Below are 70,643 nucleotides of genomic sequence, written 5' to 3'. Positions count from 1 at the left end.
TCCTCAACCCACAAGAGAAAACCTTCAATGCAATCACTTCCGAAGAAAATAGGAATATCTTCAACATCAACTATATGAGATTGGCTCAAGGCAATTCCCTTTGTGCACACCACATCTATTGTAACAACCTCGCGATCGACGTCGCTTAAGGTATATCTTTCCCCACGATCGATTGCCATTAGGACAGAGCAAATAGGATAATCAACGATGCCAAGACGGGAGAAACCCGCTCTGGTACCAATTGACGCAGCACGAAGCAATGAAAGGGTTACCAACGTAATCCCTTGTAGAACAAAGTTACTGGAGTCCACCAGTTGATAGAAATCCCAAAGGATAATTTGATTAATTGATTGAAAGATGTCTAAATGATTACAAAGCCATGGCTTAAATAAGCCTTTTACAACCTTTTGGGAAACTCAAAAGACTTAGGGAATTAAAATGAAAATAACTGACATATAATAAAAACCCTTGAAACCCCAAAAGACTCAATTTATTAGTAGGCTGCTGTTTTGATGACTTTATGCAAAAGATGGCTCGAGCCACTTTTGTGGGAGAATTGAACACCTCTTCTACGACCGCACCAGAAATGAAAGTAGCGTTCATTCAACAAGAAAAGTTCAAAACATCAACTTTCGAGATATGACCGTAGCAAATAATCTATTAACACGTGAATTACCAATTCTCCAATCACTTTTCTTTATTACTCGCCGCTTCCTTCTTTTAGTTTTATTGCACGTGAAATAATCGGATTTCTGTCCTACATCATTACTTCGATCAAATATATTGTATTCGGCTTTAAGTATGTATATTTCTTTGAGTTGGATGTTTTAATTATAAAATATGAAAGGGCTATGGATAATACCCTAGTTTAACAATCCAATTCCATTTCCTTTTCCAAACTACTTATTACTTATGTATTATGCTAATTTAATTGAGAATAGATAAAGTTTATATCACACTAATTCAGTAAACTTGCTACATTTATGTCTGTATTATTTACGCATTTGTTTCTTTCAAATAAGTTAGATGTATTTGGAATAAATTTCTTATATAGAAAGTTAACTTTGGGTTCGTTCAATTTTTTGAGTTTCTATCCTTATCTTTGCAACTGACCCGGTTTCCTTTTTCAACAGGGATGTATAGGCCGCGCACCTACAGTAAGTGCTCCTTTGTAATTTCATTTCAAAGTTTGTAATTATATACGTATCATTGAAGAAAAATTAGAAACGTATACATGCGTGTTATGCTTATGAAGTTCCATTCCATATATGCGCTGCATTGCAGGCACTTATGTTTCAAGGCTGTAAAGAAGTTTATATGGGCCACATCAACGTTGTACAGTGGCGGAGCCAGGATTTCGGATTAGGAGGGGCCTCTCACAAATATTAAAAAAAATTAAATCGATAGTAGTTACAAAACTGTTAACCAAAACATCATAGTATGTATATGAAAAGTAACCAAAATTCAAAATAACATAGCATTGATAATATTACATATTCCCAATAATTAAAATAATTGTCCTCGACGAGTTTTCATATTTTGAAACCGTTGCATGATAGCCTCGTCCTCTATACTATTAAAAATATCCTTTTCAATATAAGCAACCAAACAATCGTTCATCCACAAATCACCCATTCGATTGCGTAGGGTGTTCTTAACAATATTCATAGCAGAAAAGACTCGCTCTACACTTGCTGTTGCAACCGGTAAGATGAGTGCCAGTGTCAAAAGCAAGTACACTAACGGATAAGTATGATCTTTCTTGGTTCCAACCATCTTTTGTGCAAGATCACTAATTCCTTTCAAATCTGCAAACTCACTATTAGAGGTCATGTCCCAAATATAATTCTCAAGCTGTTCTTTGAGTAACTCAAGATCGTGCTCTGAAAAATCACTTGGATAAAATTGGGCAAGACGCATCAATTTTTCTTTGTCAAAGGCAGAGAAAGAATTACTTGGACTTAAACATGCCACACAAAGAAGTAGTTCAGTATTCTTCTCAGTAAATCGATCATTTAACTCAGTGAGTTGTTTATCTATGACATCGGTGAATAAATCAACCCGATAATGGTGCACGTTTGTGATGGGATGAGCTTTTCGGTTTGGTCGCTCTCCACTCGTAAAAATATCATCCATGCTAGGAATTTTAATACAATTCTTGTCACAAAAGGATGAAACTTCATCAAATAAGGATTCCCAACCACTTTCTCGCATCCTTTGCAATCTTCCTTTGCATATATTGACCAAGTTCATTGCATTCACAATATCTTGATCCTTCTTTTGCAATGCCTGCGATAAATCGTTTGTGATCCCCAAAACCTTTTTCATCAAGTGTAGACCAAAAATAAAGTTGAAAGATTGAATAAAAGTCAATAGAACCTTTGCTTCAAATTTTTGTTCAGAACTTGTTCCATCTTTTCTTACAATCTCAAGCACTTCTATCGTTGATGAGAACATGTGAGCCAAGCTGATTAAACAATTATAGTGAGAGCTCCATCGCGTGTCACTAGCCCGCTTAAGAGTAGTTTCTTGATTCAAACCTTGTCCACTTGAAAGCTCGTTATTTTCTAGTGCTTCCAAAACTACATGAGCATGTTTCTCTCTAAGAATATCACGACGCTTAGAAGATGCCACCACAATATTCACCACAGAAGAAACCATAGTAAAGAGATCTCCAATTTCAGAATTTTTTTTTGCCACTGCTACTAGAGCTAATTGAAGTTGATGAGCAAAACAATGAACATAAAAGGCAGACTCATTCTCATTTAAAATTAGTGCTTTAAGGCCATTGAACTCACCTTGCATATTACTTGCCCCATCATAGCCTTGCCCACGCAATTTTGATATGCTCAATCCATGTCTAGAAAAGAAATCATCAATGGCTAACTTGAGTGAGGAAGCTTTAGTATCTGCAACATGCTCAATACCTACAAAGCGCTCTATCACATGACCTTTATCCACAAAGCGCAATACAATGGCCATTTGCTCCTTTGAAGACTTGTCTCGTGATTCATCAACAAGAATGGAAAATAAAGAATCATTAATATCACTAGTGATTGCACTGATGATTTCATATGAAATAGCACTTGAGATGTCCTTCTGAATATCAGGTGATGTCAATTTCAAATTTTCAGGAGCATTTTCTAGCGTGACAGCCTTTATACCCTCATTATAATGACGTAGCCACCGTAGAATTTCAAGAAAGTTTCCTTGGTTGAGTGAATTTTCAGATTCATCATGCCCACGAAATGGAAGACCTTGTTGTAAGAGAATTCTACTAACACCAACTGATGCACCTAATCGAGTTCGATAATCAATTCGATCTTGGTCAGTTTGTTTTGAGATAACTGTTTCAATATGTTGTTTTTGGTTTAATAAGGCTTCACAGTTTCTCCAAGCATTATTATGAGAACTATTAGGTCCTCCAACATGAATTTCTAGTTTCTTCTTGCACTTCCAATTCTTGAATCCGACTCCAACAAAAGTATCCCCACCAGATTGATCTCCAATATCAGGTTTGAAGAGATAACAACATAAACAATAGGCAGCATCCTGTGATGTGCTATACTCCAACCAATTAGGAAATTGAGTAAACCAAGCAGGATTGAACCTTCTAGGCTTTGTCCCAAAATTTGTGTAGGGAAATGCATGGGTTTTTGGTTGACAAGGTTTATTTTGGAGATAGGCTCTTCGAACTTGGTCTCGAACATTAGGATGATAACTCAAAATCGGTCTACGCAATCCAGGATCATACTGGAGAGTTTCCGAGTTAATTTCCATAGAATCCACACAAGTTTGTTTTGAACTACTTTCATTGTTCTTTGGACTCTTTGGAGACGGTTCTAATATCTCAGGTTGTGTTTTTCTTTTGAAATATCTTTCCATAACTGAAAAGTAAAAAAACATAGATTGACTAACTTTAAATTAAAAGAAATATGAACATATATGCTAATTTTACAAACTAAAACAAATTAGGCAATAGTTAAGAGAAATTGCAAGACATCAATTTAATCATAATTTATAAACAAAAAATTGTAACAGGAATTGAGAGTAAAATACATACTTTGGGTTGTTGACCAATTAACTAAACTTCAATGTCTTTTTTATGGAATGATGGAATAATTGAATTCTTTAATCTGCAAAAAAAATATTATTTGTTAAATTAATTTACAATTGTAGATGACAACATATATGAATTAGCAAATTATAAAAAAAAAATTGAAAATGACAACTATGAAGATTCGAAGTTCATACTCTTGATAGATTGATACACTGTACGGCTTGTGTACCACGGGAGGGATCAGACTGAGAGAAGCAGTGTTGAGAAGGAGAGAGCTACGGGAGGGAGAAACGAAGAAGAAGAAGAGAGAGATCAGAAAACATAAAAAAAATAAACAAGGTGGGCCCCACGGGCTCACCAATTAAGGCTTTAAAACAATTTTAAAATATAAAAGAGGGTAGGGGTGTTTCAAGTGTTCTGACTATTTTTTCAAACTAGCAGCAGAGCAACAGTAGGCTAGAATTAGAGAATAATAAAATACTAATTTTTAGTATTGGGAAAATGAATGGAAGATGAAGTGTTGGAAGTTGGAATAGGTTATAGGTAGGCTTTAGGGTTATTTAAAGAGGGCCGGATATTCTTAAAATATTTAAAGAGGGCCGGATAGTTTGTCTAGGAAATATGAATGATTTAACTGAAAATAATAAAATAATAAGTAGTACTAATTTTTAGTTATAAACAAAAGCAGGATGGGCCTAGGACTACTGTGGTCCTATGGTCCCTCCGCCCCTGACGTTGTAAATACTCCACAAACTCATATACTTGTATGGGGATCTGAGGGAGTTTATTTCTCATTCATCAAAACAGATTCACCTGGAACCAGCCCCAACACTGATGGCATTCACATTCAAGACTCCCAACATGTGGAAATCCATGGTGCAGAACTAAAATCCGGTACACTTTTCATATCTAGAATTTTCGAGTATTTTGGCACTGTTGTTTATTTCGGACTGATCTAAATCAAAAGAGAATTAAGAGGTAAAACATAAATAAGGCTGTGTAGAAATAAAAAAAGAACGTGGGGAAATAATATACCTTTTCTATGTTAACGAAACTCAATTAATTTACCTATGCTATGTTAATGTTGATCAATAGGCGACGATTGTGTATCCATTGGAGACTACTGTTCACACATTTATATAACTGACGAATCATGCGGACCTGGCCATGGCATAAGGTTGGTCATTTATTTCCTTAACTTATTTTTTTTCATATCCGTGGAGCCAAAAATAATCACAAGGCGACACGTGGATTTTTAGATAAAAAATGACAAAAATATCCTTGAGGTACAACGGGATTCCTACGCGCGAGTAGCGGGCAATCATCCTTCAACTAAATAAAAAGTGCCCAAAATAGGTAACAATTCAAAACCCATCTCATCAAATCCCTTCTACAAGGTAACTCCCAAAACCAATTTCATTCCATACATCTTTTACCTCATTTTCCCTTTTTTAGCTAATCAATTAGCTATTTATTTTATTCATTCCATAACCTCCCAAAAACATTCATTTTATTATGTTAATTAGCCAATTAATATATTTATTCCTAATTAATATATTAATTGTTAATTAAATCACCAAATAACACCCAAAAAACATCCCAAAGGCCGGCCACCTTTTCTCCGACTCTATATAAGCTACCCCATTTTCTCCAAAAAGGGACGTCCACACTCTTGCAAAACTCCAAAAACTCTCTAAACACTTTTTCTCTCTAAATTCTAACTTTGGTATCGGAGGTTCTTCGGCCAATGTCCCCCATTCATCGTGGGCACGTGAGGCTCTTGGCCTTGACCCTAAGGTCTTAATTGTTTTGTAGGTGCAATTTTGTCCAAGAAGAAGAAGGCGGAAATTTGCATCTATAATATCATTACGATACTTTTCTAAATCCAAATGTAGAAAGAAAAATTATGTTTGAAACAAACTAGTAAGGTAGAATAGTATTAAACAGAACTTAGTAAACTAATGTGTTGAAGCCGAAAATGTTAATGTGTTATCTCGGTGGTGTTTCATTGGCAATATATAGCATTGGGAGCTTAGGCCATCTCCAACCGAAGGCTAGCCAGATGGCTCGTTTTAGCCCTCTGGCATTCCAAGATATTAATATTTTAATGAACAGTACATGATCATATTTCTTACCATCTCAAACTGAGGGCCAAAGGGTCATAGGCTCGTTTTAGCCCTGTCACAAAAAACCATCTCCAACCGAGGTTCAAAGGGCCAAACATAATTTATTATTTAAATTTAAAAACTACAACAACTTATATTTAAAAACTACAACTTAAATTTAAAAACTACAAATTAAATTTAATATCCATAATCAACATCATATTCATCATCCGCCATTGTAGGAGTATAGTTAGAGGTAAACAACTGCCGCCGGGTCATAATATCTTTTTTTTCCTATCAAAATAGGCCTTACTCATTGGAGTGTAATTCGAAGTGCTCCTTTTCATACTCTTATCATCCATCTCTTCTTGTATTTGTTTGGCCCGTTCTTCATGCCTACGGTTACTTTCTTCCACGACAATGGCATTTTGCTCCGCTTGCAATGAGGCCGCCACTTCCTGTTGAGCGGCGTAATCATCATTTGCCTTGCCCTTTTCCTTCAACCTTCGGGCCTTATTTCATCCCATAGCCCTAGGTACGGAACCTTCACCCGAAGACAAATTTTCTACCCTTCTTTGTTGAATGGTAGGAGATCCATCTTCATCCATATTTACAGCTGAGGATGCAGTTCCGAACACCGGCGTAGGAGCTCTATGTTGAGGTGGATCTTCAAATAACACCCACCCTTTACAAATTTCCCAACAACCATGAAACTAAAAGAGTTTCAAGCTGCCCTCCATATACAATTCCTCCACTTGGCGTACCTAGAAAATATAATTACAAAAATTAAAGGAAATTAATTTATGTAATTAAATGTAATATAATTAAATATATTTACAAAAATTAAAGGAAAGTAATTCATGAAATTAAATGTAATATAATTAAATATTTAAAATAAATTGTGAAAACACTTACTTCGTCGTAGTAACTAGCTCCGCTTTCATGTCTACTTGCGGCTGCTAAAAGTGCTTGATGCCATTTGTTCAAACTTGGCTGAAGATGTTTCTTCCATCTTGAAGAACAACTCTCGTGGTTTCGGGTATTCGGTGGAATGGTGCTTTCGTAGAACTCTAAGTATTTTTTGGACACACGAGTCCAAACACCATCACTTGTTTAAGAACTCCCCCTCACACTATCTTTCAACACCCATCTATAAGCCCTGCAAAGAGCTTCATCTTCTTTTCGGGTCCAAGCCCTACCTTTCATTGCAGACGAGGCCATTTGAAAGTTATTTAAAAAATTGAAGGAAATATTTTTGGAAGAGTTAAGAAAATATGAGAATTGAAATGGTGTAGGAATGGTGAAAATTTTGTGAGGAGTGGTGAATGAATGGTTTAGGTATTTATAGGAAAAAATGAGAATTTTTTAAAAAAATTTGGCCCAAAAAACAAAAAACAAAATAAAAAATAAAAAACCAACGATAATTGACGTTAGCTAGCCGTTGGGGATTCAAAATTCCAGCCCACCCCGGGGCTGGCTGGCTGGCTCGTTTGGGCCGGCTAGTTGGCCCTTGGCCATCTCCAACCGAAGGTTGGTTAGAGGACTCGTTTTAGCCTTGTCACAAAAAACCGTCTCCAACCGAATGCCAAATGGCTATAATATGGAATGTGAATAATTGAAATAAAATGAGGTAAGATAATATGGAAGGATAAAAAAATATGTGAGAAATGATGTAGGAAAAAATTAGAAATTAAAAAAAAAAAAGTAAAAAAAAAGGCTGCTGGGCATAAAAACAAAAAGTGGGTTGGTACAAAAAAAACCAAAACCTAAGCCATAAACCCTAAAGTGGGCTGGGCATATGGAAAGGAACAGAAAAAAAAAAAGGAAAAAAAAAAGAAATTGGGCTAGCCAGCGGGCTGGCTGAAAATGGCCAACCGGTTGGCCCTTTGGTCATTTTTTGTCCAATGAGGCCCACAAGTCCTTTGGCCTGGCCCTCGGTTGGAGACGGTTTTCGAACTATTTTCGGCCCTCTGGACCCTTCGGTTGAAGATGACCTTAGAAAACAACGGAAATGAGGCACGGGTTGAGAACATCTCTGTGCACAGGGCTCGGTTCTATGGGACACAGAATGGGGCGCGCATCAAGACTTGGGAGGTAATTTCGTCCGCAATACAAAAACACTTTGACTTTTTACTTCAGAAATAATACATTCGGGGACAAATTTTGTTATTATATTACTTTTTGCTATTCATATATATAACAGACTGCCAAAGGATTGGTCCGCGGAGTTTCATTCGTCAATTTAACTTTCAAGGAAGTCGGGAATCCAATTACCATCGACCAACATTATTTCTGTCACAAGCGAGAGGGTTGCCATGAACTGGTAAGAATAAAATTTTGACAAATTTAGAGTCGTTTGATTATCATTTCATTTTTAGTTTTCAATTTTAGTGTTAGAGATGAGAAGACAGTATAGGATACAAGAAAAATGAAGGCTGTTAAAGGGTGGTGGGAGGGAGGGGAAGAATAAAAAAGATTGAATGAAAACAAAATCTTTATATACCACTGATTTCTACGATGTCAATCTTCTCTGTCCTTAATACAAAAACGACTATAAACTATAAATGAAATGGCAATCAAACGGAACTTTAATCTAACATAGTAATTGTTGTGTAATTAATACTGTATATTGTCTGGTTGCAGAGCACTGCGGTTCAAATAAGCGACGTGAGCTACAGTGGGGCAGTTGCGACATCCATTTCGGAAGTAGCTATCAATTTGAATTGTAGCACACCAGTCCCACGTACTGGAATCACCTTAGAAAACATTCAGTTGGCCTCGGCAGATCCAGACATGAAAATAACATCAAGCTGCCACAGTGTGCATGGAGTAATTAAGGGAATTGTAGAACCACCAGTTTCATGTCTCTAGCTAGCTTGGGGTTAACTTCTACAAATTAAACCATGCTTAAGTAATCATTTTGTAATCTCTCTTCTTTTTCTATGGATAAGTTCTGTTTCAAGCTTTTGCATCAAGTGTCGAAATCTATATCACTTCCATTTTGCATCTCTGTGTGTTAATTTTAGACTCTGGTTTAATTGGAACATACATGGTCTATGAAATTGACAACCCTCCTTAAATTACGATGTTTTTCACTAAGCATTTAACCAAAAAATAGTTTACAGTTTGACCAAAAAAAAAAAAAAAATCTGACCAGATGAGCGTAGTTTAACAACGTTGTTATTGTCTATTTTTAAAACATCGCGCGGAACCAAATTGTTATATCACCTAAACATTAGGGCTCAAGTGTAATTGACTTATGAAGAAGAAATATGAGAAAAAAGAGAGAGGTTTTCTGTAGTTCAACTATGTAATTCACTATTACAAATGATACCTCAATAGGAAAGTGATTTTTATGTCTTTTTTTTAGTCTCTTACACACCCCTATTTGTTTTTAGCTATCAAATTGGATAAATCAAACAGAATTAAAGGATATGATTAAACAAGAGTGTGAGAGAAGTAAAAAACAGAGCGATGACTTAGAGACTAAGGGTTGGTTTGATATTGTTATGCTTTGAAAAAAAACTGCTTCTGCTGTGCTATGAGAATAAGCAGTTGTGAAATAAAGCAGCAGAATGTTTGGTAAACATTTATGTCAAAGTGCTTTTGATAGTATTATAGTGTTTAGTAAACTTTTATGTAAAACAGATGTGAAAAAAAACCGGTTTTTCAAAGTTGGGTTTTGCAATTTTATGTTTTTGGCTTTTTTTCTCTCAAAACTGTGAAAAAAAACTGAAGTTGAATGTTTACCAAACACAAAAAAAACTCCCAACCCACTTTTTTTCAGAATCACATAGTATCAAACCAGGTCTAAGTCATGCACTTAACTACCAACAGACTATTACGTCAGATTGTGATACGTATCACTTGGTAATATATTCTAAACTATTTTATTTGTTACATGTAATTATCTTTATGCTAACACTTGAAGTTAAACTACTCACTTCCCAACAAATAGTTCTGACAAATATACGATGAGCTCACACCCGTTTTCCACCCCTTATGGTGTTAAAAATATACACACCACACAATCTAATTAATTTTACTAAAATTTTGACTTTAGTCCCTAAACTTAATTTTCTCCACATAAAATCTGACAAAAGATTTTTATTCGAATAATGACACATAAGACCCTGATGTTCAGTTCACACAAAAATCTAGACGTTTTAACCATTACCCGAATGGGTGATGAAGTTATGATATGCATGAAATCATAACTAAAATTATCGGCTACTAAAATCTATAAAAAAAAAATTGACAAAACTTTCCCTAAAATAGGGATAAGCTCGAATCAAAACACTTGCAGGTAATCACATTTATTTCAACACATCCCTGAATGACCACACTTAATGGGTCTCTGACCCTTTATTACATGCATGAGAATGGGTTCAAAGCATAATTACCCAAATGCAAGTTCCATGAATATGTTAAGTAAATACCATACTCAGTGGAACATGTCAGAGTTGCTCAGAGTATCTCAACGTCCGATGTTATCATTGCTATGGCTATTAAATCCTGGGAGGGAGTTTTTTTGGGGGGTGGGGAGGATGGGGGAACATAAACATATGAGTGGATGAAAAATAAAGTTTTCTAAAATAATTTTATTTTATGAATATATTACTGACTCTCTATTTTGAAATCACATATAATACTACATATGATATTTGAAAAAACTAAGCATGCCATCAAGAATAATCCAATCATCAATAATCACATCATTTTGTTTGTAAAATTTAGTTAAAAAATTTGGTCTCCCCAGCAATAACCTTTACATATAAATATAATTATAGGGTAGGGTTAAAACCAATGCTACTTCTGCAATTTGCATTTTTTAATTGGTGCATTCTTGAATAATTTCGGATTTTCTAAGTAAGTGAATTGTCAACAATATGAACTTCATACTACTATATGTTGCAGTCGACATCGGCAGTTAAAGTAATTAAGTGACGTTTACTTCAGTTCAGTTCATGGCACAACAAGCACATATGAGGCAATCCAATTAAAAAGCAGCCAAATCTTTGCTTGCATCAACATTGTGCTTACTGATATAAATATAGTTTCAGCATCTCCTAATAACTCTCATCCTGGCGCTAACTGTTTCAATGCACATGGAAGCTCTGGTCCAACAGTTCCCCTTATCAATTATTTTTTACCGAACTGATCTGATAATGGCGGTTTTTAATAGAACCAATCGGATCTATAGACGCGGGTTAACGGATACCGGCTTCTTGTTGGTTCTTCTTTAATCTTACTGTGATCCATCTTACTTGCAGATATCCGATATTTCTTTAATTATTGTATATCTAGTTTTTTATCAGTCTTTACTTTCAATTTTTGTTTGTAGTTTTCTTAGTTTCATGTCATGTTACAAGTATCACATTCACATTTATTAGAGCGAAGTTCATGGCGCAACAATATGACAATTAAATTTTTTGGGCTAAAAATTCTAAGTTTTAACCCAGAAACAGTTTTTCGGCTCCAACCATTTTGAGCTAAATTTTTACCCCCCATATTATTAAAGAATGAATTTAGGAAATTTTTTTTAAATAACATTTAAAAAAAATTAAGTGGACTATCATAAATTAATTTTATGAACATTTTAACCTAAAAATATTTAAATTCCGATAAAAATTGAAAAATCACTAAACCAACACATGAAACTTATGAAACACTATGGAAAAATATGAAATACATGATAGAGATGTATAAACACAAGACACATGAGCAAACACATGGTTTAGAAAGAAAAATTGGAAGAAATGTAGGAGAAAGGTGAGTTTTGTGTGGATGTATATATATAGGTATTTATAGAGTTTTTGCGTGAATTTTGAGTTAAATAATTTTTTTATAATTATTTTAATTGTTGAATTTAAATTTGGGCTATTAGATCTTTTTTTTATCGTTAGATTTGATCATATTGGATCTCAGTCGTTGGATCCAATAAATTTATAAATATAAAACAAAAATATTAAGTAGATTAAATGTGGACCATTGGATAACCAACAACCCGTTTGAATGTGAGCCGTTGATCAACCAAAAGAGCCAATGGACTCAATTTTATTGGCAAACAAGTGGGAGACACACCCATGTGGATGGGGCTGCAAAGGGCTGCACTTAGCAACTTTGAAGTTGGCTAAAGAGCGTGTCTCAAGTGGTGTGGTTGAATTTGGGCGCTTGTTGTCCAATTTCATCTATTCTACTCTCACATGTGGGCTCCACCACTAATCTTGCCTAAATCTTGGCTGGAATTTGGCTTTTTTTTTTTTTTAGTTTTAAGACTTAATCTCGTTTTCGAACAAGTGTTGGAATGAAATTGGGGAGAGGGGGGAATAGAAGGGAAAATTTAGAACTTACTCCAATGGTTGAAGTTGGTCTTATGAAGCTCACTCTATATTTCTTTTTATTTTAATGAATTTCATTTTATCTTATATAATACTACACAATTACTTATTTCAACGATCCAAAGAGTCTATATTTTAATTCATTATGTATAAATCATCTTAGCAAATAATCAGGCAAATCCAAAATCATTAAGATGTCCAATTTAAGTGAAGAAAATAAAAGAATACAATGTTTTAAAAAAACACTTAAATGACCAACATTTAATCCAATGGTCATGTAGCTTCTTATTCGGGTATTTTTCTGTAGTTATAATCATTGAGAGAAGACTTAAAAGATAATTGATTAGATCGCTAAATTATCTAATGTGGAATGATCATATACGGTGTCCCTCAAATAAGGGGATATGATCCTTCAAGTAAAGCTCACTCACTATATGTAGTCTCCGTATCTCCAGGAAACACCATAAACTCTTAACTGTTTCAATGCCTACGGAAACGCGTGCAGGGTTCAGCAGTTCCCCTGTGGATTGTATGTTGCCAAAATTGGCTAGAATTTTCAACACAGTTGATTTCTATAATTAACAGTACTGCATTGACTCTTATCCTTTTCTTTATAGCTTGAAATCCAATTACAACAAATTATCGGTGTCAATTGCTACCTTTAGATTCGCAGCTAATACCTAATTAAGGCACTGACTGCCCTTCAAAGGATTATTTGTCATTGAACAAAATATTTGAAACTTTTATTGGGGATAAAAAATACGGGACTGACTACAATATTTATATATATTTAACACAATCATTATTTGACGGTTTTATATAATTTATGTGTATAATACCGTCATTATTTCACCTTCGAGATGGTAATTGTATCAAAATACATGTAAGTATATTGTAGCCAAATCCCATAAGTATTCATGGGATTTCACCTTTTCTTTTCAACAATTTTGAGACTTAAAAGTCAAACTTTGTTCAAATAAGTAGAGAGTAAGTATCATTAAACATAAATTTGATAAACGTATGTTTTTTTCATAAGAATATAGAGCTTGTTTGGATGTGCTTTTAAAATGACTGAAAGCGCTTTTAGTGAAAATGTTTTTGGAACCAATCCTTATCCTGGAAAAGCACTTAATGTTCTTCCTAGAAAAAGCACATAACTGGTGCTTCTTGCAGAAAGCACTTTAAGTGCTTTTGGAATACATTTTTATTTCTCTAAAAATGTTTTCAGTCATTTTAAAAGCATATTCAAATGAACCCATAATTATTTGAACAATTCATTGTCGTAATCATTATATTTTTGCAAACACTCAGTCAAATTGGAGATTTTTGTTAGTGATTAATATGTGTTAAGTGGACAATTTATGATGAAGATGTTAATTATTGTTATCAAAACCAATAATTTATAATTGAAAATACGGTAATCAAACCCAAATGGACAAGGATGTGCACTCATACGGTGGATGAAAGTATTGTCCTGACATAATCCCTTCACCCTATGAAAGTATTATCCTGACATATATCCCTTAACCCTAGAAAAGTTTATTTATTTAATTTTAATTTTTTTTCTACTTGTGTTCTCATGAATGAAAAAAGGACCATTAAGTATTATCCACACATCTATTAGCGGGAAAGCACACCTAATTTAACTACCAACACGCCTAATAACTACCAACACGCCTAAGACTCGTTCCTTACCACCCAAAAACCTAGCTATATCTCTCTCTTCTCCCTCAACCCCCACAACCGTGGTGCACATTTGCATCTGCCACCCAAGCCAACACTGCCGGTGCAGTGTGTACCTTTTCCGCCCCGGCACGGTAGCACACATATACAGAATTTCATAGCACATCTTTGAAAACAAAAAAAGAAACAAAAATGTATCCACCTCCGCCGCCATACTATGGCGCTCCACCTCCAGCAGCCTTCTACGCGCCACCACCAATGATGGCACCACCAAGGCGGTACTCTCCATGGCTGGTGCCGCTTATATTCTTGGTGAATCTCGGGATTTTCATATGGATAATGTATGAGAACAACTGCCCCTCTAGAATGTCAAAAGATCAGTGTATGGGAGGGCATTTTTTGGATAGATTCTCATTCCAACCTTGGCGCGATAACCGCATGATTGGTCCTACCCCTGAAACGTAAGCTCTCTCGATCATATATATTTGTCTTTTATTTTTTTTATTTATCTGTCTCTAATTACGGGATTACAAAAATTGTTTGATCAATGCTTTTCTCAATTGAGATTTCTGAGGCTTGTCAATCCAATTTATTTAAGTTTAATGATCCAGGAATTGAAGTTTTTATAGCTAAAAGTGACATGGAAGGAAAAGTACAGCATAATGTAGGGTTAATTTTACCTTGTATTATCGTAAATAAAGATTTGGTGGTAGTGAGAGGTTTAATTTTGATCAATCTCTGCTTAGGTCAGATTAATCTGTTGTATTCTGTATTTTTAGAATTCGAAACAAAAGAAAAATTTCGACATTGTAGATTGAACTTTTGGCATTCTGTTTAGCAGTTGCTCCTTGGAACCAACTTCAGCATAACTTTCTGGGGTAACAAAGAATGGAAAAGTAATACCGGCTAATAAGCTTCCTCCAATTACTTCGAAGGGAAATGATTTATGCACACCCTTTTTTTAGCCATTGGATTGAACAGAGTATAAGGGAATAAAGGGTGTGCACAGAACAATTCCCTACATCTAAAACCTAATCTAATTGCTAATATTTGCAGTCTCCAAAGACTAGGAGGCCTTGATAATAAACTAGTGCTGAATGGTGAAGCATGGCGCCTGTTCTCCGCAATGTGGCTACATGCTGGGCTGATTCATCTGTTCGTCAACATGCTCAGTCTTGATTTCGTAGGGCTCCGGCTTGAGCAGGATTTTGGATTTCGTAAGAACTTTGGGTTAAAGATTTACGTTGAGTACTTTAGTTTTTACATGATCAATATTGAATGGCAGCTAACTGTTGTTTAACCGTTCGGATTTGGCAGACAGATTCGGATTCGTGTATGTGCTAGCTGGGTTAGGGGGAAGTTTAGGGTCTTGCCTTAATATTATCAAACAACAAAGGACAAGCAAGACTATATCAGTTGGCGCATCTGGGGCAATTTTTGGATTGTTGGGAGCCTCACTTTCTGAGCTGATCACAAACTGGACAGTCTATGACGATAAGGTAACTCTTATTTTCTCTTCTCCTTGTATCCATGACTACGTCGTTTAGGTTTAACGCTGCGTTAAATAATCCATGAGGGGTACATCTAACATCTAACTATCCTCCTATTCAGTGCTCGACAATCATGATACTCATCCTCAATGCTGCCCTGAACTTGCTCATTGGATTTCTACTTCATATGGACAATTCAGCTCATGTAGGAGGACTCGTCGCTGGATTTTTTCTTGGTTTTGTGTTTTTTGTTAAGCCTCAGTTGGGATATGTAAGCAGCAAATACATGCCAACACACACTCAAGTCAAGCGTACAGCAAGGCACAACTTCTGTCAATATTTTCTGGGGGTCGTTGGTTTGGTCGTGTCCATTATTCTGTAAGTGGTTAATTTCTTTTTTTCTTTCGACAATTGATTCAAGGATGCAAAAAAATAAAAAAATAAAAAATAAAAAATAAAAAATCATCGATTATCTAACAAATTTATGTTTATTTTCTAAATTTGCAGATTTGCAACTGCCTTCGGTAAGCTATTTAACATAAAGGAGATTAAACAGCATCTGCCTGATAGTGTAAACAAATATTGAGCCTGTGTAAGCTTTGCGTAATTAATGGACAAACAATACTTTCATGACGGTTCAACCGCATGTTCTTCAAGAAATGAAAGTATAAAACCATAAACTGTACTTGCGTACATACGCAAAACGTATGTATTAAACACATGCATACGTATCATTGATGTGTATATATACCTGCCAATGTTCAGATGTAAGTGTGTATGACGGAGATGATTGTCGGGATTTAAGAGTGATGAGTATTTTGTGTACTGTGATCAGATAAGTATTTCAGGTTTATTAGTAATCGAAACAATTTTTTGTCCTTAGTCTCTCACTTTCAGAAAATTTTCTGCATCTTTCGGAATAAACAACTTCGGGAAGTTTCATTACTCTGATGTCAATCTCAAAGGCTACAAAATCAAAATTCATCATGCACTTGCAAATAAGCGTACCCTTAAGTAGGAGAAGATTGACGCACACTCTTTGGCGAATCTCAGGGTGTTCATATATATTTATCGAGTATGTACAACCAAGAAATCTGTAACAGTTATAACATGGCCTTTTATGTAATCTCGGACAAACCTGCAACCATTCTGATGAAGAAGATCACAAAACAGTATGCCTCGTTCATATATTTAAAAAAAATGAAAACTCAACCAATAACTGAAAGCTACTTTCTTGAGTTTTCAAAATTTGGGCATTGAGTTTTCACTTTTTAGTTTTCAAAAGTAGCTACGAAACAAGATTTTGGTTTTCAATAAAATGGTAAAAAATAAATACAGAAAATTAGAAATGAAATAGTTATCAAACGGTCTCTGTAATTAATGATTGGCGAAGGGACTTACAAAGGTACAAACTGCAGATAAATTGCTAGGTGTGGGGTTATGTCTTCCGAACTTCCAAAAAAATATAGTAATTGTTTATACCATATTTAGGGCCTCTGTATTTAGATCTCGTACAAATACTCGGGGGACTTAAATGTAATTATGTGATAAAGGAAGGGGCAAATATGTAATAAGTGATGAGCCCTTATTCTATAAAAAGACTCCTCACCCTCACAATTAGAGGAGGCCAATTCCTAGGTCTGAGATCCTCACATTCTCTCCCTCACAATCCTTTCAGAAATACAATAATCAGTGTGGACGTAGCCCAAACATTGGGGTGAACCACGATACATCTTATGTTATTTACATTTCTTTCAGATTCACGGTCGGATTTACGTTGTTCTAAGACCCTCCGGTTTTGTGCATCAACATTTGGCACCGTCTGTGGGAACCGATACGAAAAATCATGTCGGTTCTCTTTCATTTTTTCATTTTTTCATCTCATCACCGTGAATCTGCAAAAACCCAGCAACCCTGTCCTCCAAATCAATCTGCAACACTCTTTCAACTACCCCACCCAATAACAACAACAGAAAAAGTTGAAAATCGAAAAGATTGTGATTTCTCTTTCTTTCTTTCTCTCTCTCTCTCTCTCTCTCTCTCTCTCTCTCTCTCTCTCTAACATTTTGTAGAAATCAAAAGCAGATTCTGATTAAGCTTTGAGATGTACAACAGCCATAGCCACGCGCCCTCCAAAGATCTGTTACCTTCCATTGATACACACCAAGCGCGGTAGCGGGTAGATCTCGGTGACGACGTCGTTTGGATAGAGTCCAGCAAAAGTATAACAGTCTCTTCTCCTTCATCCATAGCGAGTTGAAGGAGTGTGAGAATGGCAAGTCGAAAGGAAGACGAGAAAAATGAACGAATTATTCGTGGCCTTCTTAAACTCCTTAAGAATCACAGATGCATCAACTGCAACAATCTGAGAGAGGGAGTGAGGGGAAATCCCAGATGCTGGAATGTTGAGATTGAAGAAGGTTCAGCAAATAGCTCCACAGCTCCAGTAGCGCTTTTCTCAGATGATCTTTTGGGCCACGGAATCTTCAACGTCGACGGTGATGCGTGGCGGTTCCAGCGTAAGATGGCGAGTTTGGAGCTAAGCAGCATCTTTGTCAGCTGAACCCGACTCCGCCTTCCTATGCGTCAACTGCGACTCCAAGATCCACGCATTTGGCTCTGCGAGATCTGTGAGCAAGCTCCAGCTCATGTCACCTGCAAGGCCGATGACGCCAAACAGCTACAGAACAGAACAACTGCAAGGCTCACGTCACGTCAGAAGTAGAACAGCTGCAACACTGGTTCTAGGAAATAGATCCGTATCTGGATCTGGACTACATGCATGTGGATCCGAGACTTGAAGAAGCTCAGAAGCAGAACAGCTGCGGCGCTCAAATGGAACCGACACAACTCTCTTCTTCTACTTCCATGACTGGTTCAGCTTTTGGAATAATGGTTTTTTTTCTAAGTGCTTTTGTGGGTCTTGCAGTGCTGGGTTTGGTCAGCTCAGCAAAATTTAATGAGCTTTTCCAGCCAACCTGGGCTTTCGATCATTTCACTTACGAGAGAGAATCAATGCACATCTCTCTACACTTCGCGGTCTGGTGCCCTCATGTGCACCATATGTTTTGGAGAGCCAACCACCTTGCCGGAGAGTGTTGCTTGTAGAAGGAGTCTGGCAAGAGGTGGTCCACCGCTCAGTTTCTAACCCACCTGTTCGTCTGTAAAGATACCATGAGGATGTGAAGACTATGTGATTGCAATCTGCAATCTACAAAGTAAAAGCAAAAGTAAAGCAGAAAAGGAAAAGAGAAAAGAAGACAAGGGGCAAAATTGTAAGGTTCTTATTATTACGATTCCTTTTGTCTACCAGGTGAAGAGACAGAGAGAGTGCGACGGAAAGTAGAAAGCAAAAGCAAGGAATAAACATCCCACCAGAATGGTGTGATTTACTTTTCTTGTTTTTGTATGATGTGATTTATTTTTTGTATATTTCGGAGATATCTGTACAAACCCCATCAGAGGGTAATAAAAAAAAAAAAGGGCAAAGCCCAAAATAAATGGGTTGGAATGTTGTGTGGAGGGCGAAGGCCCATAGGCCCAAAATAGCACCAACCAGGTGATCAAAAGTACGCCCAGTACTTCAAAATTATTCGGTAACCTGCCGCTATTACTACCAACTAGGTGATCAAAAGTACGCCCATTACTCCAAAATTATTTCGCAACCTGCCGCTATTATCACCAACCAGGTGATCAAAAGTACGCCCAGTACTCCACAATTATTCGGCAAGCTGCCGCTATTATCACCAACCAGGTGATCAAAAGTACGCCCAATACTCTAAAATTATTCGGCAACCTGCCGCTATTACCACCAACCAGGTGATCAAAAGTACGTCCACTACTCCCAAATTATACATGAGCATTACTCAATCATACATAAACATTTATGAGCATCACTCATGTCAACATCCATGAGCATCACTCATGTCAACATCCATGAGCATCACTCATATCAATCAACATAAACATTCATGAGCATCATTCATGTCAATCAGCTTCAAAAGCTTCATTTACAAAAGTTTTAGCTTCAAAAGCTTCATTTACAAAGCTCTAGCTTCAAAAGCTTCATTTACAGAGCTCTAGCTTCAAAGCTTCACTTGCAAAGCTTTACCTACAAAGCTTCAGTGCAAGGTATACAAATACTGCCTCCGAATAACCGCCACTTCGGCCCATACATGAATTCAATTTGAAGTCTCCAACCAACAAATTTTATTGACCGAAGACTTGGGGGACTACATTATGTACCATATATTGGGCCTTAACTGGGCCTCATGAAAAATACTTTGGGGACTCTAGCCCATCACTTATGTATTGAGGAGCGAGCCCTTATTCTATAAAAGGGACTCCCTCACCATCATTAGAGAGCATCAACTCTAGCCCATTATTCATGTATTGAGGTGCGAGCCCTTATTCTATAAAAAGGACTCCCTCACCATCATTAGAGAGCATCAACTCTAGCCCATCATTCATGTATTGAGGAGTGAGCCCTTATTCTATAAAAGGGACTCCCTCACCTTCAACGCCACAAGCCGAGCCAACCAAGGCAACATAAGCCACGAGCCGAGCAGCCTCGCAGCATGTGCTACTTCTAGTTTAGCATCATTTCAGATTGAGCACCGCCTCATATCGAACATCAGTTCAAGACAACATCTAGTTACTTCGGCCCACACATGGACTGAATTTCAAGTCTCCAGCCAAAAGACTTTCTTGATTGAAGACTTGGGGGACTACTGTTTATACCATATTTAGGGCCTCCATATTTAGATCTCGTACAAATACTCGGGGGACTTAAACGTAATTATGTGATAAAGGAAGGGGCAAATATGTAATAAGTGAGGAGCCCTTATTCTATAAAAGGACTTCTCACCCTCACAATTAGAGGAGGCCAATTCCTAGGCCTGAGATCCTCACACTCTCTCCCTTACAATCCTATCAGAAATACAATAATCAGTGTGGACGTAGTCCAAACATTGGGGTGAACCACAATACATCTTATGTTATTTACATTTCTTGCAGATTCACGGTTGGATTTACGTTGTTCCAAGACCCTCTGGTTTTGTGCTTCAACAATAATTATAAGCTCAATGAATTCCCTTAAACCCTTTATAATACGCATTCTCCAAATTCCATCATTCTTTTCTAACTAAAAGCAAGGGAGACAAAGGGAGGTTATTGCTTGGCCTTGCTAATCCAACTTCTAAACAACCCGTTGACACGCTTCTTAGCTCAGTATACTGAAACTGGGAAAAATCACAAAATGGTCGACCATGACGTCTATTTTGTCATATTCCGGCTCGGGCCCCTACCACACCCGAACTCGATTCCACCGTAGCACGATATTGTCTAATTTGGGCCCCGACCACGCCCTCACGGTTTTGTTTTTGGGAACTCACACGAGAACTTCCCAGTGGGTTACCCATCATGGGATTGCTCTTGCGTGAACTCGCTTAACTTCGGAGTTCCGATGGAACCCAAAGCCAATGAGCTCCCAAAAAGCCTCGTGCTAGGTAGAGGTGAGAATATACATATAAGGCTTACAGGATCCACTCTCCTAGGTGATGTGGGATGTAACAATCCACCCCCCTTAGGGGCCCGAAGTCCTCGTCGGCACATCTCCGACCGAGTGAGCTCCCAAAAGGTCTCGTGCTAGGTAGAGATGAAAATATACATATAAGGCTTACATGATTCACTCCCCTGGGCGATGTGGGATGTAACATATTTTGAGATAAAACTTTACGTGTTAGGTGAAATATTATGTGAGTGAGACAGTGACACTACTACAAAAAGCACTTTTCGTGGCGAAATAAGTTTGTTGTGCAAAGTACAATTCGTCACACAAAATCTTTTGCGACGAAATTTTGGTCGTGCATGGTTCGTAGCACAAAGCTTGTGAAGATAGGGTTTGTGCGATGAAATATTTCGTAGCACAAAGATTTTTGTTTTTTAATTTTTTAATTAAAATTAAATTAATTTAATATTTTGCGTGATAAAATATTTTCTCGCGCAAGGTGTTTGACTTTTTGTTTTATTATTTCTCTTATATTAATTGTTTGTGTGATGAAATATTTGATAGCGCAAGATTTTTCGAATTTTTACTTTTTGAATTTAATTTAATTGTATGATTTTATTTTTTAATTATTTTAATTTAAATTGACATATTCAAAATAAAATTACATATGAAAATAGTGATCAAATTATCCAATATATATATATATATATATAATATATATATATATAATATATATTCAAAATGTACACATAAATTAACAAAGTACAATAATAAAATCATAATATAAGTCTATTGTGGTAGTAGTGGCGGGGGATATGGTTCGATAGCGTCATAATCCTCAACTTTAGCCATCAAAGTCTCCATGATTCCCTACAAGAAAAACAAACATGGTCAAATAACAAAAAAATAACATAAAATAATACCAAAAAATTGGCATAATCTTCCCGAAAATTGGTATACCCCAAATCCGACCCTAAACTCCATCCCTTACCCTATACTTGACCCCAAACCCGCACCAAACTCAAAATTAACTCCAAAAATACATATTAATGAAAAAAAATTTAAATTTGGGGAGAATATACCTTTTGGCAAGATTGAGAGTGAGTGAGAGGATGAGAGGGAGGAGTGAGTGTGAGAGAATTAGAGGAAATAATGAGAGAGAGAGAGAGAGAGAGAGAGAAATGAGAGAGTGAGTGAGAGTGAGAGATAGTGAAGAGAGAAAGAAGAGAGATTAAGTGAGAGGAGTGAGTGTGAGAGAGAAGGTCGGATTTGGGGAGAGGGAAAAAGAGGGGAGAGGTAAGAGAATAAAGAAAAACATTGAGAAAATTGTGGAGTTATTTTGGTTTTAAAAACTGTATCACTTTGCACGACGAAATATTGGAGTCTTAAAAAATTTAGGGTAAAAGATTGTTTACTACCCTCATGTTTAGTGGTTTTCAACATTTAATCCATCAAGTTTTTTTCGTCTCAGATTCATACCTAAAGTGTAAATTTTGGAACAGTCTCATACATCCGTTAGTCAAACTGTTAAATCTGCCGTTAATTGTGACGTAGCGCCATGACTGGGCGCCACGTGTCATCCACGTTTTTTTTTTGTTTTCTTCTTTCTTCTTTCTTTTTCTTCCGCAACTTTTTTTTTCTTCCTCCTTCTCCTTCTTCCTTCCTTCTTCTTCCTTCTCCTTCTTCTCATTCTTCCTTCTTTTTCCTTCTCCTTCTCCTTTTTCTTCCTCCGAATCTGGGGAAGTTTTTTTTTTTCCTTCTTTCTTCTTCTTCCTCATTCTTCCTCTTTCTTCTTCTTCTTCTTCCTCCTCCGACTGCAACTTTTTTTTTTCTTCTTCCTTCTCATTCTTCCTTCCTCCTTCCTTTCCCTTCTTCTCCTTCTTATTCTTCTTCTTCTTCTTCATCCGAATCTGGGGAAGATGAAGGTTTTTTTTTTCTTCCTCCTTCTTCTCTTTCTTCCTTCCTCCTTCTTCCTTCCTCCTTCTTCCTTCCCATTCTTCTTCTTCATTCTTCTTCCTCCGAATATGGGGAAGATGAAAGTTTTTTTGTTTTTTTTTTCTTTTTCTTTCTTCTTTCTTCTTCTTCCTCCTCCTTCCTCCTTCTTCTTCCTTCTTCTTCTTCTTCTTCTTCTTCCTCTGACTGCAACTTTTTTTTTTCTTCCTTCTTCTTCCTCCTTCTTCTTCTCCTTCTTCCTTCCTCCTTCTTCCTTCCCCTTCTTCTCCTTCTTCCTTCATCTTCATCTTCATCTTCCTCAAAAAAATAAAAAAACCCTTCATCTTCCCCAGATTCGAGGAAGAAGAAGAAGAAGAAGAAAGAAGGAGAAGAAGGGGAAGGAAGAAGGAAAATGAGGAAGAAAAAAAAAGTTGCAGTCGGAGGAAGAAGAAGAAGAAGAAGAAAGAAGAAGGAGGAAAAAGGAGGAAGAAGAAGAAAGAAGAAAAAAAAAACAAAACTTCCCCGGATTTAGAGGAAGAAGAAAAAGGAAGAAGGAGAAAAAGAGGAAGGAAGAAGGAGGAAGGAAGAAGGAGGAGGAAGAAAAAAAAAATTGCAGAAGAAGGAAGAAGAAGAAAGAAGAAAAGAAAAGAAAAAAAAAACGTGGATGACACGTGGCGCCCAGTCATGACGCCACGTCACAATTACCGGCAAATTTAACAGTTTGACTAACAGATATATGAGACTGTCCTAAAATTTACACTTTAGGTATGTATCTGAGACAATAAAAACTTGATGTACTAAATGTTGAAAACCACAAAACATGAGGGTAGTAAACAGTCTTTTACCCAAAAATTTAAATAAAAATTTCCCCGCATCTCATTTTTGGCGCCCGCCCAAATTTTTAGAGTTTTGTGCAACAAAGTTTTGTGCAACGAAGGATTGGTTGTGCAAAGTCTTAAAAAAAATTCCCGCATCCCATTTTTGACTCCCGCCCAAATTTAAAGGTTTTGTGCGACGAACCACTACTTCGTCGAGCAAAATTTATAAAAATAATTTTTATAAATAATAAAAAAAAGAAAATAATTTTATTTTACAATTTAAAATATGAATAAGGTTTAGGCGACCAAATGGGTATTTGTCGCACAAACAGAATAATAAAAATAAAGAAATAATTTAGTTTAACAATATAAAATATAAAAATAAGTACATAAGGTTTAGGCGACAAAATATTGATATTCGTCGCACAAAGTTTTTAAAAAATAATAAAAACTTATGAAAATAACTATACTTTAAAATTTATAGTATAAAAGTAAATAAAAAACGAAAAGAAATTGGTTTAGGTGATGAAATATTTGGATTACGTCGTGCAAAGATTTTAAAAAATAATTTTTTTTTTTGTAAAGACTTATGTGTTTTGTCATGCAAGACTTTGCGCAACAAAGTTTAAAATTTCGTCGTGCAATGTGTGTTTCATCGCGCAAGGGACTTTTTTCACTAGTGTGAATAGCTAAGCAAAATTGACGAAAATGCATTGACTAACAATTAAGGCACAAAGCCAGTAATAACTATGTAACTCTAAGCTCATATGTTGAGAAAAAACCAACATTGATGAGATAAGGGACCTTACATGTGCTTATAAGTAGTTGAACTACTCCCATTCCGTCAATTGGTTTTATTGCGGAACTCCAACTTTCTTCATAGTATCAAACTTAACGGAATCTACAACCGCATCTGTTTGCCTGTCTGCTTGTAGTAGAGCATGCCTATTTGCTTAACTGATCCGCATCTACTTGTTGGCAAACTTATGTTGCGTACTGCCATGAGTTTGACAATGGTGCTAGAAAACATTAATATTTAGGTTTATTTTCCTGTTTATTAGGGATTAGGTTAGTGTATTAAAACGTTTATTATAAAGTAGGATCAGGGATTAGGTTAGTATATTATAAAGTAGGATGCTTTGTTATTTAACAGAGAACAACTTAGTCACAATGTAATCCTCAGTTTATAGCCATCTTGACTCATGTTTATTTGATTTCAATTAATAAAATAGTAGTGTAGTTTTGTATTCGTTTGTTCATTGTGCATTCTGATATTGAACTTGGTATCATAGCAGGTTATCTCAGATGTGAAGCCCAACGGCCACACATACTCTACGTCACCCGAGTTGTGTTGTCCACATGTTAGACTTGAAAATTTGTTACACGTGTGGAGACGTATTGAGAATGAATCCCACATTAATGAGAGGAAAGACATTGCATGTGCTTATAAGTAGTTGGGCTACTCCTTGATTAATTTTATGATAGAATATCTACATTCTTCGTCATAGAAGCTAACCAAATCCAAACACATTTCCGATCCCTATCATTTACTAACAACTCGAGCTTTGCGGTTTGGGAACATGAAAGTTTGTGGCAGAACCTTACATAGAAGCAACAACAACAACAACAAAGCCTTTTCCCACTAAGTGGGGTCGGCTATATGAATCCTAGAACGCCATTGCGCTCGGTTTTGTGTCATGTCCTCCGTTAGATCCAAGTACTCTAAGTCTTTTCTTAGGGTCTTTTCCAAAGTTTTCTTAAGTCTTCCTCTACCCCTTCGGCCCTGAACCTCTATCCCGTAGTCACATCTTCGAACCGGAGCGTCAGTAGGCCTTCTTTGCACATGTCCAAACCCATTTTGTGTACGTGTTGATGCTTCACCGCCCAACATTCTATGCCATACAGCATCGCCGGCCTTATTGCCCCTACGACGGTCACACAACACGCCAGATGCACTCTTCCACTTCATCCATCCAGCTTGTATTCTATGGTTAAGATCTCCATCTAATTCTCCGTTCTTTTGCAAGATAGATCCTAGGTAGCAAAAACGGTCGCTCTTTGGTATTTCCTGATCTCCGATCCTCACCCCTAACTCATTTTGGCCTTCATTTGCACTGAACTTGCACTCCATATATTCTGTCTTTGATCGGCTTAGGCGAAGACCTTTAGATTCCAACACTTTTCTCCAAAGGTTAAACTTCGCATTTACCCCTCCTGAGTTTCATCGATCAACACTATATCGTTTGCGAAAAACATACACCAAGGAATATTATCTTGAATATGTCATGTTAACTCATCCATTACCAACGCAAAAAGGTAAGGACTTAAGGATTGTTGATGCACAAAATCAATGAGGGCTTTGGTACAATAGAAAGTATTAAGTTTGTGATCTTCGCTAGATTGCTCTAGTCATTAGTGTGGATAAGTATGTAAATGGATAGAGACAGGAAAGCAAACACAAGATGTACGTGGTTCACCCAGATTGGCTACGTCCACGGAGTAGAGGAGTTCTCATTAATTGTGAAGGGTTTACACAAGTACATAGGTTCAAGCTTTTCTTTAGTGAGTACAAGTGAATGATTTAGTACAAATGACATAGGTTCAAGCTCTCGTCTTCACTTGCCTTATCTGTCTCATAGGTAGATGTGGCATCTTCTTTGGAAGTACTCTTCCTCCATCCAGGGGTGGTATCTTTAACTGGTGGAGATGCACAAGGTAATGTATCAATTTCACTTGAAGCTTACTTGTAGTTTCAGGCTTGGTCAAGCGCGATACAAACCATGTAATAGGAGTCCCCCAAGTCGCCGAGCTAGGGGATCTGCTGAAAGAGGCGACATACAAGGTAAGCAATCAGAGCTCCAAGCAATCAGTCCCAGATCAGAAGTTTGATTTCGAGTTCCGGCTGATTGTTCTCATTCTCCCTATCTTACAGGCAGCATGAAGGATAAAGAGAAGAAAATGAGAGTAGATGATATGAGATACTTTTGCTTTTGAAGAAGTAACTTTCCACAGGCTTATTCTTGAACTGGCCTGGAGGATTTTCTGGTTTCCTCCAGAGTATAAGGCTGACTGAAGAATTTGAGGGTCAAAACAAGTCCATCAAATCTAGAATACGTTCGACCATGCTGATATGGGATACTTTTGCTGTTGACAAAGTAGTGGATGTATCGGCACGTGTTCTTTTACGCTTGTCTCCACATGCTTCCTTGTATCCTTCTCACTTTCCCTATCTGTTCCTCAGGCAGATGTGGTATCTTCTCTGGAAGCATAAGATGTTGAAGATGAGTACTCGAGAGCAATGCTAGGTAAGTAATCAGGTAAGGGGTTACAGGCAGCCAGTTCCTGATTAGAAGCTTGATTCCAAGTGCTGACTGATTGCTCTCTTTCTCTTTGTCTTGCAGGTAAGAACAAGGCCAAAGGAAAATACAGGGAAAAATCATGATATGAGATACTCTTGCTTTTAACCCTGATGATATGAGATATTCTTGCTCTGGTGTAGCTTGTTTGCAGGTGGATTATCGGGGGGAAAGAAAGCTGAGTATTTCGAGAGGCTTCGTTGGGAGTGCCCTCTTAGATATGAGGAAAGGTTGAGCATTTTTGCAGGTCTGCCTGTCCGTTGAGGATGGAGGTCGACATATATAGGAGTTTCCCTAACAACAACTAGTAATGCTATTCATTTACCTTGCTTGGTCATAGCACGGTAGTGGGAGCTGCCAACTTCACGTGTGTCAGATCACTTTGAAAAAGTGGTCTGTGGTATCTGGAAAGCTAATGTTGCGTGTGAAGATTACAGACAAGCTTTATCCAATGAGATCTGGCTCTCGAAGTTGAGAAAGCGGTGCCTCTTCAGTTTTCGAACAAGCAATCCTGTCGGGGATCTGGCTCTCGAGATTCGGAGAACGGTACCTCTTCGATTTTTGAGAGAGCAATCCTGCTGGGAGTCTGGCTCTCGAGATTCGGAGAGCAGTGTCTCTTCGATTTTTGAGAAAGTAATCATGTTGGGAGTCTGACTCTCGAGATTCGGAGGACGGTGCTTCTTCGATTTTGGAGCAAGCAATCTTGTTGGAAGTGTTTTCTCGAATATGAGTAAAGGTTGGACATGTTTGCTAGTCTACCTTGCCATGGAGCACAAAGGTTGACACATAGGGAATTTCCAATTATCCAGCAGTGGTGCTGTTCCTTTACCCTTGTGGGTAATAATATGGTAGCTAGACCTTCAAAATTTATGTGTCTAAACTTTGTTAGTGCTGTTTCTTTATTATTCTTTTACCATTCTTTGTCATAACGATGTAGTGGGAGCTGCAAGCTTCACGTGTCTAAACTTTGTTAGAGATCTTTGGCAAAGTTATATGTGGTACCCATGAGCTGATGGTGCGTGTGGAAAGTGGATGATTGAACAGTAAGATTCACGTGCTTTCTACTTCACCAGAAATCTTCAACAGAATGCCCGTAATTTCAGCAAAGCTGAGTGTGCATGTGACAGGTGCTGACAAGGCTGAGAAAAGCAAGTGCCTCTTCAATTTCTGATATCGGCCCTCGTGGTCTCTAAGCAACCTAGCTTTTGAGAAAACAAGTGCCTCTTCGATTTCTGAGATCGGCCTTCGTGGTCTTTGAGCAGCCCAACTTTTGAGAAAGTAAACGCCTCTTCAATTTATAAGATCGGCCCTCGTGGTCTTTGAGCAGCCCAGCTTTTGAGAAAGCAAACGCCTCTTCGATTTCTGGGCAGGCGCCTCTTCGATTTCTGAAGCTCCGTCGAGTGCAGATTTTTATAGAAGCTGGCATTAAGTTCCAAAGCACACTTGAATCTTCACCAGTAAAAGCTCCATTCTTGCACTTATAAGATCTTGATTTGTCCGACATTTTCTCTCTTCAACACCTTTGAAAATGTCTAGCCCCTCCGACCGTCGTTTTGACTTGAACCTTGTTGAAGAGGCAGCCACGCCTTTTCCAGACAACATATGGCGCCCATCTTTCTTATCCCCTACTGGTCCTCTTACCGTTGGGGATTCCGTGATGAAGAATGATATGACTGCTGCGGTGGTGGCCAGGAACCTTCTCACTCCCAAAGATAACAGACTACTTTCCAAACGGTCTGATGAGTTGGCTATTAAGGATTCTCTGGCTCTAAGTGTTCAGTGTGCAGATTCTGTGTCTAATATGGCCCAACGCCTATTTGCTCGAACCCACCAAGTTGAATCATTGGCGGCTGAAGTGATGAGTCTCAAACAGAAGATTAGAGGGCTCAAGCATGAGAATAAACAATTGCACCGGCTCACACATGACTATGCTACAAACATGAGGAGGAAGCTTGACCAGATGAAGGAATCTGATGGTCAGGTTTTACTTGATCATCAGCGGTTTGTGGGTTTGTTCTAAAGGCATTTATTGCCTTCGTCTTCTGGGGCTGTACCGCGTAATAAAGCTCCAAATGATCAACCTCTGATGCCTCCTCCTTCTAGGGTTCTGTCCAATACTGAGGCTCCAAATGATCCCCCTCCGGTGCCTTCTCTTTCTGGGGCTCTACCGACTGCTGAGACTTCTCCTAAGCAACCTTTGTGAAGGCTCCCTCTTGTTTGTTTATTTTGACTCATGTATATGTACATATTTGTAACTTATCGGAGATATCAATAAATAAGCTTTGCTTCATTTCAACGTATTATGTTAAATACACCAAAGCCTTCTTCACTGAGTGAGGTCGGCTATATGAATCTTAGAACGCCATTGTGCTCGGTCCTGTGTCATGTCCCCCGTTAGATCCATCCTGTGTCATGTCCTCCGTTAGATCCAAATACTCTTAAGTATTTTCTTAGAGTCTTTTCCAAAGTTTTCCTAGGTCTTCCTCTACCCCTTCGGCCCTGAACCTCTGTCCCGTAGTCGTATCTTCTAACCGGAGCGTCAGTAGGCTTTCTTTGCACATGTCCAAACCACCGTAATCGATTTTCTCTCAATTTTCCCACAATTTCGGCTACTCCTACTTCACCGCCCAACATTCTGTGCCATACAGCATCGCCGGCCTTATTGCCATCCTATAAAATTTTCCCTTAAGCTTTAGTGGCATACGGCGGTCACACAACACGCCGGATGCACTCTTCCACTTCATCCATCCAATTTGTATTCTATGGTTGAGATCTCTATCTAATTCTCCGTTCTTTTGCAAGATAGATCCTAAGTAGCGAAAACGATCGCTCTTTGGTATTTCCTGATCTCCGATCCTCACCCCTAACTCATTTTGGCCTCTATTTGCATTGAACTTGCACTCCATAAATTCTGTCTTTGATTGGCTTAGGCGAAGACCTTTAGATTCCAACACTTCTCTCCAAAGGTTAAGCTTCGCATTTACCCCTTCCTGATTTTCATATCGTCTGCGAAAAGCATACACCAAGGAATATCATCTTGAATATGTCCTGTTAACTCATCCATTACCAACGCAAAAAGGTAAGGACTTAAGGATGAACCTTGATGTAATCCTACAGTTATGGGGAAGTTTTCGGTTTGTCCTTCATGAGTTCTTACGGCAGTCTTTGCTCCTTCATACATATCCTTTATAGCTTGGATATATGTTACTCGTACTCCTTTCTTCTCTAAAATCCTCCAAAGAATGTCTCTTCGGACCCTATCATACGCTTTTTCCAAATCTATAAAGGCCATGTGTAAATCCTTTTTCCCATCTTTATATCTTTCCATCAATCTTCGTAAGAGATATATTGCCTCCATGGTTGAACGCCCTGGCATGAACCCGAATTGGTTGTCCGAAACCCGTGTCTCTTGCCTCAATCTATGCTCAATGACTCTCTCCCAGAGCTTCATTGTATGACTCATTAGCTTAATACCCCTATAGTTCATGCAATTTTGTACGTCGCCCTTATTCTTGTAGATAGGCACCAAAGTCCTCTTTTGCCACTCATTTGGCATCTTCTTTGTTTTCAAAATCCTATTGAAAAGGTCAGTGAGCCATGCTATACCTGTCTCTCCCAAGATTTTCCACATTTCGATCGGTATATCGTCTGGGCCTATTGCTTTTCTATGCTTGATCTTCTTCAAAGCTACAGTCACTTCTTCCTTCCTGATTTGACGATAAAATGAGTAGTTTCTACTCTTCTGAGTTACTCAACTCTCCTAAAGAAGTACTCCTTTCATGTCCTTCATTGAAAAGATTATGAAAATAACCTCTCCATCTGTCTTTGACTGTATTCTCTGTAGCAAGAACCTTTCCATCCTCATCCTTGATGCACCTCACTTGGTTTAGGTCACTTCTCTTCTTTTCCCTTGCTCTAGCTAGTTTATAGATATCCAACTCTCCTTCTTTGGTATCTAGTCACTTATACATGTCGTCATAAGCCGCTAACTTAGCTTATCTCATAGCTTTCTTCGCCTCTTGCTTCGCTCTTCTATACCTTTCACCATTTTCATCGGTCATGTCCTTGTATAAGGCTTTACAACATTCTTTCTTAGCCTTCACCTTTGTTTGTACCTCCTCATTCCACCACCAAGATTCCTTTTGGTGTGGAGTAGAGCCCTTGGACTCTTCTAATACCTCTTTTGCTACTTTTCGAATACAACTAGCCATGGAATCCCACATTTGGCTAACTTCCCCCTCTCTATCCCACCCACACTAGGTGATTACTTTCTCTTTGAAAATGACTTGTTTTTCTCCTTTTAGATTCCACCATCTAGTCCTTGGGCACTTCCAAGTCTTGTTCTTTTTTCTCACTCTTTTGATATGTACATCAATCACCAACAAGCGATGTTGATTAGCCAAGCTCTCTCCATGTATAACTTTGCAATCCTTACAAGTTATACGATCCCCTTTCCTCATTAGAAGAAAATCTATTTGTGTTTTTGACGACCCACTCTTGTAGGTGATCACATGTTCTTCTCTCTTCTTAAAGAAGGTGTTGGCTAAGAAGAGATCATATACAACAACAACAACAACAAAGCCTTTTCCCACTAAGTGGGGTCGGCTATATGAATCCTAGAACGCCATTGCGCTCGGTTTTGTGTCATGTCCTCCGTTAGATCCAAGTACTCTAAGTCTTTTCTTAGACTCTCTTCCAAAGTTGTCCTAGGTCTTCCTCTACCCCTTCGGCCCTGAACCTCTGTCCCGTAGTCACATCTTCGAACCGGAGCGTCAGTCGGCCTTCTTTGCACATGTTCAAAATCACCGGAGCCGATTTTCTCTCATATTTCCTACAATTTCGGCTACTCCTACTTTACCTCGGATATCCTCATTCCCAATCTTATCCTTTCTCGTGTGCCCACACATCCCACGAAGCATCCTCATCTCCGCTACACCCATTTTGTGTACGTGTTGATGCTTCACCACCCAACATTCTGTGCCATACAACATCGCTAGCCTTATTGCCGTCCTATAAAATTTTCCCTTGAGCTTCAGTGGCCTACGACGGTCACACAACACGCCGGATGCACTCTTTCCATCCAGCTCGTATTCTATGGTTGAGATCTCCATCTAATTCTCCGTTCTCTTGCAAGATAGATCCTAGGTAGCGAAAACGATCGCTTTTTGTGATCTTCGCTAGATTGCTCCGGTCATTAGTGTGGATAAGTATATAAATGGATAGAGATAGGAAAGCAAACACAAGATGTACGTGGTTCACCCAGATTGGCTACGTCCACGGAATAGAAGAGTTCTCATTAATTGTGAAGGGTTTACACAAGTACATAGGTTCAAGCTCTCATTTAGTGAGTACAAGTGAATGATTTAGTACAAATGACATTAGGAAATATTGTGGGAGAATGATCTCGTAATCACGAAACTTCTAAGTATCGGAGTGTGGTGTCGTCTTGACTTGCCTTATCTGTCTCATAGGTAGATGTGGCATCTTCTCTGGAAGTACTCTTCCTCCATCCAGGGGTGGTATCTTTAACTGGTGGAGATGCACAAGGTAATGTATCAATTTCACTTGAAGCTTACTTGTAGATCATATGCCATTGCAAAATCCAAGATAGCTTCCCCATCCTCGTTTCTCTCCCCAAAACCATGGCCACCATGAAAACCTCCATAGTTGCCTGTCTCCCTGCCCACGTGTCCATTTAAATCTCCTCATATAAATAACTTCTCCGTTTGGGCAATTCCTTGCACCAAGTCTCCAAGGTCTTCCCAAAATTTCTCCTTCGAACTCGTATCCAACCTTACTTGAGGTGCGTACGCACTAATCACATTGATGAGTTCTTGTCCTATTACAATCTTGATTGCCATGATTCTATCTCCTACCCTCTTGACATCTACAACATCTTGTGTCAAGGTCTTGTCCACGATGATGCCAACACAGTTTCTCGTTCTATTTGTGCCCGAATACCAAAGTTTAAACCCTGAGTTTTCTAGATCCTTTGCCTTAAGACCAACCCACTTAGTTTCTTGTAGGCACATAATATTTATCCTTCTCCTCACCATAACTTTCACTACTTCCATAGATTTTCCCCGTTAAGGTTCCTATATTCCACATTCCTAAACGCATTCTACTCTCTTGAACTCTACCCTTCTGTCCTAGCTTCTTCACCATCCCCCGTCCAATAAGATCAAAGTACTTCTTTTGTGTGTCCTGTGTAAAGTTGATAGGAGCATATGCTCCCAAACAACTTTGAGTGGAGTCGTTCGAAAAGAAGTTTCTATAGCCCCCTTGCTCATTTAACACTGCATCCGGGTGTCGATGGAGATACAGCGACCCTTGCTCACTTATCACTATGCTCGGGCCACACAGCACGCCACTTACGGGTGAAGCCCTAGTTTTAGCGCGATTTCGTTCTAGATTCATTTTCATAAGGATTCGAAAAAAATAGAGAAAGATATGGAAATGGAGGTGAAGCCTAAACTTCACCTCATATCGGAGAAACTCTTTTAAGTTTAGGCTAAATCGACATATATCGTCGATATTTCTTACATATATGTTAAATATCGAAGAAACTCGTATATTTCGTCAAAACCAATGTTTGACAGTAGCTAAAGTTTCATTTTAATTTTTCATCATTTCAATTAAAAGCAACCAATATCGATATTGATATTCGATTATGCATCAATATTTCCACAAATTTGCGTTCAACATTTCCACTAATACCGATATTTTAAACACTGTGTAGAAGCAATGGCTGATTAGCTGAGTCCTGTAACAAATACAAAACTACTACAGGCTGGTGTTTCTACCACAGTTTCTAAATGTAACAAGGGAATCTGCAATGGGATAACTTATTTCTGTTGAGCCCCCAAAGTACTCATAGCCCCTAATGTTATTGCCTAATTATATCCCTACGTGTCTTGATCGTTACTAATATGTCCTAATTCCAACTCGAACTATGTTTATTTTCTTAATTAGCAAACTAAACTAAAGCAACTTTCAACATTGAATTGGTTATTAAGTTGAACCTTTTATTCAGTACCAATCTTATTTATTTTTGGCAAAAAATGAATTTTTATTTTTCTGTCTGTTTGTTTTTTTGTTAAAGAATAGAGGTCATAACATAGAAGGGCCATAAAGTAATTTCCAGATATCTATAATCAAGGAGAGTACCAAACTTAACTACCAACCTAGCCAAACTCGTTCCTTGCCACCCAGTGCCAATATTTCTCTCATTTTAGTCCTCCCTGTAACTTGGTGGTGCACATTAGCATCTGCCAAAAGCGCCGGTGCAGTGTGCGCCTCTACCTCTTCCTCTTCCTCTTCCTCTACCACCCCCCGTGGCCGGAAAAAATGGGGGAGAGACCGCCATCCTCCGAAGACATGGAGAAGGGGCGCGAAAAGAGACAAAAGTCTCGGCATTCCATGCCCCCGCCCCATTTGTGCCCCCCTCCTCCTAAGCCATGGGTGCCGTGGCTCATGCCAATCGTGTTTGTCGTCAATGTTGCCATGTTCGTGTACACGATGTACGTCAATGACTGTCCAACTACAGGGGAAAAGTGTCTTTTTCCTTTCTTTAAGAGGTTCTCTTTCCAACCCTTCAGAGAAAACCCTCTCCTTGGTCCTGCCGCACTTACGTAAGAATCTCCTCCTACCTCTCCCAATGATTTCTACTTTTTGTCTCTTATTTTTTATTTGTTTTCTTGCATAAAACTAATTCAACTCCTACGTCTAATCTTCTGCAATTGAGATAGTTTTGGATTACAGAAACAAGAACTAATTACAGAATTCGATTAAGACTAAAACATGATTAATTTGAACAAAGAAGATACCTTCAATACTATGTTTTGTTCTGCATAGCATATACTTGCTCTTACCTCTTGCTTAAGCACCAATTGATATTCGGATTCTTATGTCTTGCTGAAGTACCCTAATCTATCGAGCGCCATAGCCAACATAAGATTCCAGGGTAGTCGCATTCTCCCGTCCTCTAGGTCTTAGCAACAATGTCCCTTCCTATGAATCTACGCTACCCCAAAATGCAACAATGTCCCTTCCTATGAATCTATGCTACCCCAAAATGCAGGAGGCAGTGTCTTTCGGACCCCAAAGTCAAACAAGGAAATGTGTCCGATTGCTGTGCCAACTTGGAAATCATTCTTAACTGAACTAGGCATACGTTAAGCTATAACTTCTTGAACGGTCATGTTAAAACCTAATCTAATTGCTAATGTTTGCAGTCTAAAGAAACTAGGAGCCCTTGAACTGCAATTAGTGGTGGAAGGGGGCGAAGGATGGCGCCTCTTCTCTTGCATGTGGCTTCATGCTGGAGTCGTTCACTTGCTCTTCAATATGCTGAGCCTTCTATTCATAGGAATCAGGCTTGAGCAGGAATTCGGTTTTAGTAAGAACTTAAGATTCAGGAGATGTCAACTCGGTTTTTACATGATTAATGCATGCTAACCATTCTTAACTGTTTTGATTTGGCAGTCAGAATAGGGTTCCTGTATCTGCTTGCTGGAATAGGAGGAAGTTTAGGATCGACTCTACATCGCATGAGAACCGCAAGCCCAACTATCTCAGTTGGTGCATCTGGAGCACTTTTTGGATTGCTGGGAGCCATGCTTTCCGAGCTTCTAATAAACTGGACAATCTACGTGAATAAGGTAACCTTTCTTTTCTTTTAAAGAAACCCAGCTATGCCGGCATCTAAAATACAACAGCTTTTAATGCTGCGGCTCAAATCGATGAGGGATACGTCTAAGATCTAACTTTGCTATTCAGTGCACAGCGCTCCTGATACTCATGGTTGTCATTGCCGTGAATATGGCTGTTGGGTTTATACCTAAAGTGGACAGTTCAGCTCATATAGGAGGATTCCTTGCAGGATTTTTCCTTGGCTTTGTTATTCTAGTTCGTCCACAGTATGGTTATATAAGCAGCAGGCACCTTCCATCAACCTACGAAGGAAGACGTAAATCTAGGCACAAGTTCTATCAGTATGTGCTAGGGATCACTGCTTTTGTTTTCTTAGTTCTTGGGTAAGTTAGTAATTTGATTCTTTCCTTTCAGAAATTTACTACTAAATACAAATCAAAATCAAGCAACCTCCAGTCCCTGATTAACATTTCACCTTTCTCATCCATTGCAGATACACATATGGCTTTGGTAAGCTATACGGTCCTCCGGCACTGAAAAATCTACCTTAAGTTCTAGAAATCAAACGAATAATCTAGAGAGCTCAACTGCCTACTCAAGAATTGCAGGTATAACACCACCTCCTCTACACGACGGAAAAACAAGGCACACCATAAACTATACTTCCGTATATCAGAAAAAAGAGAGACATGCATATCTAAAGTGCATCTAATTAACTTGCTGACATTCGGATGTATATTTGTGAATGTTCAGATGTAAATGTATGTATGTATATGTACGAAATGAACTCACAAGCCAGACTAGAAGCTACTACATTTCGAACATGGTTTGACATGTTATAACAAAAACGCTAAATAATCGCTTTATAAGTTCATAAGGCTCAAACATTACAAATATATATATATACACACACACACACATACATACTTTCTTATCAATAACAAATTATGACACTTTTGTAAGTAAGTCTTTGCTTGAAATTGTTTTTGTCGGTGAATGAGCATAGTGAGTTTTAAGCTAAATTTCAAGATGGTAACACAGGGCTGTCAGAATGACTTAATACCTATATGGTATCCCCACAAACATATATGATCATATACTCAAAACACACTTGCGGGTGTTCATGGTAGTGCACTTGACCTCAAAAACAGGATTAACAAAGTGATTTTAGCACATACAGGAGAGGAACGGAATATAAGCAAGGACAGCAGGGAGTCTTCTAGGATAAGGAGATGGAGATGAAGGCAATGCTATGTTATATTTTAATCGAGGTAGCAATGTAGATGAGTTCTGTAATTTCTGTTTCAGAATTTTTCTGCATTTTGATTAATCAACCCAAGGAATGTTGAAGGAAGGCAGCTTAGCCTCCAATTCACATGCAAACTGTACTTCTAGACGTCGTGTTAATATGAAGCTATATAGTAAGAAACTTTTAAAACAAATTAGATAAATTTTCATTCTATTAAAATGGAAGTCAAACTTACATTACAAAATCAAAATTCATCATATCCGTACTTTACAATATACATACCTTCAGTAGGAAACTTAAGTATTCAAATGCCTATATCTCACACGTGTCTGAGCGACCAAAGATTGTGTAACGGTTGTTTGCTACATTGTCGTATAGAAAATCCCTTACAAAACTGCATTCATCCGGAAGAAGATAAAAAATTATCAATTATGGAAATAGTGTATTACCATGGCATCGTCCATCAGTTTGAAAAAATTATAAAGAACAAAGAGGGGATGACTTACAGAGGTATAAACTGTGTGAAAAACGCTAGCTGGGGGAAGGGCAAGTCTATATATTCCATTATCTTCACAACAGCTTCTGACTTGATAAATGATCTGAAATTCTCAAATTCACCATGTCAGTTGCCAATGTTACTCGTATAAATTAGTGGTTAGTATCGTCAAACTGAGAGACCGTAACACTAACGAGAACGTCATTAATATGAGAATAGTTCATGTAAACGAGAAAAATGTTATCATTCATCAAAACCTTGATAATTGTTAAAAACTGCTCCAGATTAGCAATGAGGTCATTGTATATACCTATCCTTTTCAACAAGAACAACACTTGAAATATCATCAGGAGCTCTTCCAGACCTTCTGAGCAGTTTCTTCCCTGCTTCACTCTGGAGAGCTTCAAACCTTATGCTCCTGTCAGAAGTGGATTAAACAATAGCAACACGTTGAGGTAGAAGATTGAAGATAAAGCTCATAAGATACCAAATAATTTGCACTCATCAAACTTAAGGATTATATATATGAAGAAAAGAGATCATTGTTTTCCCTACTAAATATAATCTTGTTGCCTTAACGATGATCATAATAGAGTCTACAAACAATCAAAGGAAGAGGAGAATCGAACCTATTTCGATCATTATCCCGCACGAACTTTACACCTCCATTACACAAGTTACAAACACCTGTAAAAAAAAATCGACGATCATGAGTTTTCATTGTATCTGTAACACAATTGCAGAATTTGCATTGTGCTCACGTTCTGCACCAACGAATCCAACTAAACTCTAAAACATAGTAGTTTAAAACATAACCATATTAAGAATTACAGAAATACGTAACATATTATGATGTTCTAGCCTCATTCACTATCTTCCATGGAGTAAAACTACAAGATGGACAAAAGTATATTTGTATTTTCCTTTGCAACTTATTCTAAACATGACTTATTATACAGACGTGACGTAGGTTAGACCAGTTAGTCTGCGTAGTGTCCCCACTCTGTTGCAACCAAGTTTGAATTCCGCTCCCCGCGAATTAGAATGGCTTACAATAACTCTTTATCAAGAAAAGAAAAAAGTTGACCTATTACATATCAAATATGTAACCTAGAAAGCCAGTCTCAATTAGATAATCCCATATTGCACAACACAAACAAGATGGATTCTTAAACAAATACACAAGCCATAAAGTACTGTTTCTACACCAAGCGCAAAGTAGCATGACGAGTAGGGTAAGTGCTAAAATGAATCGTTATTACCGTCGAACAACATGATGGGCCTCGTGTCATTTTCAAAGAAGCCTGAAGTTGCTTCCACCCAGTCCACTCTGTCGCCTTTGCTTGGGGTCCTTGGAGACACTGTCGCAAAGGTAACAAAGCTCGGTCTAACGTGCGCCGGCCGCGACGAGTGGCCTACTCGTAGTCTTACGCACCCACCGCCGCCCGGAACCAGAAGCGCCATGAATGACAAACTGTTAGTTTTGCCTTCGTATCCGGGTGACTATTTAGTGAAAGCTAAAATTACCTTGACCTTTAAGTTCATGGGAATTACACGAGATGCCCTTTCGGCTTGTCTGGGATGTGGGGTGGGGTGGGGTGGGGATGTGAGAATGGCTTCTTTGTGAATATGGGCAGGCAAAGTTTTCAGAGGGGCAAAGTTTACGTGGCTTCGCATGTCAGGTGCAACGTGGAAGTTCAAATACCATTGAGCCTTTCGTCATTTTCCTCATTTTTTTTAAATAGTAATTGTCCTTTTGGAAATCAATCCGTTTGTGAAAAGCAAAAAGGGCAAGGCAGTATTCAAAATTTTATTTTTTATTATTTATTATTTTTTTTATGCTTTGATGAATTTGTTTTATGAGAGCTAAAAACCAAATATTTTAGCCCAAAAAATTTAACTTTTAACCCAGAAATAGTTTTTCTATTTCAACCATTCTAGCCTAAAATTTTAGCCTGAGATTATTAAATAATGAACTTAGGTTATTTTTTTGTTAAATTAATTTAAAAAAATAAAAATAAATATGAAGAATATCGTAAATTAATTTTATGAACATTTTAATCTAAAAAAAATTTAAATTCCGATAAATATCGAAAAATTTAAATTCCAATTTCTAGGGTAAATTTCGGGGGGAATCTGGCCTTGGTTTAGCATTTAGCATTTAGCCCAAATTTTCCCCTTGGGTTGGAGTGGGTTTGGGGGGAAATTTTGGGGGGTAATTTGGCTTCTAACCCACCATTGAAAATAAAATGATTGTCTAATTTCTATAATACATTTCAAATGCAAGAAATGAAGATAATGGTTGGGTACTTATAGAAAAAAAAAATTTGGGTATTTTTTTTTTTTAGTTTTTGGGTTTATTTTTTGAATTTGCTTACCTTTAGAATAATCTTTAACCGTTCAAAATCAAAATTATTTATATTGGATGCCCCAGATTGCGCCACTTGGTAGCTGCATAAAGTTTTGCAACTTTTTTTACTATTGGAAATCTAACGGCACAAGTTGGAGGAAAAATGAGTCATTTGACTCTGGGCTGTGCACGTGGGTGGGCCCCATTCTATAGTCTCCTATAGTTGAAAGAGCACAAGCCCTTGGTCCAATTGCCCTCCATTTTTTTACACCAGTGGACCACCTTTTTGTAGCCAAAGACAATTCAACCCAATTGCCTTGTCACTTGGGCAATCGGTGGACTTGCTCTTAAGAGGGCAAGGGCAAAGCAAGGGTAAGGGCATGTAAATTGCCTTTTGAAAAGTGATTACCTTTGTGTAAGTCCACCCGTTGAGCTAAAAGTAAGGACAAGGACGATTCATACTTACAAATGTATTTTTTTTTTTAATTTTAAAGCATAATTAAGTTATTTAATAACTAGCGAACACGTTAGATTTTTGATATGTTAGTGAAGAAGATGGTTGGGTGTCTATAGAAAAATACTAGCAAAGATGTCCGCGCGTTGCTGCGGGACTTGAATGCACCACCCTTAACCAGATGAATTAAGACATTTAACCTAAAAAAAAAAAATTCAACATAATCAAGAACGAACAAACGGGATAGATGAGTAAAAGGTGTCGGTAAGATAAGCCGTTCGACTTTTAGATATATTCAACCGAGCTGATTACAAAAGGTATAGTTGCAAAAAAATGTTCTGTTTCCTTGAGAAACAGAAGTAACATGCATTTAACACTTATATTGCCCTTCAAGTTAAGACGGCAAAATATATGTCCTACAGGCCAGGCACGTGTTTTAACAGCTAAACAAAAAAGCAAAAAAAGTGTGTTGTTCTTGTTTCAACAGCTAATCTTTCAAGCATTAATGTTCAACAAAAAAGATGCAGGATGCCTGTTTCCATAAGTTACAGAAGAAACAAAAGGAAGTTGAGGGGTTCAAACCTGTAAAAACTCGTTTCTCGACAACATGACAACACACATAAAAATACATACACTAAATTATTTTTTGTATCTATACACTGATAATTTGACATTCAATACGGAAAACAAATCTATAATTCAGGCTTTAAAATACATTGTAAACTCAATTAATACAAACAAAGAAAAAGCATCAAACTAAACAATTTCATCAACCCCAGACGTGAACAGAGTCACACCCTAAAATGAACCAATGCAGATAAACACATTTCACCAGACTAAATCCAACAAAATCACAAATCAAAACAGGCATCTCTAGAGAATTCAAATAACCAAGAGATAGGTGAGATGATAAGATAAGAGTTTGGATTTCATTTACATTCAATTAAGCTGACATCAAGAGCTAGTGTACAATCAAAAGGATGAACTCCAAGCAACAGATTGTTAGCTGGGTAGAACAAAAACGAAACATGCACAAATTAAATTTAAATTTTCCACACCTAAATTGTAATTAAAAAAAATACACATCTTAATCACAGAAGGACTTTCAAATGCCACAATGTTTAACAACTACTGTTCTATCAATTCCTAATCCTATAAATCATTTTGTGACGGTTGGGAAAGTTTACTAAATAACAGAGAAAAAAGAGTAAACATAATCAATCTTTGGGTTTGAAATAGAATCAGAGTTGAGCTTATGTACCAATATGAAAGTTTTGAGGAACAATGGAAAGATAGCTGAGGTCCTGGTGGTAGCGGTGGCTGAAACTTGGAAGGGATCTGGTTTAATCTTATTTGCAGTGAAGCGGTGAGCAACATAAAAGGTGGAGGAAACTGGCGATCCCACTCATCAAAATGAGAAATTTCATAAATGCATTGTGCTGCAGAGAAAATAAAGAAGAGATTGCACAATAAATACATGAAAACCAGTAAAATCATAAATTAAGAAAACCAAATGATCAAGGATAAAATTTAGAAACCCTACCACACAAAATCGCAAGAACATAAAAATTACCAATAAAAGTTAGCAAAAAACACACACGGTGCGACAATAAACGCCTTAACGCCAATGATGGCCTCAAACCCAAACAAAATCCCAAATCAGTTAAAAAAATAGTGAAAATGAACTGAACCCATTCCTCTATCATATTCTTTTCCTCTGTTTCCCTATCCCTAATCCCAAATCTCTTTTCCATGCTTTCTCCGCCGTTTTTCCCTCACCCTCAATCCCATTTTCTTCCAAGTCTATAATCAAAACCACATGCATAAACACGCTAGAAATTTGCCAAAACCCACAACATAGCCTAACTAAAAATCTCACCGATTAAAACTTTCACAAAAAAAAAACACACTATCTCTCTAATCAAACGAAAACTCCAAAACCAATTCAATGGTTGATTAACAAACCATAACAGAATCTTATTTAAAATTGAATCCAGAAAAATTAAAAGCTTCTTACATTTAAATTGTGAAGAAAACACCATACCAAATCAAGCATTAATGTATTGTTTCATACTGACAATCTTGGAAATTCATATACCATGTTCACTTTGCTTGATTTGTTTGATCAGAGAAATTACTTTCTAAAAACAATCTTGACAAATGATAATCTTGATTTGCTTGATTGTCCAACAACAATCTTGGAATTGTTAGAACCTAGAACTTAGCAAGGAATCACAGTAAAGCCAAGTTCGAAAGCTTGCATGAAAAAACCAGGGAGCATTCTTATAAATTGAAAGCATCAACACCGGCCATTAAATAGCCTTACAACTGATCAGAAAGTAAATGAAACTGCCCACGATTTTACAAGACCTACAATTGTGGTAACGACTACTTGGAAAACAAACATGCAGCGTGTCCCTTAAGACTAGGGCTTTATTAGACTCCTACGTGGTTAGAAACCCTAACAACTAGGAACCCTAGCAACAAGACTTATCTGCTAACAGCTAGGATCCCAACAACTTTAACATCCTCCCTTAAACTGAACACTACAGATGTTCAGTTTATCCCTGGAAACTTGCAGACACCCATCAGTTCTCGCATTTTCAAAAAAGTGTCAACCTTCAGAGGTTTAGTTAACACATCTGCAACTTGTTCTTGTGATGAACACTGCGCCAGCTCTAACACTCCATCCTTGACCAGGTCACGAAGGAAATGAAACCTTATGTCAATATGCTTGCTTCGACCGTGCAGCACAGGATTCTTTGACAGTTTGATAGCCGAAACATTATCACAATACACTAAGGTTGGACCATATTGCTCCTGATTAAGACTCTCCATGATTCTTCTTAACCAAACAACTTGGCATGCACTCGATGCTGCAGCTATGAACTCTGCCTCAGTAGTGGATAGAGTAACAACTGGCTGTTTCTTTGAAGACCAAGAGACAGCTCCCGAACTCATCATAAACACATAACCTGAGGTGCTCTTCATGTCATCTTGATCACCTGCGTAGTCGCTATCAGTGTATCCAGTGAGTTCCTCAGTTCCTCCTTTCTTGTAGAATATCCCCAGGTCAACCGTCCCTTTAACGTATCTAAGAACCTTTTTTGCTACCTGTAAGTGTTCCTCAGTTGGACGCTCCATGTATCGGATGATCAAGCTCACAACAAACATTAAATCAGGTCTCGTAGCTGTTAGATACATGAGACTTCCCACCATCTGTCTATAGACAGTGCTGTCAACCTCTACTCCTTCATTTCTTGTGAGTTTTAAACAAGGCACCACTGGATTCTGTACTGGGTTACACTGTTCCATGTTAAATTTCTCCAGGACCTCTTAAGCATACTTCCTTTGTCCAATAAAAATTCCATCAGATCTTTGTATAACTTCGATACCAAGGAAGTATCTCATTTTTCTGAGATCAATCATGTCAAACTCAGCAGTCATAAACTTCTTAAATTTCTCAAACATTGTTTCATCATTACCAGTGAAAATAAGATCATCAACATAAAGGCATGCTATCAAGATCTTACCTCCGCATGCTGTCTTGATGAATAAGGTATACTCGTGAGGGCATTTGTTGAAGCCTTCTTCGATGAAATATGACTCTATGCGACTATACCAGGCTCGAGGGGCCTGCTTAAGTCCATACAACGCCTTTTTGAGTCGGTACACCTTTGATTCCTGCCCCTTCTGCTCATATCCAGGTGGCTGATCGACGAACACTTCTTCTATCTCCCCATGCAGAAATGCGGACTTAACATCGAGTTGATAGATCCCCAAGTTCTTTTGTGCAGCAAGAGAGATTACCACTTGAATGGTGTCTAAGCGGGCCACTAGTGCGAACACCTCTGCGTAATCAATCCCATATTGTTGACAGTAACCCTTAGCAACCAATCGAGCCTTGTACTTATCCACTTCTCCATTCTCCTTGAGCTTTGTCTTAAACACCCACTTCACCCCAATAGTTTTTCCTCCTGGTGGCAACTTTACCAGTTCCCATGTATCGTTCTTCTCAATGGATTGTATCTCCTGATCCATAGCATGTCGCCATTTTTCTGACTTCACCGCATCTTCGTAGGTTGTGGGATCTCGATCAATGAATAAGGCCAAATGAGCCATTCCGTCAAATCTCTTCATCAGATAATCCTTGACCTGTCTCATAATCCCTCATCCATATTGGTGGTTTTCGAGTTCGTCCCTCATGAGGTGAGGTTTCGTGACTTTGACTCCCTTCTTCAACCATCGTGCCCTCGTACTCAGACTCAGGTTCTGGTTCGTCTCCAACGTCATTGCTTTCAAACCCTGGATCACTCGTCACTCGTGGGCTGCTAATTTCCTCATCAGCATTCCACTCTAGGTATGCCACTATCACGTCCTTGTAGCTATCACCCCAACTCCATTGCTGATCCTCTTCAAACACCACATCTCGGCTTATAACAATTTTTTGAGAAACAGGTTCATACAGTCGATAAGCCTTAGATTCCTCACTTACCCCAAGCAAAATGCATTTACAGCTCTTGGCATCGAGCATCACCCTCTTGTGATCAGGTACATGAGCATGAGCAATGCACCCAAAAATTCTGAAGTGATCCACATAAGGTTTGCATCCATTCCATGCTTCCTCAGGTGTCTTGTTCTTCACGGCAAGGGTAGGGCATCGATTTAACACATGTACAGCCCAATTTGTTGCTTCAGGCTAGAAGGTTTTGGAATTTGTTTTGCAGATAACATGCTCCGCACCATGTTCATAACGGTGCGATTCTTTCTTTCCGCCACTCCGTTCTGTTGAGGGGTGTAGGCCGTAGTTAACTGCCTATGTATCCCATTCTCACGACAGAAGCTTGCAAACTCATGCGAGGTGAACTCGCCTCCTCGGTCTGTCCTCAAACTTCTGATGAATGCCCCAGTTTCTTTTTCTACCCGTGCTTTGTAAGCTTTGAACATGCCAAATGCTTCTGATTTCTCTACCAAGAAGTAGACCCATGTTTTCCTGCTGAAATCATCTATGAAGGTGATAAGATATCTTTTGTTGCTGTTTGAGGTTGGATTGATTGGTCCGCATATGTCAGCATGCACTAGTTGAAGTGCCTCAGAGGCTCTCCACAGACTTTCTTTGGGAAATGGATCTCGCTGTTGCCTGCCTACCAAGCAATCTTCACACACCTTCTGAGATGCTGCGAACTGAGGTAGTCCCTTCACCATTTGCTTCTGCTGAAGCACCTTGAGCCCATTCCAACTGAGGTGCCCATAGCGATGATGCCACAGCTGTGCTTGATCAGTTGTTTGAGAGGAGAGACACTTCTGCTCTTCAGGACTTCGAGCCACCACTGCAAACATTCTGTTGGTGCTCATCTTGGTCTCCATGATTAGACCTTTTTCAAAATGAAAGATCTTGCACCTTCCTTGTTGAATGAGGACTGTGAGCCCCTTCTCCTGCAGCTGACCGATACTTAGTAAATTATTCTTCAAGTCTGGTACATAGAACACACCTGTGATCACATGTATACGTCCATCTACCTCCATTCGTACACTTCCTTTGCCTTGCACAGTCAGGCTTGAATCATTCCCAAGTTTCACTGATTCTTTGAAGCTACTGTCAAACTCGCTGAACAAGTCCATCCTTCCACACATATGATTGCTGCATCCTGAGTCAAGAAACCATGTGTGCTCCATCCCCTTGAATTCCACAAGTGCCATTAACATCATTTCTTCCTTTGTTTCTACATAGTTTGCCTTTTCCTCCTTAGGTTTCTTAGGGCACTCCCACTGAAAATGCCCTAGTTCATGGCAGTGATAGCACTCTAGGGTTGACTTGTCGAACCCTAGCCTTCCTCGTCCTCTTCCTTTGCCACGATAAGTTCCACGACCACGTCCTCATTGCTGGACTCCATGAGTAACTTGAAGCGCCTGTTCTTCCTCCACATGGCGGCTTATCCTTTGTTCATGCACCAGAAGGCTACTCTGGAGTTCATCTATAGACATAGTGTCTAGGTCATTTGATTCCTCAACCGAGCAAACGACATAGTCATATTTCGAGGTCATGGACCTCAAAATTTTCTCGATGATCACTACATCATCCATCTTCTCTCCGTGGGTTCTCATCTTGTTGGCTATGGCAAGTGTTCTCCCGAAATAGTCATTGACTGTTTCTCCATTCTTCATGTGTAGCACCTCGAATTCCTTGCGAAGAGCCTGCAGTTGAGCTCGTTTCACACGTGCAGTTCCTTGATACTTCTGTTTCAAGGAGTCCCATATGTCTTTTGCGGTGTCCTTCTTCAGAATGGTCTCCAATATTGACCTATCTATGGCTTGGAACAAGTAGTTCTTGGCCTTCAAATCCTTCAACTTCAGTTCATCTAAGATCTTCTTCTGTACTTCACTGGAATCCGATCCTCCTGCTGCAGCAATGATCCCAAGCTCCACCAAGTTCCAGTACTCTTTGGAACGAAGAAAGTTCTCCATAAGCATACTTTCTCCATAAGCATACTCCAATGATCATAGTGTCCGTCAAACCTTGGAATGGCTGGTTGTACGAAACTGTTTTCAGACGCCATGTTTTGTTTCTTTTCACTCGAACACCTGGGTTACAAGCTTTCGATCAGGCCCCGTAGTGGGGCTCTGATACCAGATGTTAGAACCTAGAACTTAGCAAGGAATCACAGTAAAGCCAAGTTCGAAAGCTTGCATGAAAAAACCAGGGAGCATTCTTATAAATTGAAAGCATCAACACCGGCCATTAAATAGCCTTACAACTAATCAGAAAGTAAATGAAACTGCCCACGATTTTACAGGACGTACAATCGTGGTAACGACTACTTGGAAAACAAACATGCAGCGTGTCCCTTAAGACTAGGGCTTTATTAGACTCCTACGTGGTTAGGAACCCTAACAACTAGGAACCCTAGCAACAAGACTTATCTACTAACGGCTAGGATCCCAACAACTTTAACAGGAATATGTATCGTTCAATATATGTCTTTAGAATCGAATGACAATCTTGGAAATTTATACTGACAAAGTGAACATGGAAATCCATAAAGTACTGTTTCTACACCAAGCGCAAAGTAGCATGACGAGTAGGGTAAGTGCTAAAATGAATCGTTATTACCGTCGAACAACATGATGGGCCTCGTGTCATTTTCAAAGAAGCCTGAAGTTGCTTCCACCCAGTCCACTCTGTCGCCTTTGGTTGGGGTCCTTGGGGACACTGTCGCAAAGGTAACAAAGCTCGGTCTAACGTGCGCCGGCCGTGACGAGTGGCCTACTCGTAGTCTTACGCACCCACCGCCGCCCAGAACCAGAAGCGCCATGAATGACAAACTGTTAGTTTAGCCTTCGTATCCGGATGACTATTTACTGAAAGCTAAAATTACCTTGACCTTTAAGTTCATGGGAATTACACGAGATGCCCTTTCGGCTAGTCTGGGATGTGGGATGGGCTGGGGTGGGCTGGGGATGTAAGAATGGCTTCTTTGTGAATATGGGCAGGCAAAGTTTTCAGAGGGGCAAAGTTTTCAGAGGTGCAACGTGGAAGTTCAAATACCATTGAGCCTTTCGTCATTTTCCTCATTTTTTTAAAAATAGTAATTGTCCTTTTGGAAATCAATCCGTTTGTGAAAAGCAAAGGGCAAGGCAGTATTCAAAATTTTATTTTTTATTTTTATTAATTTTTTTATGCTTTGATGAATTTGTTTTATGAAAATAAAATGATTGTCTGATTTCTATAATATATTTCAAATATAAGAAATGAAGATAATGGCTGGGTACTTATAGAAAAAAAAATTGGGTTTTACTTATTTATTTTTTTTAGTTTTTGGGTTTTTTTTTTTTTTGAATTTGCTTACCTTTAGAATAATCTTTAACCGTTCAAAATCAAAATTATTTATATTGGATGCCCCAGATTGCGCCACTTGGTAGCTACATAACATTTTGCAACTTTTTTTACTGTTTGAAATCCAACGACATAAGTTGGAGGAAATGTGATATCCCGTTCCTAGATTTCATTGTTATCACCTACATATTTGTATTATTGAGATTTTACATTATTTTTCGAGAATTTATTTTAAATTGTTTGAATTTAGATTTTAATTAAATTAGTTACGAAGTTTGAAGTTTTGGAATTAATTAGTTAAAATCCGTGAACCTTTTGAGGTCACAATTTATATTGTTGAATAGATTTCGAGATCACGAACGCATAGGCGAAAACTGTTTGCGAGTCCGAATTATAACGGGATAGTTACAAGTGTTTGAAGTTGTGAACTATAGATTGTGGGAATTAATTAATTCTCACATATGGGTTAAAGGTTAAATTAGTTAAGTTAAAGGGGAACAATCAGATTTTTGGGGGGAGAAAAGAAAAAAAAAAGGACCAATAAGGGAGGAGAGGGAAGCTGATATTGCCCCCCATTTCATCAACCCTTGCACCACCAACCCAGTTTCGACCCAGGTGAACACCGGCCAAATCCACCATTTTTTCAGGTGAGTTTCATCTCTCCTTCACTTGTAACTTCTTCCACCACCTTCCATCTACCTTTTATGCCCAAAAATCAAAGGTTTTAAGGCCTATTTCAGGTAGAACTCCGCCGAAGAAACTGGGGGTTTTCGTCGGTGTTTCGTCACTCCGGCGAGTTTCACCACCCACCACCATCAACTCCCCCTAAACCTAGGAACAAGACCCAATCAGTTGTAGGGGCGTTGGAACATTGAGGAAGTCAAATCGAAAAACACCCATCTTAGGGTTTCTGGCGGGTTTGAGTGAATTTGGGGCTTTTCCCAGCCAAATTTGACTTGGCCACAGGTATAAAACTTGCTCTACTCATTGAGATATTCATTTATGTAAATTTTGGTAATTTTTAAAAATAGTGGAATTTTTCCGGCAAGTCGGGGCGGCCGACCGCCACCCGTGGCGGCGCGTGCGGCAGCGGCCTAGCCAATGGGCCAACGATGTCCTTTTAAGTTCAAATAGATGCCTTGATTTCATAATTGATATCCGTATGACGTAATTTGATTGTTTGGACTTAGTTTCATTACGATACCTTACTTGGTTAAAATATGAATCAACTATCTGACCGTTGGATCGTCACCAAACCTTAATGCGTGATAGAACATAATATTTTTGATCAATGAAAGTTACAGATCAGGAATCCGACGTACGGATCTTCCCTAATTGGATTTCTAAGTTTGTAAAATTAAATGTCGACCGCCACTTGAATTTGAAATTGGCGAAGATTCGACCGTCGAATCGTAATGAAATTTTAGTATGTGGTTCTAGAAACATAATGTGGACTTTGGGAGGTTACGGATCAAGAATCTGATAGGCGGATCTTCCGGTTTAGATTTCTAGGGTTGTGGACCCTACTCTCGACCATGATCGATGATTGACTTTTCAGTCAACTAGCTTAAGTTTTTCTAGCGTGCTGCTGATCTTAGAGTGTGGTTGAGATGTTATGGAGCTTGATGGGCTCATCGTGATGACATGTCTCCTTGATTGACGTGTACCTCGATTTACGTACTAATGACATTATATTGTTATATGCTTGTTTATTTTATGTGATTTGACTTGTGTATTGAAATGTTCGTCAAATTGAGGGCTAGTAGGAGACCATGACCCTGCTTGGTTAATCAGCGATAGGGGGTCACTAGTGGTCCCGCTTGGTTAATCCGCGATAGGGGACCATATTATTTATAGATCGTGCTTGGTTAATCCGCGATAGACGATCCTTATGGCTATACATACTTAGGGGTGATCACTACCTAGAGCTATATGATACAGTCCTGCTTGGTATATCCGTGATGGGGGACTGTTAGGGGTGATCATGCTTGGTATGTCCGCGATGGGTGATCATTGCCTACGGTATTAGACTATGCATATGGTTCTGCTTGGTATATCCGCGATAGGGAACCATACGCATGCTAGGAGTGATCATGCTTGGTATATCCGCAATAGGTGATCACTACCTAGAGCTAGGATGTGGTCCTGCTTGGTATATTCGCGATGGGGGACCATATGTATTCAGGGGTGATCATGCTTGGTATATTCGCAATGGGTGATCACTACCTAGAGCTAGGATGTGGTCTTGCTTGGTATATCCGCGATGGGGGACCATATGTATTAGGGGTGATCATGCTTGGTATATCCGCAATGGGTGATCACTACCTAGAGCTAGGATGTGGTCCTGCTTGGTATATCCGCGATGGAGGACCATATGTATTTAGGGGTGATCCTACTTGGTATATCCGCAATGGGTGATCATTGCCTGCACGACGTGATTATGCTTATGCTTCTGCTTGGTATATCCGCGATGGGGGACCATATGTATTCAGGGGTGATCATGCTTGGTATATTCGCAATGGGTGATCACTACCTAGAGCTAGGATGTGGTCTTGCTTGATATATCTGCAATGGGGGACCATATGTATTAGGGGTGATCATGCTTGGTATATCCGCAATGGATGATCACTACCTAGAGCTAGGATGTGGTCCTGCTTGGTATATCTGCGATGGGGGACCATATGTATTTAGGGGTGATCCTACTTGGTATATCCGTGATGGGTGATCATTGCCTGCACGACGTGATTATGCTTATGGTTCTGCTTGGTATATCCGCGATGGAGGACCATACGCATTCTAGAGGTGATGATAATTAGTTGTACTTGGTACATTTGAAAGACGATCATATTCAGTTTGGTTCCGTTGAGTGGTCCGAAACCCGAGGTTGTTGGATTTCGTAAAGTGGTCTGAAATCCCATTATTTGGAGAAGTAGGCTTGGCCTAATGTGTCCCTCTAGCCTTAGTTTTATATATATATTTATGTCAATGGTTTCAAGAATCTTGTGAATTGAGTTAGAAAAGATGTTGGACGTCTGGTGACTCATTCGGGATTTTCTACGATTTGATTATGATTTAATAAAGTATGAATTTAGAAGATATGGAAATGATTGTTAGTATTTTGATCAAATTAGTTAATTAATGTGGCTAGAGAACTGTTTGTGCTTCGTCAGTTCTTTAATATGATATATGTTGTGAATTACGATATCTTGTTGAGACATAATGATTTATTTGTTGGATGGAAGAGAAATCATGATTCTTCATGGGGTTTTGCTATGTAGCCCTGAGTCCAGAAATTTTATATTGGTCAGGTTCTAATAAATGATTGAGGAATGCTATGCTTTTCTGCTTGAACTCATTGTGATACATGTCTGATTTTGTGAGTGACGAACTACAAATGGCTTGATCCCAAATGAGGGTACGTAGGCAGTCTAACGACGAGTTTAGATGCAGCCATAAAATTTACAAAAATTGTAACGCAATTCGAGTATTGAATTAGGCTTTGTACATATCCCGGAGGCAGGGTATGTCAGAGATACGGGGTATTTATTGACGTCACGTGTCGATCCTGAACGTATGTCGGGATCGGGGCGTGACAGGAAAAATGAGTCATTTGACTCTGGGCTGTGCACGTGGGTGGGCCCCATTCTATTGTCTCTTGTAGTTGAAAGAGCACAAGCCCTTGGTCCAATTGCCCTCCATTTTTTACACCAATGGACCACCTTTTTGCAGCCAAAAGCAATTCAACCCAATTGCCTTGTCACTTGGGCAACCGGTGGACTTGCTCTTAAGAGGGCAAAGGCAAGGGTTAAGCAAGGGTAAGGGCATGTAAATTGCCCTTTGAAAAGTGATTACCTTTGTGTAAGTCCACCCGTTGAGTTAAAAGCAAGGACAAGGACGATTCATACTTACAAATGTATTTTTTTTAATTTTAAAGCATAATTAAGTTATTTAATAACTAGCAAACACATTAGATTTTTGATATGGTAGTGAAGAAGATGGTTGGGTGTCTATAGAAAAATATATAATTTTTTTTGTATTTTTAAATATATTTATTTATGAATTTTCATTAATTTCTCTAATTTTTTAAAACCTTTATTCAAAATTTTAAATTATTAAATAAAATTTTGAACAAGATTAATTTTAGCTGTTGAATCTTAAGACTGTTTCAAATCCAACTGCTCATAAAATGCCATGTGTATAACTGTTGGGGAGCTGAGTTGCTTTGACAGCTTGGGGGCCCATGACAGTAGCAACAGTCAGCCCACTATCTCCCATCACGCATCAAACACACAAAAAAAAATGAATGTGGCTGACACCATGTTGATGTCAGCCTTGCCGACTAGCACAAGGCCGAGCTCAAGCTACTCGGGCTTTTGGACAGGCATGTGTTGGCCCACCAATTGCCCTCCACCAAACGGACTGTTGAAAGTGATTTTTTGGAGGACAAGAGCAAGGCAAGTGCAAGGGCAATAAAGCTGCTTACAAATTTTATAACTATACGATCGTGAAAAAAGTACAATAGGCGAGTGTGTATAGCCGCACTCTTTCTAAAAGGTTGCCATTATTGGCACTCTAGCCTATCATATTCTGCACTACTTCCTATACAAATTTTCTCGTGTTTTTATAAATTTAGACCATCTCCAAAAGAGATATCAAATTTTGAACCTAAAATTTAAATTTGACAGCTTATGTAGTATTTTGACATATTTTCATGTTTTCCTCTCCACCCGATATGTCAAATTAAACTATTATTTTATTACATTATTTTTTTTCTTAATTTCTGTCTTATACTTTAAATTTTACATATAAATAATTCATAATAAAAGTCATATTAATTAATGCTAATACAAATAATCTTATCATTCGAAGGAAAAGAGGTCGATGCATCCGAAATCTCCTTCGAAATTGAGTTGGAGAGTACACTGGATGTTCAGCAAAATAATCATTATAAAGTCTTTGGTGCCCATCGAGTCGTCTTCTATTGATATATGCATGACCTTTTATGGAGCCACGACTTTTTCTCATTCATGTCTCCATGTTCTCTTGTTCATTTTGTAAAGCAACCAATTCCAGCCTTTCCAGTTATTCATCAGACTCAAAATTAACAATACTCCAAAAATGCTCATCTGTTGAAGCAGAAGATGAGTCTGAAAAAAATTGGGGCATGTTCACAAAATAACGAAGGATACTTGTTGAAGAACGAATCACTGTATTTTACAAAGTAGCAACGTTGCTTAAATTGAAACAAATTTGCTGATTAAAAAAAGAAGAAATAGGTAGCGTTTTAGACGAACTCTACCATTCAACAATCAACTGCTTAAATTGAAACAAATTTGTTGATTAAAAAAGAAGGAATAGGTAGTGTTTTAAACCAACTCTACCGTTCAACAATCAAATAATAAATGACATTAAAGTATTAATAAAAGACATTTAATAATTAGTAAAAAAAAAATTTGAAGTTGCTATCAAATTTGACAGCAAGCCTCTTTGCTGCCATTTCATGTCATACCACATAAAATTTGGCATTTCGGTTGGAAACAATTAGTGGTTATCTTTTTTTCCTGTTATAGCTTACGTGGACAATTTGACATTTTCTTTAGAAATGCTCTAAGTACAAATACTTTTTGGAGTGTTAAAAAATAGCTCTAAAAGTTTGTTGCTTTATCCCATAAAAAAACCTTCAAAAAACATGGAGGCGGAACAGTATAATTACCCAATATTTCTAGCCCCTGGATTTAGTAGCCTAGTTAACATTCATAAGTATATTCACCAAAGGTGTCTATCTTGCAGAGTGTAGGTTGCACATTCTAGCTTGCAAGACCAAAATGTGTTAATATGGAGAGCAATTTGCACAGGATGAGTTCAAAGTCATGTGAAGTCTCGATCCAATAATATCATGTCACATAGAAAAAAACTTAAACTCGGTATGAAATTATTGAATTAGGATGCCCGGTAGCGGTAATCCTGTTCCCAATTAATATTTTTCATTAATAATGGGGGATTTGGGTATGGTAAGACATTATTGTACTAGGACGCCTCAGTAATCCTGTTCCCAATTAATATTTCTCATTACTATGAGGGATTTGGATGTGGTAGTTAGAGTCAGAGTATACATGTACAGACACATTGATGCATTCATGTACCACTGCACTACAATGACTTCAAGAACAAGCATTAAGTTGTGAACTGAATTAATAACGATTGAGTTGGTGGACTGAGCATTTAATTCTTCAAGCACTTAATTAGTTTGCCAGTCTACCTTCTTGCTAGTCCATAAACTTGAGCTGGGCTGAGTGATCTGCTTGCTGACAACTTTAAAGCTTTGAAGCAGATCTTCAAGCTTTTGATGAACTTCAAAAAATGGCTTCTTTTCACCGGAAAATTCATGACTTCTCTTCAAAAACACATCTTAAAGCTCCCCATTTTCTAGTAGTTATTCCGAAGTCTATTTGTACACAGACCAAACTTGTGAGTACCTCTCTCCCTCTCTCTCTCTCTCTCTCTCTCTCTCTCTCTCTCTCTCTCTCTCCCTCTTTAATGTCCGTGCTTGATTTTGGAGATTAGTTTGAAACAAAAAACGAAATGATTATCAAACATTCCTTACTCTTTTTAGTTCTCAAAATTTAGCTTTTAAGTTAGTTTTTGGGTTTCTGAAAGCTGAAAATGAAATGGTTATCAAACGGCACCAAAGTATTTAACCCCTCTCACAATGAAGAGTCTGACTTAATAGGATTTGATGCAGTTAATGTACCCATATATTTCATAGCCACAAAAATCAGATAATTGTTTTCACTATACGAACAGTTTGGTGACAAGTTTCTGTGTTGTGCAGAGGATTCCAAACAAATTTTTTAGGAAATATGGAGATGATCTTTCGAATCCAGTATTTCTTAAGCTTCCAACTGGTTCAGACTGGAAAATAGAACTCAGAAAATGGGAGGGTGAGGTCTGGTTCGGCGAGGGTTGGCCAAAGTTCTCGAAGTTTTGCTCTCTAGACTGCTGTCATTCGTTAGTTTTCGGATATGAAGGGAATTCAACATTCCGCGTTCGTGTATTTGACAAGGATTTCACAGAGATCAACTATCCATTGACAATGCCCGAGATGGAAGAAACCGATGAAGATGATGATTCCGACAATAGTTCTTGGGATGATGATGACGACTCTGATTGTGTTGAAGTCTTGGACAACATCATGTCCCGCTCAAGAACAAGGGACAAATGTCCATTGTCATGTCCTCAGCCTCGTAAGAAGCACAGAACAAGTTCAACAGGTAAAACCAGAAACCAAAAAAATACTCTGATTACATTACGAAATGATGTTTAAGAAGTCAATAAAAATCAGAAATAATTGAAACATTAATACGCAACATATGTTTAGCTTCCGATTTTTTACCTTATTGTGCTTTCTGCCATTCTGTTCTAACTTTTAATATCCTACTGTGTTCTTTGACATGCAAAGCTGAGTTTGCATCCAAAAGACACGGTGAAGGCACGTCCAGCACTCCAAAACGAGCTCAAACAGTTCTTGGGAGGATGCATGCGTCGAATGCAAGAGGAAAAGCTGCTGTAGCTCTTCGGAGAGCTACAGCTTTCAAATCTGACAACCCTTCTTTCATAGTTCCCATGAAGCGCACTTATATCAATGGATATTCTGTGGTAAGTTCTCTATAGACAACCATCATGGACCGTCAAATTTGTTTGCTTATCGTCTTTTCCTTCATTTGATTATTTTCAGTGGCTGCCTTCAAAATTGTGTATCCACACGAGACGTCTTGGTAAGCATTCTGGTGCCGCTACCCTTCGGGTTTTAGATGGGACAACTTGGTCTGTTGAAATGAAATGTGAAAAGGCAACCAGACCAAAACTCAGACTGCAGTATGGTTGGACTGAATTTGTAAGAGGCAATAATTTGGAAGTTAGTGATGTGTGCGTACTTGTGTTGATCGATGACACTAAACTTGTGTTTGAAGTTGTCATTTTTCGCGCCACAGAAACTGCACATACATTCTCACCACCAGGTACGTTGTCTTTTAATTTCTGAACTGATTAATTGATGGAAGTGCCATAGAGATTAACTATCCATCACGTTCATCTTTCGTGGTGTGCCTGCAGATGTTGACGTGGAACAAACAATGTCCCAAATAGAAGAAACTGATGAGGATGATGATTCCATTGAAATCTTGGACGATTTTCCAACATGCCCGAAAACAAAGAAGAAATCACCAATAGCACCACAGCCTCACAAGAAAAACAGAACATGTTCAGTTAGCACAGCAGAAAACCGCATAAAGAAATGTGGTGGTCTATGCATTAATGGGAATGCGCCACTTTGTCTCTGGGCTTCGGGCAAGTCTTCCTTTAATTGGTGTTTTTGGGCTTTCACACACTTGCAGCTCAAAATTCAAATATTAATCCAAACAAGAACCTCTTTTGTTATGAATTTCAACTTCATCTTGAACCCTACACTTTGGATGTCATAGTTATGAGATATGTTGTCTTTGTGCTTAACCTTAACTTAGGTGAATCGGGTTCACTGTCACCCTGGACTCGCAAGCCACTTATACAAGGCAATGTAACGAGTCTTGCACATTACCTTGAGTGACCACAGGCATCATGGTGGCAGTAAACTTGTTTCATGATAGTCTCTACAATCAATATTTCGTACACTATAATTTTCATCTTGTCTACCACTCTGGTTAGTTATTACTTGTTCGTAAAAAGGAAATAACACATTCGTCTGCATAATGGATTACTCTTAGTTACCGTCCATGAAAAAGAAAGAACCTCGAACAGAATGACATAACAGGAGAGACATGAAATGCTTTTTTACCCCTCAAAGTGATTGAACTCAGTAGCATACATGGAAAAACATCTCAAGTTCAAATGATTGGTCGGTAAATGGGAAATATGTATCAACCCAGCGCATCTCCACATCACCTAAAAGCTTTCAGCTATTTTAAGAACTCGCTCTATGTCCTCTTGATAAGAGCATATTTATGAGACTTAGTTGGCTTGTTCTTGTGCATTTATGTCGTGTTTCCTTAGTTATTTTAATGTTTAAAGTCATTTTCGTGTGTTTTCAGATTTTAAGGACAAAGTAGGCAAGAAGATGCATTTTGGAGCAAAATGGAGCTTGGAATGCATGTCACATATTTGGAACCAAGGTTTGGACGAAATTGAAGACTTAAAGAGGCTCAGAATGTGAAGAATTAGTGTACAAAGGATCATGAACTCAGCCACAAAAAGGACACACATCCTTGCCATGCAATCCACATAGCATTCCCTTTGGATTCCCATGCATGCTTAATCATCCTTGTCCCCTAAAATATTTCTGATTTCATGCCTCACTACACTCAATTATCACACTCAATTGCTGCATACCTCTTGTTCCCTTCACCCATCAGATTTCACACATACTTTCACAAACATTCCATGCACCAATTGATGCTTCATCATCCACATTTGGGATCCAATGCTGTGTGCAACACATGTTGCTGCACCTTTGACTAATTTCTGAAACATTTCACCTCCCATTTTCATTTCCATGCAATGAACACAATCATTCATGCTCCCTAGCTGAAATACCACTCAATTTTACCCTCCATACTTTGCATCATTGCTCCATTTTCATCCTTGGACCATTGCACACCACAAATTCACCCTCCTTGCTGTGCATTTCCCCCACTGCCTAATCTGATTCTCTAGGGTTTTTGGGGCCTATATATACATGTTTACAACCCTTGGCAAAGGGTTGAACCTCCCATATTCATCATTCATGCAGAAAATTCGTCCATACTCACCTTAGGCAGCAAAACACCCCAAAAACACCATTTTAGTGCCCAGAAAACATAACAGCCACTCCACCTTATTCCACCCTCTTTGCCGAGTTTTCCACCACCCTCCAACCATCAAAAACTCCTCCACACTCACTGTAAACCTTTCTATATCATTCCTCATTCATTCTACACCATAAAACTACCCAAAATCTGTCCACAAACCAATCTGCCGTAAGCAAGGGAAAGGAGAATTCTTGGATACACTTGCTGCCAAGTTGGAGCATTCTAGGTGTTTTCTTTCTTTGGATTTTAATGTCTAATTCATGTAATCTTTGTTTTGCTTTAAGTATGATTGGCTAATTTCGTTTTTGGCTAAAGGTGTATTCAAAACCATGATTATATATGTGAAATGAGTTGATTACTTCCAGTTATTGTTACATAAGTCGTGAATACAATTTGCTTAACCATTTGATTTAGAACTTATTCTTGTATGTTGGTTGAGAGTGCACGCTTAATTTGCATGCTTGAATTTGATGCTAGGATATAAATTTGTTTCACCTAATCGTTATGAATTTATATTCGTAAGTAGTGAAGGTCGCTAGTCACGATCATGTTAAGTAGATTCCTGGCAAGAGTATCATGCTTTTCATAGTTACGAATGCCTTGTCGATGCTTATGATTTCCAAAGAACGTAATGATTCTAACTCGTGTCTTTATCATGCTGTTCATATAAAGAACTTGTTAGGAATAATTTGTTTGCGATGCATATTCATCCAATTCAATGATTCGAGGGAAATCTGAAGGTTAATTTAAGCGGACCTAATTAACTTGGAGTGTCGAGATTCATAACTTATTCAATTGATAACTGGAAATCGATTTAGGTTGCATATATTTCATGTGTGGAGAAGAACCCCTTAGCTATTCCATCATCCATTGATTCTTCATAACTTTGTATTACAATCTGTTTCTCTTACAATCTGCCATATAAGTTTATTTTCGTCCAAATCAAATCCCCAATTATTTTGAATTCCTAGATTAATTGGAAAGTGTGTTGGTTTATGTTTTTAAGTGTTTTGGTACAAGTTAAAACCCAAATTCGTCCAATTTGATGCTTTGTGTTCAAAACTGCCCAGAAAGTGTTTTTAAGGCAGTTTTGAATCTTTTGATTGCTGTTTTGAGTTTTTGGTTTGTTTTAGTATTTTAAACGTGAGTTTTGCATTCTTTGAGTCTAATCTAGTGCTTTAAACTTTGTTTTTACATTTCTAAGTCAGTTTTCAAGTGTTTAGCAATCCCTCCTAATCCCCGGTCTAGAACGATCCCTATTTACATACTTTGCTACAATTGATAAAAAGAGGGTTTAATTTTGTGTGTTAACTTATTTTTCACATCACCTCTTCTCAAAAGTTCTGCCTGATGAACACTTGTATGACACCACAAAATGGTTTGAGGGTCCACATAGTATGTATTGTTATAACTTCGAATTACGCGAACAGCAGGAACCAATATTCTGAAATAATTTAAATTTGATTTATTGCGAACAATTAAAAAAACATTGAGTTCTTATATAAAAGAATAGGCTTATTAATTGAAACACCTCATAAAACTGCCATTTAGTCTCAATTGACTTCCTGAAACTGATTATGTCTCCTTTTACCTTCTGAAACTAACATTTTCAACTATTTTGGTCTCACTTCACCCCATTTTGTTAAAGAATTGTTAAATTCAAGGTATTTTAGACATTTTATTTTGTTCACTAAGGGAGAGGGGATGGTCTAGCCTCACTATGGGCTGACAATAACTTGTTCAAATTCGCCTTTGGCGAAAATCAAACCTAAGAGTCTAAGACCTATCACTTATAAGTGAAGATGAATATCACTAGACCGTTTTCCTAAGTGACTTTAGCCTACACACAAAACCAATCTCAATTTTTTTTTTTTGGTTAAACGATAGATTTGTTAGATTAGATGTTAGATTATGAAGCTCTCGTGGTGCAATGTCAACACTCCTCTCCAATTCACTCCCATGAGTTTTGGTTTTTTTTTTTAAATAAATTATTCAATCAATAGAAAAATTCCTAATAACAAAATCATTATATCAACCAAAATAAGGGATACATTTTTTTCTTAGTCATTTCACTTGCAAGACATCTCTGTATTGGCTCAAAACTTTACACTTGAAAAATGCTCATTACAACAAAAAAGAAACATGATCAGCCTATTTCAAGATATTTTTCTAATCGAAATTGGCCTAATCACAAGTTTCACCCATCAAAAATTGATCTCATATAAGTTGCACAAAATATAATCTCAAAAAACAAAAAAAAAAAATCATCTAAAGCACAAGTGCACAGTTTGCAACCAAAAGTTTCACATTGTTGTTTGAAAATTTTCTATTGTGTAACTACCCATCCCAAATTTTAAGGAACGAAAGGGGCATTTTTGTATTTTCATTTTGGTTGGGTTTTATTTGTTTTAAGCCTTAAATGATGTGCCCAAGGTGGGGCCCACCCCTGATTTTGTCCCTCATCCTACTCAACTTTGTTTTTCGCCCCTCCATGTTTAGTAGATGTGCTTATGTGAAAACGAGGATTCTGGCAAATCTCAGGAGATGGTTATCTTCAGTAGTATAACCCTCATCCTAGTTACTATATTGTCTTATGCTCTAATATCACGTGTAAAATGAGTTTAATCCCGCTCAACGTTGCACTCTTTTGATTAAGCACTTTTATGTTTAAATTTATTCACATCATTTTCCCACTACACTACACTGTTGGGGTATAAGTATGAAACATAATTGAGGATTAGCTATAATATTGGATGAATTCTTAAATGGAAAAGTCTTGATAAGGTGTTCGGGTGAATCCTATTTCTTGTAGGATTATAAGTGCTTTTAGTGTCCCTTTGGGAAAAGGTTTTGGATCCTGCACTGATTCATCTTGTACACTCATTGTGTGAAAAGGTTTTGTTTTAGAGTTCCACTTTAATTCTAATAGGAGAATGAGTTCGATTAACGTTATATATAACCTCAATCACTGCTCTTGCAAATATCGTTGCTCATCTTGTGTTGAATACCTGTTATTCAGAGAGCACTCTAGTTTTGTTAAAGAGGAGAAGATTGATTGGTAGTGAAGCTGCAATGGCTTCTTCAAGCTCGAGTTCTGCAGGTATGCTTTCAACTGGTTTTATGTTCAAGTTTATAGTTTTATCACTTAGTTTGATTGTTGGAGTGTTGGTAATTTGATTGGCATATCAATGATATGTGAGATAGTTCTTACATGTGGTATCAGAGCTTGGGAGAGATAATTGCCATTAAGTTTGAATCTTTGCACAACAATCTGGACATGAAGCTATAAACTTTTAAATTTTCAAACCCAGAATTGCATAGCCTAGTTTGAAAATAACAATAGAAAAACGACACCGTTTTACTTTAAAAAAAAAAAGGCGTTTTCCAAAATATAGCCGTTATTACTTTTAAACGTTGTTACCGTTGTGTTTGCTGGGTTTTTGCATCTTTTCCTTTCTCTTGCATCTTTTCCTTTTTCTTGTTTATGGGTTTATGGCGATTCAAGGAATTTTTGTCCTTCTGGTTCTTCTCATGCCATTTGCATTCTTTGATTGTTCCAAAAGGTATGTCTGCAATTTTTAAACTTGAATTTAGGTTAAAAATTTATTTGAACTAAAGAATACCATGTATCTGCATATATTTAGAGATTTTGTTTGCATTTCTCCAATTCGAATCAAAATCATCTAAATGCATAAACTGAATCAACTATTTTAGAGTTTCCGCTGCTATATTATATTGAGTTTATTGAATTTTGATTTTCGATACATGTGATGACATCATCCCTTTTGAACATGTTCCTGAATGCAATCTTCTGTGAGTTGTTTACTCTATATATGATTATCTTTATCAAAGTCTGAGACCATGTGTATGAAAAAATTGACTCATGATGAGGATTACACGGTGAAATAGATAGAAATCATGAATCCCAAAAGATTCAAAGTGTTGATTTCATTGTTATCTTCTGCAGTTTCACTAAAAACAATGAATTTGGTTGTTGTGCCTATACTCATTGGTGGAAGCAATTATAGAAATTGGAGAAGAGAAATTGAATTGCTTTTGACACTAAATGAGTATGACATAGCACTGGATACACCACAGCCTGCACCTCTTACTGATAAGAGTACAAAGGCTGAGAAGTTAGAGTTCGAAAGATGGACAAGAGCTAACAAAGTGGCGTTGTCAATTTTGGAAAGTGAGATGACTGACACTGTGCGTGGAGGCATCAAAATATGCGTTCTTGCAAAGGACTATTTCAAAGCCATTGAGAACAAGTTCATGGAATCACAAAAGGCTGAAGTTGCTCAATATATGACTCTTCTCACAACTTACAAGTTTGAAGGGGGTGGTTCAATAAAAGATCATATTATGAAGATGACAGATGCGGCTGAAGACATGAATATTTGTGAAAAACTGCTGGTGTTTATGATCTTGCAAGCACTTCATTTGAAGTTTAGTCAACTGAAAGTCTCTTACAATACTCAAGATAAGTCATGGGCAGTGGATGAGTGTCACGCCCCGAACCTGGGGTCGGTAGTAAAAACTCGATCCCGAGTCCGAAACGCGAGTTAAAAGCTAAATAAATAAAAGGAAATTGACACGGGTTGGAAAATTAAACTCCTCTTATAAAAAGAAATCCAGAATTCTTTACAAAGCTAAAAATAAATAAATACAATTCTAGCCTCACATCTAATTCGATCTCATCCCGTCTACTCTTTTGACAGTTTAGTTAGTAAACCTGCATAACAATAGAGGGGTGAGCTTCAACAGCTCAGTAGGGACATAACCTTATCACAGTAAATTGACAATATTAAGGACTGGTTTGGTATTGCTGTGCTTTGAAAAAAAGCTGTTGTGAGAATAAGCGGCTGTGCTGTGAGAATAAGCGGCTGTGAAATAAAGCCAGTAGAGTGTTTGGTAAACTTTTTTGTGAAAGTGCTTTTGGAAAAAAAAGTAGGATGATAGTGTGTCTTTTCATTAAAGGAGCATTGTAGCTCCGTGTGCTTTGAAAAAACTGGCTTTTTTTCAAAGCAGCAAATAGCAGCTTCAGCTTTTCCTTTGATTTTCAGCTTATTCTCACAGCAGCTTCCAAAATAAGCCCTTTTTTTTCAGTTTACCAAACACAAAAATGACCCTCAGCTTTTTTTCACAGTGGCTTTTTTTAAAATCACCTCAATCCCAAACGGGGCCTAAATTAAGTGTAATAAAATCATGTAATCAAGTACCAAATCATTATCATCAACAATGCATGAGTGCAATACAATACTCTTCATCTCTACCCGTTAATTCATATAATAAAACACGCGGACCTGCACGTCCCATACCATGCATTTTACCTCTGCAGTGGTGGTTCGAATGTTTTAATATACAAATTAAGCCCCTGTAACTCAATCATCCCAATTACCCCTTTTGTTAGTCATCTTGCCAAAACCCTTCGTCGCCAATCCCGAATTACCCTCAAAGAAACTGTGCACTGTGGGCTCGCCTGAGACTTGGTACCTACTAAGAGTTTGGCTCAACTACACAAAAGATCATTTCCATTACCCTCTTTCCAAATTCCTTTCTCACCAACAAAGTTCCAACCACTTCTGACAAATGAGTGATGCACAAGTAACGTTATTACATCTTTCACATGTCACAATATATCTCAACGAATAACATTCCAGTAGTACTAACAAGTAAACAACCAACTGAAGCAATAATCCAAACAATGTCCAACCACATTAATCAACCAACACAAATATAGTACTTCACGAAATTTAATAGAATCAATATCTGTAAAGGTCTGCTGTATTTCCCCTACCTGGAGTCCAAAGCAAACAAGCAGTGTCCCTTACCAACACCTCGATTACACACAACCGTCGCGGTAACTGGAGTTCCTAATCCAACAATAAAAATATATCACTATATAATCCATTATATAGCACCAAATGTAGAATCCTATATTTTGGAATTCCCAAGTTAGGCTTAGCATCTCTTATTCCAATTTGGATCTTCAGATTTATATAATTTCACTTAAGTACTCAAATCTTTAAAAATAAGCTTCCTGTCCCTAACCTGTACAGCAAGTACAATCTGTCCGAAAAAAGTTCCAGAATTATAGTTTACCCCAAACTTTCGGGTAATTACAAAACTGTCCTAAATGTTCAGAGAACTGTAAAATGGCCCCAAATCTGAAACTCATCTTTCAAGTTGGTCCCTACTGCAGAAACGGAAACAGTACAGCCGACCATGTTTCCAAATTCATGTTGCTCCTCTTTCAGTCCAAAATATTTCCAACTTCAATTCAAATACTCATATTTATACGATTCAATTACTTCAAAGTAGGCCATCATTCCTTTTAATTTAGTCGAATAATATCAATACCCCAAATCCACAAACTTGAACATGGATGGGGTTTAACAGCAACTAACCCATAGGCAAATTTATCTCAATTCATTCAATTAAGCTTCCAATACGCTTAAGCCATCACGAATAACACATGAATTCGAAATATTACGCTGTGTAGTAATAAATCCAAAAATGGCAACTTCCAAAATCTGTAGTAAATCCATAAATTAGTACCTGAGATTTGTAGTACTCTTCCCCATAAATTCGTAAGCGAAAACGGAATCAAATCCGGACTTCCAAATCAAAATTTATGAGGAAAACGGTATTTGATTTGGACAATGAGATGAAGCTCCTTGCTTCCTTCCTCTCTGCATCTTTCTGCGAAGAGAAGAAGAAAAATGAAGCCTTAGTTCCATCTGAAATGATCCACCGCTTCTTCTTCTTTTATTTATCTCTTTTGGTGCAATGGTAGCTTTCCAAGTGGCAACACAAAGAGTTATGATTTCTCTTTAATTTATCATATTTGACATGTGCCATCATATGATGATAACACCACCAGCATGTCATCCAAATGCTGGCGTCTCCAGCAGCTAGCGCTTGGCAATCTTGCCACTCGTTGGCTGTCATGTGGTGTTCTAACATTTGTCAGGCTTGGACATTCTATCAAAATTTCATTAAAGTCCCGAAAACTAATCCGAAAAATGATACGAACTCGAAATAACGTTTACTACCTTCATATGAAAACCTTTTTGATAAATAAGCACAACATATTTTTTTTTTTCCAAATATTTCTCTTCTTTAATAATAAATTATTGGGATATTACAATGAGCTTATATCTCTGTCTGTTCAAGAGGAAAATCGACAGAAGATGGACAAGGGAAAAGAAGTTGAGGCAGTCAACTTTGTGCAGACATCAAGGAAGAAGGACGTTAATGGAAATTCTGGTAAAACTTCTAAACCCAAATACCCTGATAAATCTTATGTGCCTGCTAAGAATTTTGACTCCTCTAAATCTAACAATTTTAAGGTCAAAACTAAAAACATAGAAAAGGTTAGGTGTCACCATTGCAAAACTAAAGGTCATTATAGAAAGCGAAAGGATTGTGAAATATTCAAGGAATGGTTGAGGGCTAAGGGTAGGACTAATGTATATATCTGTGAGGAATCAAATCTCATTGAAATTTCTGCAAATTCTTGGTGGTTTGATATTGGTGAATCTGTGCATATGACAAAGTCACTACATGGTTTTGAGAAACAAAAACAAGCAAATGCATATAATGTTTATGTTGGTGAGGGAACCAGAGTTACAATTAAGTGTATAGGAAGGGTAAAACTCAAATTGTCTTTTGGTTTTGTGTTGGAATTGTCCAATGTGTTGTATGTGCATGCAATGTGAAGAAACTTAATGTTTGCATCTAAGTTAGTAAATGAAGGTATCACTTTCATAGGTAATAAAGAATGCATGAAATTTTTCTGTAAAGTGTCTTTAATAGGAAGGGCTGTTTTACATGATCATTTGTGGAAAATGCAGTGCACGGTATTAAACAATGAGTTAAGTATTTTGAACACAACTACCAAAATAATGCATAATTTTGACAATTCTTATATGTTATGGCATAAAAGACTAGGACACATTTCGAAGGATAGGATCATGCAGTTGTCAAAGTTGAGTTTTATACCTGTTTTGAATTTTGACAGTGCACCTGAGTGCATTGATTGCATGAAAGGAAAAACCACCAATGTTAGGAAAATGGATGCTAATAGAAGCAAACACTTACTTGAGATTATACACACATATGTTTGTGGACCTTTTCCTGTCAAAACCATTTGTGGAAATTCATATTTTTTATAGATGATTACTCCATACATGGTCACATATTTTTGATAAAAGAAAAATCAGCAGTCCTTGAATGTTTCAAGATTTTTAAAATTGAAGTAGAAAAACAACTAAACCTTGTAATTAAGATTGTTGAAATAGGAACAATTGACAATTGAATCCAATTTTACCCACTATTTTTGTATCCGTAATAGTGCGAAAAGAAGGCATGACTCCAAGTTGTTAAAGAATAGTGGCGTTGAGTTTCTCGACCCTTTGCCTTAGGATTAGTCAGTTCTATTTCTCGATGGGGGGCAAAAAAGGGTTATGATAAAATAAACCTAAATAAAAAAATGAAAACTACAAATATCCATTTTTTACGTATGGGATCGAGAATCTTTATCAATTCGACACAAAAAAGGGTTGGGTAAAATTTCAAAAGAATAAGTAAAAAAAGAAAAAAAGAAAAAACAAAGAAAAGGCGGTTTCACCCTCAGTGAAACTATGAACTCGGGCTCAGGCTCAAATTAAATTAATAATAGAAAAGCTGACATAGATGTTATGGGTGTAATTTTTTTTTCCGTTCATGTCTTAATATAGGAATTTATACATCTTCCACAAAGGAGCCGAATGAAACCAAAGTTTCACGTTCAGTTTTGAATTAGAGATGTTAAAAATGATGAATCAACATCGACTATAACCCCTAGCCTTCCAAGCTAAAGATGTGGGCTTGATTCCCGCTACCCGCTTTTACTTTATTTTTTTATTAAATTAATAAGAAATAAGAAATAAATAATAAGAAATAAGAAAAAAATAGAATTAAATATATCACTTGAATATTATAGTTTATATTAAAATTTAATGGAATTAAAAAAAAATTATAAAAGAATTACATTTTTTAAAATTTAAAATTAAAATTTTGAATTTATTAAATAACTTATTAATTAATAATATAATAACTTATTAATTTATAATATCTTTATATAAACTAAAATCTTTAGAATATATTAGAATTTAGAATATATTAGAATATAAAATATATTTATTATACACAGATATTTATTATTTATTATTTTATATTTTATATAATTATATATATATATTTATTATTAAAAAATAAAAAAATTTACATTTAAAAAAAATTTATCTTAATTAATTGTTTCTGAGTCACCGGTTCTTATTTATCTACGTCGTTACGTTCCATTTAGGATTAGGAATAGGCGTAATTGGACCTGCTTTTTACATATCTCTCGTTATTTGGGACCCTATTTGTCACAGCCCGTCCCAGGATTTTTATATCGGGGACGTGAAATGACGGAATTACCCTTGACGGGTATTAAGGTATGTGTGTGTGTGGCATTATTTAGACTTAAATTCTTAACCTTGGACTTTGCTTATGTGGGATTTTTTTTGTGTGTGGTTAGGGAGCTAGGATGAGAAATTGATGATGTGGATTTGTGTTGGACCACACAAACACACACACGCACTCCCTGCTCTCTCTCCCTTCCCCCGTGCCTTCTCTCTCTCTTCCCTCACGACTCTCTCTCACTCTCTCCCTCTCGAAATAGTAAGGACAAGACCAAAACCCTTCAAAACTTCGCGGATCGAAGCAAATAAGGTATGATTCTTCATCCTTTTGATGTTATGAGTTGAATGGTACTAGTTTTAGGAAGTGAAACCCTCGGAATCGTCGTGAAACCCTAACCTCGAAAATATGCACTGTTCATGCACACTTGAAATCTTACATTTCAGGGAATTTCAAGCTCACAGTGAGCTTAAGGACATCCTCACGAGTTTCGGGGTACTTCGTTGGTAACATTTGGACGTCGAAGGACCGAGAACGGAGTTTCTCAAAATTGCCGGATTATCGTGCTTCCCCAGGTAAAATCTAGTGAATTTTAGACCTTGGAACTAGTCCATCGTGATTCTACTTGATGAGGGCTTCAAATTGATATAAAATTCAAAGAAAACGGTTGAGAAATGAAGAAGAACAAGACGTTTAAAATTTTTCCAGTTTTCCGGTCACTGGAAAACTCAGTCCGGTGACGCGGGGAAGAAGAAGGGCTCGTGGGGGTGCGTGGCAGACCCAAAATTTTTTCTAAAAATTCCTCGATGTCCGTGACGTCAAGTAGGTCGATGTGGTATATTCACATACCCAAATTGAGTACCGTATGAGAAGTTATTTCGAATTGTTGGTTATGTGTTTTAATTAACGTTTTTATAGTTGTTTCGCATATAGGTGTGACACCTATCCCGAGGACGAGCGCATCCAAGAACGTCACGGGGGTTACGACCCATCGACTTATCAGTGAGTGTGCAGTTTTATTTTCGTATTACCTATATACTATTGTTTTTCCCAGAAAATGAATTTATTTGAAAATATGTTTTAGAATGCCATGCATGCATATGATGAGATATTTGAATTGATAATTGATGCATATATATATGAATTGACGCTGTGGACGCACAAGTGAGTTTTACATTATTCATACGATTTATTTTATGTGAATTGCATTGAAAGCTCATAACCTGCACCCTAGGTGTTAGTGCTTATATTATTATTCACCGCACCGCACGCTCGCCTTGGATCCAAGTAGGTGAATGTCGTACAGACCATGTGAGGGTTCCGACATGCTAGTCGTATAGATCGCTAGATGTGATTCCGACTAGTGGGTGGCCTTAGTTATGCGCGCCGATGATTGATGAGAGAAGCACTAGAGCGTATTCTTACACCTTTCATCGTACAAACTACCTTACGTAGTTCCGAGTGACGTGCAGAGTAGGGCCGTATAGGTCACTGTGGTGACTCCGGCTAAGTGGGATATTGAGCTATAGAATCAGCCGTACAGGACCACTGTAGGGTCTCCGGTTGATTTATTATTTCACCTGATTTATATCGATGCATTCATAAGATATTTTGGCATGGCATGGCATATTCTTTCTGAAAAGCGTTGAAAGATTGTGAGCTGAGTTTTGATGATATATATATATGTTTTTATAAATTTCTGGGAAAGTATACAGGTTTTACGGAGAGGAGTTAGAAATGTTTTAAATGAAATGTTTTTGGAAAATCTTTGGTTTTACTGACCCACTCAATTTTGTTTTGCGCCCCTCCAGGTTCTAGTTAGCAGTTGGTGGCTCACGAGGTCCTTTTTCGGCATTCTGACAGATGTTTTGCATGTAGAACTCACCTGCGGGTGCTGTACTTGTAATTATAGTCTTACTTGACTGCACTTATACCAACGCTTTGAATTTGTGTGTTTTACTTTATAATTCACTCTTTTATGCTAGTAGGTTATTACTGCTAGTGGTTGGTTTAAATTCTTTCATATTTCTCTTATATCTTGCTTCCGTGTCGCACTTTTGGCTACGTCACGCTCACGTGACGGCCAACACGCCTCGATTCTAGGAGCGGGGTGTGTCACTATTCACCTCACCTCTTTGGGCTTCTGTTCAATATATAATGACTGAAGTTAATTTTGGTAGGTTAATCCGATCAGTTTATCGATGGTCGGCAAGTATGATGGTCCTAATAATGATCCTGCACGTATTTTGTGTGTATCTCACCGGCGGCTTTAAAAAACCTCGTGAATTGACTTGGGTTAGTTTTGGATGTATTGACCGGTGAAACTATGAACTCGAGCTCAGGCTCAAATTAAATTAATAATAGAATGGAAATGCGGTGGTTGGGGCAACAATATCATACAAGATACTTAACTGAAAATGAAATACTGTACGGCAATTAAAAATTATAAATATAGTTAGAAATCATTATATTACTTATTATTTATTACTATATTGTTACATCCCACATCGTCCAGGGGAGTGGATCCTGTAAGCTGTACATGTATATTCTCATCTCTACCTAGCACGAGGCTTTTGGGAGCTCACTAGCTTCGGGTTCCATCAGAACTTCGAAGTTAAGCGAGTTCACGTGAGAGCAATCCCATGATGGGTGACCCACTGGGAAGTTCTCGTGTGAGTTCCCAGCAACAAAACTGTGAGGGCATGGTAGGGGCCCAAAGCGGACAATATCGTGCTACAGTGGAGTCAAACCTGGGATGCGGTGGGGGCTCGAGCCGGATGTGTGCTGATGAGGATGTCGGGCCCCTAAGGGGGGTGGATTGTTACATCCCACATTGCCCAGGGGAGTGGATCTTGTAAGCCTTACATGTATATTCCTATCTCTACCTAGCACAAGGCATTTTGGGAGCTTACTGGCTTCGGGTTCCATCAGAACTATGAAGTTAAGCGAGTTCTCGTGAAAGCAATCCCATGATGGATGACCCACTGGGAAGTTCTCGTGTGAGTTCTTAGAATCTTTATTAATT

The 70,643-nt window shown here is 37.9% G+C and overlaps 7 protein-coding genes across 14 annotated transcripts in view; 5 read left to right on the top strand and 2 right to left on the bottom strand.

The window, feature by feature from the left end:
• Positions 1-6,194, top strand: part of LOC126611543 (probable polygalacturonase At1g80170) — a 14,437-nt gene extending 8,243 nt beyond the window's left edge. Inside the window, exons 5-8 of the mRNA XM_050279849.1 lie at positions 1,134-1,157; positions 1,285-1,330; positions 4,793-4,954; positions 5,156-6,194. Of these exons, the coding sequence (XP_050135806.1) occupies positions 1,134-1,157; positions 1,285-1,330; positions 4,793-4,954; positions 5,156-5,319 (396 nt within the window). The 3' untranslated portion in view covers positions 5,320-6,194. The remainder of the gene's footprint in view (positions 1-1,133; positions 1,158-1,284; positions 1,331-4,792; positions 4,955-5,155) is intronic.
• Positions 1,422-4,787, bottom strand: LOC126611534 (uncharacterized). Its single transcript, XM_050279840.1, has 3 exons — positions 4,255-4,787; positions 4,064-4,136; positions 1,422-3,887 (listed from the first exon to the last, which is right to left on the bottom strand). The coding sequence occupies exon 3, from the start codon at positions 3,883-3,885 to the stop codon at positions 1,507-1,509; it is 2,379 nt and encodes a 792-aa protein (XP_050135797.1). The 5' UTR covers positions 3,886-3,887; positions 4,064-4,136; positions 4,255-4,787; the 3' UTR covers positions 1,422-1,506.
• A 1,365-nt stretch (positions 6,195-7,559) lies between the features above and the next one.
• Positions 7,560-9,241, top strand: LOC126611540 (polygalacturonase-like). Its single transcript, XM_050279845.1, has 3 exons — positions 7,560-8,259; positions 8,369-8,488; positions 8,809-9,241. The coding sequence occupies exons 1-3, from the start codon at positions 8,155-8,157 to the stop codon at positions 9,034-9,036; spliced, it is 453 nt and encodes a 150-aa protein (XP_050135802.1). The 5' UTR covers positions 7,560-8,154; the 3' UTR covers positions 9,037-9,241.
• Positions 9,242-14,231: 4,990 nt separating this feature from the next.
• On the top strand, positions 14,232-16,561 carry LOC126611532 (RHOMBOID-like protein 5). Its single transcript, XM_050279838.1, has 5 exons — positions 14,232-14,650; positions 15,246-15,406; positions 15,507-15,688; positions 15,801-16,057; positions 16,187-16,561. Exons 1-5 carry the CDS (start codon positions 14,382-14,384, stop codon positions 16,263-16,265), a joined length of 948 nt encoding a protein of 315 aa, XP_050135795.1. The 5' UTR covers positions 14,232-14,381; the 3' UTR covers positions 16,266-16,561.
• An 18,080-nt stretch (positions 16,562-34,641) lies between these two features.
• Positions 34,642-37,300, top strand: LOC126611528 (RHOMBOID-like protein 5). Of its 5 annotated transcripts, none has more exons than XR_007618889.1 (6): positions 34,642-34,925; positions 35,529-35,692; positions 35,779-35,954; positions 36,073-36,329; positions 36,440-36,554; positions 37,127-37,300. XR_007618889.1 is itself a non-coding variant. In XM_050279831.1 (5 exons), the coding sequence occupies exons 1-5, from the start codon at positions 34,642-34,644 to the stop codon at positions 36,495-36,497; spliced, it is 939 nt and encodes a 312-aa protein (XP_050135788.1). In that variant the 3' UTR covers positions 36,498-36,912. The 5 variants fall into 5 exon arrangements, 1 of the variants encoding a protein (XP_050135788.1); XR_007618887.1 differs by having other exon boundaries at positions 37,118-37,300; XR_007618886.1 differs by having other exon boundaries at positions 37,098-37,300.
• An 88-nt stretch (positions 37,301-37,388) lies between these two features.
• Positions 37,389-47,937, bottom strand: LOC126611531 (DCC family protein At1g52590, chloroplastic). 4 transcript variants are annotated; one of them, XM_050279836.1, is made up of 6 exons: positions 47,878-47,937; positions 38,954-39,224; positions 38,321-38,378; positions 38,002-38,109; positions 37,702-37,794; positions 37,389-37,589 (listed from the first exon to the last, which is right to left on the bottom strand). In XM_050279836.1, exons 2-6 carry the CDS (start codon positions 39,153-39,155, stop codon positions 37,508-37,510), a joined length of 543 nt encoding a protein of 180 aa, XP_050135793.1. In that variant the 5' UTR covers positions 39,156-39,224; positions 47,878-47,937; the 3' UTR covers positions 37,389-37,507. The 4 variants fall into 4 exon arrangements, with proteins under 4 accessions (XP_050135793.1, XP_050135790.1, XP_050135792.1 ...); XM_050279833.1 differs by lacking the exons at positions 38,954-39,224; positions 47,878-47,937 and adding an exon at positions 47,607-47,833; XM_050279835.1 differs by lacking the exon at positions 47,878-47,937 and having other exon boundaries at positions 38,954-39,283.
• Positions 47,938-54,635: 6,698 nt separating this feature from the next.
• LOC126611914 (uncharacterized) lies at positions 54,636-62,737 on the top strand. Its single transcript, XM_050280226.1, has 7 exons — positions 54,636-54,797; positions 55,162-55,600; positions 55,789-55,985; positions 56,065-56,347; positions 56,442-56,675; positions 61,188-61,268; positions 62,136-62,737. Exons 1-7 carry the CDS (start codon positions 54,690-54,692, stop codon positions 62,735-62,737), a joined length of 1,944 nt encoding a protein of 647 aa, XP_050136183.1. The 5' UTR covers positions 54,636-54,689.
• The last annotated feature ends 7,906 nt before the right edge of the window (positions 62,738-70,643 follow it).

The sequence above is a fragment of the Malus sylvestris genome, chromosome 17 (genome assembly GCF_916048215.2).
Source record: "Malus sylvestris chromosome 17, drMalSylv7.2, whole genome shotgun sequence".
Lineage (NCBI taxonomy): Eukaryota > Viridiplantae > Streptophyta > Magnoliopsida > Rosales > Rosaceae > Malus > Malus sylvestris.
Note: the sequence above shows the minus strand (reverse complement) of the source record. Positions and strands in the feature narration are given on the sequence as shown.

Excerpts from the sequence above, each read along its gene's own strand:
- LOC126611534 (XM_050279840.1), bottom strand. The coding sequence starts at position 3,885 with ATGGAAAGATATTTCAAAAGAAAAACACAACCTGAGATATTAGAACCG.
- LOC126611540 (XM_050279845.1), top strand. The coding sequence starts at position 8,155 with ATGACCTTAGAAAACAACGGAAATGAGGCACGGGTTGAGAACATCTCT. Across the intron at positions 8,260-8,368 it reads CGCGCATCAAGACTTGGGAG|ACTGCCAAAGGATTGGTCCG; the intron begins GTAATTTCGTCC and ends TATATATAACAG. Across the intron at positions 8,489-8,808 it reads GAGAGGGTTGCCATGAACTG|AGCACTGCGGTTCAAATAAG; the intron begins GTAAGAATAAAA and ends GTCTGGTTGCAG.
- LOC126611532 (XM_050279838.1), top strand. The coding sequence starts at position 14,382 with ATGTATCCACCTCCGCCGCCATACTATGGCGCTCCACCTCCAGCAGCC. Across the intron at positions 14,651-15,245 it reads ATTGGTCCTACCCCTGAAAC|TCTCCAAAGACTAGGAGGCC; the intron begins GTAAGCTCTCTC and ends TAATATTTGCAG. Across the intron at positions 16,058-16,186 it reads TTGGTCGTGTCCATTATTCT|ATTTGCAACTGCCTTCGGTA; the intron begins GTAAGTGGTTAA and ends CTAAATTTGCAG.
- LOC126611528 (XM_050279831.1), top strand. The coding sequence starts at position 34,642 with ATGGGGGAGAGACCGCCATCCTCCGAAGACATGGAGAAGGGGCGCGAA. Across the intron at positions 35,693-35,778 it reads TGAGCAGGAATTCGGTTTTA|TCAGAATAGGGTTCCTGTAT; the intron begins GTAAGAACTTAA and ends TTGATTTGGCAG. Across the intron at positions 35,955-36,072 it reads GGACAATCTACGTGAATAAG|TGCACAGCGCTCCTGATACT; the intron begins GTAACCTTTCTT and ends TTTGCTATTCAG.
- LOC126611531 (XM_050279836.1), bottom strand. The coding sequence starts at position 39,155 with ATGGCGCTTCTGGTTCCGGGCGGCGGTGGGTGCGTAAGACTACGAGTA. Across the intron at positions 38,379-38,953 it reads GCCCATCATGTTGTTCGACG|GTGTTTGTAACTTGTGTAAT; the intron begins GTAATAACGATT and ends TTTTTTTTACAG. Across the intron at positions 37,795-38,001 it reads GTTCTTGTTGAAAAGGATAG|ATCATTTATCAAGTCAGAAG; the intron begins GTATATACAATG and ends TGAGAATTTCAG.
- LOC126611914 (XM_050280226.1), top strand. The coding sequence starts at position 54,690 with ATGGCTTCTTTTCACCGGAAAATTCATGACTTCTCTTCAAAAACACAT. Across the intron at positions 56,676-61,187 it reads ACTTTGTCTCTGGGCTTCGG|AGAGCACTCTAGTTTTGTTA; the intron begins GCAAGTCTTCCT and ends CCTGTTATTCAG. Across the intron at positions 61,269-62,135 it reads TTCAAGCTCGAGTTCTGCAG|TTTCACTAAAAACAATGAAT; the intron begins GTATGCTTTCAA and ends TATCTTCTGCAG.